The 68,869-nt window shown below is 39.5% G+C and overlaps 2 protein-coding genes across 7 annotated transcripts; both read left to right on the top strand.

Annotated features, from left to right (window-relative positions):
- The first annotated feature begins 12,936 nt into the window (after positions 1-12,936).
- Positions 12,937-42,635, top strand: ECI2 (enoyl-CoA delta isomerase 2). Of its 4 annotated transcripts, none has more exons than XM_032182368.1 (10): positions 12,937-13,002; positions 28,671-28,833; positions 30,166-30,264; positions 32,334-32,525; positions 33,382-33,451; positions 35,310-35,412; positions 36,858-36,978; positions 40,278-40,367; positions 41,363-41,506; positions 42,336-42,635. In XM_032182368.1, exons 1-10 carry the CDS (start codon positions 12,941-12,943, stop codon positions 42,489-42,491), a joined length of 1,200 nt encoding a protein of 399 aa, XP_032038259.1. In that variant the 5' UTR covers positions 12,937-12,940; the 3' UTR covers positions 42,492-42,635. The 4 variants fall into 4 exon arrangements, with proteins under 4 accessions (XP_032038259.1, XP_032038263.1, XP_032038261.1 ...); XM_032182372.1 differs by lacking the exon at positions 12,937-13,002 and adding an exon at positions 22,499-22,719; XM_032182370.1 differs by lacking the exon at positions 12,937-13,002 and adding an exon at positions 24,849-24,874.
- Positions 42,636-47,138: 4,503 nt separating this feature from the next.
- OTULIN (OTU deubiquitinase with linear linkage specificity) lies at positions 47,139-59,301 on the top strand. 3 transcript variants are annotated; one of them, XM_032181952.1, is made up of 8 exons: positions 47,139-47,197; positions 47,891-48,202; positions 50,635-50,711; positions 51,540-51,634; positions 52,824-52,967; positions 54,688-54,813; positions 56,102-56,371; positions 57,652-59,301. In XM_032181952.1, the coding sequence occupies exons 2-8, from the start codon at positions 47,913-47,915 to the stop codon at positions 57,844-57,846; spliced, it is 1,197 nt and encodes a 398-aa protein (XP_032037843.1). In that variant the 5' UTR covers positions 47,139-47,197; positions 47,891-47,912; the 3' UTR covers positions 57,847-59,301. The 3 variants fall into 3 exon arrangements, with proteins under 3 accessions (XP_032037843.1, XP_032037842.1, XP_032037844.1); XM_032181951.1 differs by lacking the exon at positions 47,139-47,197 and adding an exon at positions 47,502-47,561; XM_032181953.1 differs by lacking the exon at positions 47,139-47,197 and adding an exon at positions 47,510-47,561 and having other exon boundaries at positions 47,895-48,202.
- The last annotated feature ends 9,568 nt before the right edge of the window (positions 59,302-68,869 follow it).

Here is a 68,869-nt window from a genome sequence, read left to right on the forward strand (position 1 = left end):
AAAGCTGCTGCCAGGAATGTAACTGCATACACTATGTACTCTTTCAATAAACTAACACCTCGTTGTCTTTGTGTATTGCCAGAACAAATCCAAACTCCACAACAGATTTAGGGCCTCTGAAGACAAATTATCTCATATCTGCCAAGAGGCAGATCATGCCTCTACACCTTCCAAATAAATAATAGTTCAATGCTAAGAAAAATAGCAGGAAAATGCTCTCCACACATGACTAAAAGCACGTTTCAGAGCTGGGCAATGAAAGGGTATTCAGTGTATACTGGGGAGGAATGCCATTATCTTTTCCTCAACCAAGGTTTTCCACCATGACAAAGGAAGTAAAATTCTTCTGCCTTACTGAAACAACAACAGGAGATTTTTTATCAGGCTTGGTTCCCCTCTTTGAGAATGAGGCAACACTTAGGGTTCCCAGTGTTCATAGTACTGGTGGGATGCATTGACTGAGTGCAGATGTACATAAGGGAGTCATCATGTTTTTCAGCAGGCTTTATCCAGTTGTTTGAGAAAGTCATACTGACTGGAAAAAAATAAAATATTGATGGTGATGCTAAGACCTGAAAGGATCTCAAGAGAGAATTTAATATAATATTTTGCCTCTTCTAAAGATGCTCTCACAGTCTTTTGCTGGCCTTCTTTACCCAGCAAGCCTATGAACCACAGACTGACAGATACTAATCTCCTCTCTTGGCAATGCCAAATCCACTTCATGCACCTTGGGCTTCCCTTTTGAGCAGAACTAGTCTTGCCTTTCAGTTTACCTACAACTCAAGGCCATTTCCTAGACACACCCAGGTTCTCTCAACGAGAAGTACAGTGCCCCAGGATTTTCCCAGTCCGTTCTGTAACCAAGCTGGAGCCCAAGTTCTTGCTTCATTCGTAGCTGTGATATCCCTCTGATTTTATTATTGGTAATTCCTTGTACTGGAAACTGAGGTAGCTCTGGAAGGTCAGATCATTGCCAAATGGATAAATGCTGGTAAATGTCTTGGTTTGCACTACAACTGCTTCATAATTTAAAGGCTTTCTCCATGGTCTTAGCAGGCTGGGATTTGCATCAGAAATAAAACATTCCATAACATAAATGGGAAAAGGCCTTTTCATAAACACTCCCCTCTTAAGAAATGCATCTCCACAACGTGGACTACCCTGTCTTAGATTATTATTGACTGAACTGATTTAAAGCAATTAGTGACACAGGGACAGGTCTGAGCTTGGGAGGTAGGAGAACATGAAGACAGAGGGAATAATCTGAGGGAAGGAAACAAGATAAAAGAAGAAAAACCTACAGAAGAAAAGAGAGAAAGAGAAAAAGAGAAAAAGGGAAAAAGAGAAAAAGAGAAAAAGAGAAAAAGAGAAAAAGAGAAAAAGAGAAAAAGAGAAAAGGAGAAAGGGAAGGGGTACTAGATTTTAAGTATTCAGATTTGAAAATTTGGACTAATATCCTAAAGTGTTTTTTTCTTTTTTCTTTTTTTTTTTTTTTTTAAATTGAATCTCAAGGTAAAGGACTCTTTATCAAGTGGACAGTACTTTCCCCTAAGAAAGTACTGCTATTATTCTAATGATTGATTCCTTTATACAAGCTGCTTATCAAACCAATTAATCAATTTTTAAAAAGTCTTAAAACAAATGAAAGAAATCAGACTAGTTAAACAAAATACCTCATCAGTTCAGAGTAATGCACACCTATTCTCAAAAGCATCTAGGTAGGAAGTGTACTTCAGCGTAACCTCCCAAGATGTCTGTGATGTAGAGGCATTTCCATCCACTTCATGCAGATGTAGAACAAAGATGCAGAGAGTCAGCTCTCTGCTTTAATTGCCATTCAGCGCGGAACCGATGTTACCATGGAACTATCTATTATAACTCTAACTATCTATTATGATTCAAATTTCAATCCTGAGTAGAAATCTACACTTTAGCATCTCTATTCAAATATTCAAAATAACTATTTTCTTCCTTACATGTATGTTGCTTAACATTTATCTGGACTGCATTCATCTGACTTTTTATTATCTATTCACTCAATATCAGGAGGTCTTTCTGCACATCTTTGCTGTTGGCCCTCATCCTTTCTACTGTGAGTAACCCCGTAATGTCAAAAAAAAAAAAAAAAAAAAAATCTGTTTGCACATTAATCCCCTCATTGCGGTCACTTAGGGATACGTTATGGAGCATAGACTTCAACTAAAATTACAGGATAATTCAGGTTATTAGAGACATTGGGAGGACATCTTGTCCAAACTCCTGATCACTGTCTAATTCCTGTAATAACCTTCTACCTAGAAAACCATTCATTAATTCCTACCTGTGTTAATTCCTACCTGTGTTGACCTATGTTGGCCATTCCTACCTATGTTTTTTGGCGTTGTTTCCTCTAATATCCTGATACATGAACTGATGAAGTAGAGGCTAGACAAGTAGATGGTGAGGTGGACTGAAAATCGGCTGAACTGCCAGGCTCAAATGGTTGCAATCAGCTGCAGGCATGAGAGCTACACCAGTAAGATTGATACCACTTAACCTGGGTCACGAGACTGAGAATACTCCCAGCAGGTCTGTAGATGATACAAAACGTGGGGGAATGGCTGGTACAGCAAGTGATAGAGCTGCCAGTCAGACCTGGACAGGCTGGGACAACGGGAAGAGAGGAATCTCACCAAGTTTGACAAAGAGAAGCCCAAGATCCTGCACCTGGGACCACACACCAGTACTTGCTGGGGGCTAACTGGCTGGGAGGCAGCATTGCGGAAAAGCACACAGGGGTCCTGTTGGACTAAAAATTGCCCATGAGCCAGTGATGTGCTCTTGTGGCAAGGAAAATCAACAGCATCCTTGGCTGCATTAGGAAAAGTGTTGCCAGCAGATTGAAGCAGGTTCTTCACCTCTGCTCAGCAAAAAAAGAGAAACATTAGGTGTTTTGTGTCCAGTTCTGGACTCTCCAAGAGAACAGAAACATGGACACGCTGGAGAGGGTCCGCCTCCTAAGACGATTATGGGATCAGGGCATCGGACATCCAAGGAGAGGCTGGGAGATTCTGGAGAAGAGAAGGCTCAGGGGGATCTGATAAAGGTCCATGGACACCTGATGGAGAGTGTTAAGACTTAAGACTTATCACTGTGGTGCCCAGTGAGAGGACAAGTGGTATCGGACACACATCAAAATACAGGAAATTCCATTTAAACAGAAGAAAAGCTTTTTTATTGTGAGGGTAGTCAAACAGTGGAACATGTTGCCCAGAAAGGCTGTGGAGTCTCCATCCCTGGAGATACTCAGCACTCAACTGTACATGGCCCTGAGCAATCTACTCTAAATTCACCCTGCTTTGAGCAGGGCACTTGGACTAAACAATCTCCAGATATCCCTTCCAAACTTAACACTTCTATGACTCTTTAGGAAAATATGATATATTCTTTATATATATATATATAATATATTTATATATTATTTATATTTATATATTTTATATATATATTTTACTTGTGAAGGTCTGCTTCTTAAATTTCTTCTTTCCTTAGATTGCCGATACCTGTCTTCTAGCTATGAAGATACTGATATGTGACTGCAGCCACAGGAAGACCCACGATAAAGTGATTCGTGTACTTTTTGATAAACATGTCTTTTATATTAAGATGACTATTTTCTGTGAAAGAACATGACTGCAAAACAACACTTAAATAAGCCTATACCAAAGTTGCTATGCTGCCAGCACACACCTGTTTTATTTTGTTCAGCTGAACAGTCCCACTGAGATCAGCAACAATAGAAAGCACGTTACAGTTCTGCACCTTACAACACTGATGACAGGGAAATGAATCAATTGGAAATGAAGAGTTACACAACAAGATGATAATCAAAAGGTGTCTTCGAGTGAAAAAGGCTTAACTAAGATCTCCTGGCACTTTTTATTTCCTCAAGAACATAAAAACCCTTACCTGGAAGGACAACAAGGAACAGTTGCCTTCTTTCAGGTTTGCATCACAAGCCAGATCTCTTAATGCCTCACACCTTGTTGCCGTGGCCTCCAGCCAGCCCAGCCAGCACCATACCAAGGTCCTTCTCTCTTGTATGTGGACATTATGAATTAAAAGTTGGGCACATGTAGGAGGCAATTCAACCCTTTTTACGTCTAGATCTCTTAAATAAAATGCAGCCAAGTTATATGCCATTTTGGGATGCTGATTATATCAACAGATACAAACCCCTTTGCCAATGTGACTGTGGTTATGGATGCTTCTCCACCAGGAGTGCTTTAGCAGATCAGGGCCTGGATTTTTTTATTTTTTTTTAACTTGGTTAAAAATTTGTGAGAGTTCATGTGCATATCCACCACTACTTCTTCAAAACCATAATTTTACTAGCCTTTCCTAGCACCATGACCAGCATGCCTCAGAATTGTTCCAGTTCTCAGTGTAAAATACCTTGAGGCTAAAAAAAATGATAAAAAGGGACAATTTAGGCATGACCCTGAATAAATCAAGGACTAAGTAAAAATTACCCAAATCCTAAGGAATGAAGAAAGTATGGGTATAATCATCTAGAAATGCCAGTCCTCATTAAAAAATAAAATAATAATAATAATAATAAATGCTGAACCAGAACTTCACTACCATTCAAGGCTATTGCTAAGCAGTAAGTACCAAATTGGCTGGATTCCAGTAAGCTGCACTGTGGAAGATTAATCTAGAAGATATTCCTTCTGAAAAAAAATCCAGAATAACTCACACAAATAAGTATTTTTCACAGACATTGTTTGTGGTTACTTTGGCTCCTTGGTTTAACCAAAAATATTTCTACATGAAAGCAGGAGAGATGCTATCAAGGAAGAGGAACGGTAGGTGGTATCTACACAAAAGCAGAGACGTGTTAAGGCTTGTGGAGATGCACGGTAGGTATCAGGGAGTAATCATCAGAGCCCTGTATGAAACCTATTTACTGAAGTGACACTGTTGTATGGTTTATTTAAATTTTTGCTTTCCCTCTGTAGATTATCTCTCTAAATGTATTATCTTATGGCACGAAATGTGAGAAATCGCAGAACACACAGTAAAAGATCTACATGAGCTACTGCCTACCCGATTTGTGGGGAGAAAAGAGCAGAGTAGAACAGACTACAGGCCAAAGCAAGACAAACACATTTTGCTGGATTGCAAATTTACAGCTTGAAAGAACACCAACAGTTAAACTTTAATAGGAGAAAATGAAGTTAGCCATGACCCATTAAAAGCTAATACAGAGAGAGATCGAAAGGGATCTGCCCTCCCTCAAATTCAGAGAATGAGGTTACTATCTTAAAGAGTTCAAAATGGGAAGTTTTGGGGTGAATTTTGACTTTACTGGAACAAAATTACCCTACACGAAGAAAATTGGACCAGATATTCTCCCTTAGCAAAAGGATGTGTTAAGTACATGCTGAAGTATTTGGGGAACATGTAGACAAAAACTATGTTGAATTCCTTAGCAATATAAATTCTCCAAAAAAACTGTGCCCTTAGAAAGTAAACTAGTCTTGCACAACAGGCAGCCTGCGAAGCAAATTACCGTACACACTGAGCTGCCAAAAGGCAACAAGTACACCCTGCAGTCAAGATGCTTGCTGGGCCACACAAACCAAGCCTGATGAAGTGCTGGAGTTGTAGGAGGTGCACTTCAACTCTGGTAATTCCAGGTCTTAAAAGGTTTAACTCCTCTAAGTTTATGCTGCCCTGAATTGAGCAACTTGTTTGGAGTCCTTAGATAACTGGTAACTTTTCCACAGATGATCATGTTAATAAAGCCAGGCAGAGGTTTACCCCAGGTAGGCTCTGATCACAAATATATGCAAAGAGAGATACAGCCTAGTGAAGCAGCTTTGTCTGGCTAGACATAGGGGTGTAGTCTAAAGATAAATGTTTCAACAATAATGCCATCTTAAACAGTCACTATGCTCTGAGCTGTGCCAGCTCCACTGTTTTTGCGAACAGTGTAAATCAAACCAGCAAACTGGTCCAGCTGATGGGTCTCCGAGAGTGGGTTACTTTTTAACTGGATCAGTTGGTCTCACCTGCTTCTCTGAATGCCCACACAAATGTGGATGTCAGCACAACACAAAGGGTTATGGCAAGGGTCAGCACAAGCAGAAGCAGAGATTGCTGACACTTGAGAAACATCAAGGCCAAGAAAATCCCACACATGAGAAAAATGTTTAGTAGGACAGTTGTTAGATGGAGGGTGAAGCTCGTGGTGTGGTCTTTTGCTTAGTGGAACCATTAACAGTTTCATTTTCCTCTGTAAGACCAAAAAAATATATATATAATTGTAAGGACCTACTATCTTCCTCTGACGGCTCTGGTTTTAACAGACTAACAGATGCACGTTACTATAGCTTTATAACTCACTTCTTAGAGGAGCAAGTTAACAGCCCCATTTATACCTACTTACACAGATGCTTTCTGTGATATGAGAATAAAACATTTTAGCAATATAATTAGACCAAGATAGAAAGTGAAACAAATCCCTCAGAGGCTATACTTTAATGCTTTAATGTCATAAACTGAGGCAAGAAAGCACTGCTGCTGAACGAAGCAATCCTACTGCTTGTCAGACTCCCTTACGTCTCTATCCCTTGCACCGATAGAAGTGTGCATTGAGTTGTGTGATGCAAAGGATCAGAGATTTGACCTGGGTCACAGTTAACCTTTATTCATTTATGTGCTTGCTTTTGCCTGGTTAATTGTAACTTAGATCAATTCCCTGAGCTGATTCAGTGCTTGACTGTGAAAACATCTGTGCCAGCAGAAAAGAAAGCATGGGAGTGAACAGGGAAAGCCTGGGGAAAATAGACAGACTGCTCCTTTCAGTAGCAGCATTTGCACACACTGGTTTAAAGTTTAAACTGTGAAATGATGCCCCCAAATACTTTTTTTTTTTTTTTTTTTTTCCCCAAAAAGTGAAAGAACAACAAAGAGCAGGACTGATAGTTGCTTGGCAAAAATGCTTGAAAAGTCCACAGCCAGCACCTGCATCATTAAATGGTTCAGGAATCTACAAAGAACTCCAATTTAGGAAGATTTCAGTTCCTTTAATTAACAACAATTCTGTTGTTAGTTGATTCATATGTAAAGTAAGACTCCTGTAACCACATCTCCTGATTGAACTTGTGCCAGCAATGTTTCTTTCCCAGGTGCTCTTGCTGTGAAAAAAACAATGCAACGTAATGTACCACTCTAGATGCATTCAAAGAGTACTTTACTTTCTCATTTCCTGCATTTGGCAGATTATATTTAAGTGGGTATCTTACCTGTCCTGGAAAGGAGGATATGATATGTAACCTTACACAAATAATAGTAGCCCTTCAAAAAGCATGCTGAGCATGTACCGCTTCCATAGATTGTTAATAGGAGTTGCAAATCCAAAACATATTTTGAAACGTACAGGTCTTTTAAAAGCTAAACATATAGATTTACTGGTTACCAACTAAATATCTACAAAAACTCTTTGAAGTTATTTTGCATGTTATTTCCTTAAAATATATATATATTATTTGTTATTGAACTTTTGTTTCTATTCTGATTAAACACTAAGAATAATATTCCTGTGCAGTTTAATTTTTCAGTCAATACTTTTGAACAGCTTGCTGAGGAAAATTTAGTAATTTCTGACCACCAACACCCCAGTTACACTGAGAAGACCCAAAACGAGACTACCAAATCATTTATTTAAACATGCAGGAGTAACTTTTAAGAGCAGCTAAGTGCTGCTAATAAGAAGCACACAAGTTATCATGACTACATAGTATAGCCTTCCCCTGCCTTTGAGCACTGGAAGGTAATGGTGAATGACAGAAGCAAATAGGAATCTGCCCATGATCTACCTAAGGAAAATTGTATTAGAGCCTGTGCAACACAGGCATGTCCTGCAGCCATACTCTGAAGGATCAGAAAGACTGAACAGTGAAATTCCCAGAGAAAATAGTGAGAGACATCATAGGACACAGGGAGGAGGACTAAGCAATAAGAACACGTCAGCTAACTTTATGGCACACTTGAGGCAAGGCCTTCAATAGTGGCACAGTGCCTAAATAGAGTATTTTCTAGGCATAAGCTTAGTCCTCCACATCCTCATTTGTGAAAATATTTTAGGGAGGTAAGCCTAAACATGTAGCTCAGCACATATGATCTTCATAAAAATGATGTATGTTGTCCAACTGTAGTGAATGCTGAGAGATTTGGAAAGGTTCATAAATCAAGGTAGAACAGATGATGTGTTTATTAGATGAGGATAATCTGTAGCTAGATGGGGTAAATTAATTTGCATTAATGGGAAAAGAATTGCAATGATTTGGAGTAACAAGAATGTTTCTGGTTGCCACGTTATTGCACTGTGAGAAGACAGAGCATGCACCAGTTAGTTGGTCAGTGGTGGTGATTACTGAAAGCTGTGGACTTAGAATTTGGTATGTTAGATTCTGACTAAGGACAATGCTGCAAATGAGTGATTCCTCCAGAATTACTGATTGCCTGAGAATAAACAAACAATCCGGCCAAGAAAAGTGGAGCAAAGCACTGTATGATTAGTTAGCTGCCAATTCAGAGCTCACGCTAAAGTTTCTCTCTCAATAAAAATCTCTGCTTAAATAAATGGGTTGAAGTTTAATTTCTTCTTGGGTGTTGGGAGCTGCACATGCCTTTCATGCTGAGGTAAGAAGATGGTTCACATAAACAGGGGGTTCCAAAACCAGGCTTACAAAGACACCAGTGATTAATGTCTTTTACTAATGGTAAAACAACACTAGTTGCCTACACTGTAGAAGCAAAACTATGAAAACCTATCTCACATGTTCAAAATTGCTTGTCATCATCAATTGCAAAAACCAACCAAACAAAAAACAAGCAAACAAACAAGCAAACAAAAAAACCACAACCACAAAACATAGTAATATCATCACAAAACTAAGTCCTTCAGGATTCATTGGACTGGTTTTCAAGGGGAAGGTGAATAAATCATCAGGATAACTTTCTGTTAAATATGTATTAAAATTCTCTGTAGTGATAATGCCAAACTATTTGCCATGGAAATCAAATTCTGAATAATAAAGTACCCAACACATCTGCTTCCTGGATAAACAATTTCTATCAAAGAGAGACCAGCTGCCTTGTCATGGTAAAGGATGACAAATATTCAGCTCCTTAATCCTGAGTTTAGTTCAGTTCACATTACAGGAAATATATTGCAGATAATCTATGGGGAAAATGGCAAATACATGACATAAAGACTGCAGAAATTATTGCAAAAGTGCAGGAATTACCATTAGAGCTAAGAAGATGATTGTGCTGATCAGATTGTGAGATACTTTGCAATTTTGAAGAAACTGGTGGTGATGTAGCTGACAATGCACTGATCACCTTGATGTATCAGAACCATCACCACAATAACCATTACCCATGTCCAGAGAAGGGCAACAAAGCTGGTGAGGGGTCTGGAGAACAAGTCTTACGAGGAGAGGCTGAGGGAGCTGGGCTTGTTCAGCCTGGAGAAGAGAAGGCTCAGAGGCAACCTTATTGCACTCTACAGGTCCCTTAAAGGAGGCTGTAGCGAGGTGGGGGTTGGTCTGTTCTCCCACGTGCCTGGTGACAGGACAAGGGGGAATGGGCTAAAGTTGCACCAGGGGAGGTTTAGGTTGGATATTAGGAAGAACTTCTTTACTGAGAGGGTTGTTAGGCTTTGGAATGGGCTGCCCAGGGAAGTGGTGGAGTCACCATCCCTGGAGGTCTTTAAAAGATGTTTAGATGTAGAGTTTAGGGATATGGTTTAGTGGAGGACTTGTTGGTGTTAGGTCAGAGGTTGGACTCGGTGATCTTGAGGTCTCTTCCAACCTAGATGATTCTGTGATTCTGTGATAATAGCACCATTCCCTCTCCAACAAGAAGGTACACAAAACACTTTTTGTTCAGGCTTGTATCAGCATGTCAAAGAACCTGCAATTATACTGAAATACACAGCACATAGGTATAGATTACATTAGCCAAAACACTGATTCTGCAATCAAAACATCAAGATCCAGTGGTTTGAAAACTTACCAAATGATTTTGCCTTTGATACAATTAAATGTTTCATAATAAGCATGCAACAGCTTCTCTGGCATACACCTAGTTTATAGTTATTATGACATGACATATATGGTAAATTGCACTTAGGCACATATATAGAGGGCCAGGAAAAAAGGTGTGCAATATTAAGTCACATTTAAATCCCATTTTAACAGGTGTGTGACTTAGCTCCTCCAAGGTGCCGCTTCCCAGAGTAAGAATACATGGCAAAAAAAAAGACATATCAAACCAACCAACCAAGCAAAAACAAAACAATACATCAACAAACAAACAAACAAAACAAAAAAAAACAAACAGACAAAAAAAAACAAACAATCAAAAGCATGCTAAGAATATAAGTAATAACACATATGTGAGGAAAAGGTAACAACACCAGTAGAATAGGAAGATATCTTTGTAACACGCAATTCACAAAATGCTGTTTTAATATTTTAGATCACCTAAGTGGACAGATGAATGCTAAGCAGCAGAAAGAAAGACTGAGAGAGAAAAGAAAAAATGAAGGAAGACAACTGAAGGTGTAGGCTTCTAGAGACACATACAGCAATTGCACTCTTGTAGACACAACATATGGATAATGACATGTATCTGAGAGTGGTGATAAGACAAAGATGTCACCAGGGTTACTGTCTCTCTGTGCTCCTCTGTGGTAAGGACTGAATAGTACCAATGTCTTTATTTCATTCCTATAGCATACATTCCATCTTTGACTGAAACCAGTGATGCCTTTTTGCTGTTTTCAGGTTAAACTTGAAAATGCTCTTTCAATTTCAAAAGTATCAATGTGACTTTATTACAAAGGCAAATCTATTTAAACACACACATATTCAATAGAATGAAAATAATAAAAATAAAAACTAAGATATTTATCTCTGATATTTAACAGCAAAAGCTTTCTGCAAGTAAGTAGTATTGGGTGAGAAGAAACATCCCAAATAAAGTGCAGCTGCTGTGCTTTCTATTTGCCTGCACGGAGGCACTGGAATACATATCACAAGAGACAATTAAATGAGTGAACTGAGGCTAATGGGTCTTTTTTGCTACTGTTAGTTATCTCTAACTTAGCAAATATATAAAAGTCTCTTATGCTTTTAACGGGGTAATAATTTAGAAGCAAGAGACTTCAGAAAAAATATGATTTTTTTTTCTCATGTAGCTTCTAGACAGCAGAATAAAATGTGAAGCTGCACTATTTTGAACTAAAGAAAAGAGTATTCAAATTTATACCAGGATAAAAGTGCAGCTAGGAAAAACCCTTCTTCTTACCATTAACAATACAATACTAGAGAAGGCACTGTCATTAGGGACTTGTTTGTCAAATAATAAATCTGATGCAACTTACCAAATGAGTTCTCTAGGGAGTCCTTTCTAGCTTCATTACATTGGTGCTAACAATACTATTACAGTAAACTTTGAACTGAAGTTCATTATATTACATTTCCGTAATGACTTTTCTGGCCTTTTCAAACTACAAGATCAAAAATGTCATAGAAGGAGAAAAGTGTTATTATTTGACAAAGCAAATGCTGGTATTCTAGAGTCAAATTCTTATTTTTCTTATTCACAGAAAGCCTCATTCCCATATCTTTGAGCAAAAAAATTAACCCATAGTTTTGGTTTTATGAATTCAAAACCCTTTCTCTGTCAAATGAGGTACACACTTAAAAACCATGAGTTTTTTCTTGATTATGGCTAAGTAAGGATTTAGCATCGATAGCATGTACCACACCACCTTCTGGAGGATGCTTTCAATGTCTTCTGCAAACATGAATTAATTTCACCTTACCGTCCTGGGTAGCAGACAGTTGCCGAATGGTTACGTATGCTTTTGGAAAACTGTAATCAAACACTTAAGAAATGAGAACCCCACAGTTAATTAATGGTTTTGAAATGTTCATCTTTGAGGGAAAACTCAAACTCTTAAATGCATTTACTTTGGGGGAGAAAAATATAGCAAGACTAAAAGACGATTTCAATGGATGTGTTATGAAAGGAGATTGACAGAACTGTCTCCAAATTGGGAAGATCTTTCCAGCACCTGACAGAACACAGAAACATCTTTCACTGAGCAGATACGTTATTGAGGAAACGTTAAATGTACTGTCAGGAGCTGAGGCTGAAAGAACAAAACCTTGACAATAAATACTTCTGTCTCTTGCCTTGAAGTTAGTCAGGGTGACACTAGCAGTTATCCCACCTTTGCACCACACCAGCTATTCCTGAGGCACTGGGGTCAGATTAGGCCACATAAGTGTTACAAGGTGATTTTTCAGGCTGATTTGAGCCCATGACTTTTGCCTGTTGAGTAATTCTGCTTTCACATTCATAATTTTTCATAAACCGCTCCTGTGATTTGTGTTGCAGCATTAGGAGTGAGATGGCTGACAGGACGCGCACCAGTTACCACACTGCTCAGCTTCGGTCTCTTAGCACATCACTTTTTCACCACAGCCTGGCGTTTTGTGTTTATTTGTTTTGTGTTTATTTGTTTGGTTGTATGTTTGCTTTTACCAAAAGTGCGTTTTTTACAGCTACTGCAGGCATCGCTTCAGAGTGCCACAGAACGCTAAAAGGCTCTGGGGGCTCGGCGGGGCACCACCTCCTCCCACAGGACTACCAGTCCCAGCCGGGGACCGGCTCGATTCGGTTTTTATGGCGTCGAGACACCTCTCAACCTCCTCCCTTCCCCTTTCTCCCTTCTCATCCCATCTCCCTGACGGCCACCCCTCCGCGCTGGAGGCGGTGCCGTGCGTGGGCAGGGCGGGAGCTGGTAAGGCGGCGCTGGCCGCCATTTGCCCGCAGTTGCCGGCTCCTCCCGCCCGCCCGCCCACATGTCATGGCGGCCCCGGCCCTGACCTTGCTCCGGCGGCTGTGCTGGCGGTCTCTCTGCGAAGCGAGGTGAGCCCCCGCCGCTCCTTCCCCGGCCTTTCCTCCAGAGTATGCTGTAGATAGGCTTGCAGAACAATACTGCTGTTAGTGTGCTGTGACAAAAAAAGACTACTTAACCGGTGTTGCTCGTGTACTGAATAGTAGCACCGCGTTAAAAATAAGTAGAGGCACAGCCTTGGACTTGACTTCCTTGACCCGTATCTGTGCAAAAATCTCTTGGAAAGTTCCTTTAGTCTTCCTCTGGACAGATATCAGGTGTGACTAGGAAGAGTGAAAGCAGGGTTAAAGTTTGTGCTGCTTTGATCATTTCTTTTACTGGTATGCCTGGCAGATGATCTGGAAGTTACTGAGATTTTTTATTCTTAGACACGCTTATGATGTGAAAGGCTTTGCTGAATATTCACATAAAAATCTGTCTGTGGTTCTTGCAGATTTCCCCCCTTTTTTAAAATAAAGCACTGTTTTAACACCAAATGATGGTACTGTTGCAGTTGCGGCAGCTTGTCAAAAGGAGTGCAGTTCAGCTGTTTGTAACCTTTGGCACAATTCATCAGCATTACAAAATACAGTTCCTGGCAATAAAACAGTGATTAGCATACTTACAGAGCACCACAGCTCCAGTAGTGGGACGGGGTCCGAACTCACCTTTGCTGGATCTTGCAAGAAGATGGAGAAGTGGTTAAAAGACTTGCTTGTGATGTGTTTTCTTCGGTCACAAATAATCAGAGCACACCTAGGTCTTTCCCAGCAATGTTTATTATGATATTCCTAACTTATAGCTTATGCAGAAGTCAATTGGATTTCTAGTTTTTAATCCATCCTGCCTGTTTCTAGAATTCTGTCTCTGTGTTCAGATTGGCCATGAAGCTCTCAGAAATGAGGCAAACTTATCCTTTGAATTTCTTGACATAGGAGACGCTGCAGCTGGAAATTCTGAGGGAAGTTATTCACCATTTCAGTGGCTGATTTTCTTTGCCTCTTTTCATATATATATGTATAATTAATAGTTTTCCTTCTATGAGAAACTGTGCATGTATCAAAATACAAAAGTTAACTTTTGCTGTATTTTTTTTACTGTTACCTCCTTTACTCACCCCAATGCCTGTTTGTTTTTTTTTTTGTTGTTGCAGATGTCAAATGTGCAAACGCTAAACTCAAAAACAGCACTGCATCTTCTTACTATATTGAAAAACCTTGAATCAACTTAAGAAATACTTCATTAAAACTGTTGTTAAAGTTCCACTGTACATCTAGTGCTCTGAACAGTGATCTTAATTTGTCTGCTTCCACTTTGTCCTTTAAAAAGTGCCCTTTTGTCCATTTCAGTGGCATCCTTCAGGTGTGTTAGTTGAAAACCAGAACAATACTTGCAAGTACTGAGCAGCTGTGCCTTGGCGGCTTTGCTTTCAGAAAAGAAAGGAGCCATGCAGTGAGGAAGTGCAGAGGCTCTGGTGCAGGCAGTGCCACTGAGCAGTGCTTATGTAAGCCCTCTGCAAGGTGGGTGGCAGAGACTCTCACCACAACTCCAGAAGAAGTCTTTGTTGGTTTAGTCATTCATGTAAACACCTTAAAACCTGCACATAAGTGCATGTGACTTGATTCTAAGTGTCCTTCTAAAAGATTTTGGACTATTTCCCAGCAAATAGATTATCACAGTGCCAGACAGGCTGTGGAACTTTTTCTCTCAGCATTATTTAGCTTGGCTAGGCAGGAGCCCTGGTAACCTCATCTCATCTTGAAGCTATCTCTGCTCTGAGGTCACCTCAGGAGCATGTGGCTTTCTGAGGCCGGAAGATGGTGGAGCTCCTCTAGTGGGCCAACCTCCTTTATGGTCAGGGCTGAGCCTGAGGCTCTGGGCCTCGCTAGGAAAATCCTGAGGGAAAAGTTTGGAGAAAATATGTGAGGGGCAAAAAGGGTGTATCGAGAGACTGTGGTTGGGTTTGTGTACAGCTGGTGCTCCTCTCCATAGGGTTTGTGGTCCTTGTGTGTGTGTGTGTACATACAGACCCACAGGTGCAGGTTGCAGGTAGGTCCATGGGCCTGTCCATAAGAGAAATGATCCCTACACCACACCCATGTTGCTCAGTGTGTAAGGTATCGATGGTGCTGGCCTGATGTGGGAGGAAGAAAAGGGTTGGAGTAAGTGCAAGGACCCCTAGGGAAGTGCCCCTTAGTCCTTTGCCCTTTGCTTGTTCAGGACTATTTAGGAGCTCTTTCAGATAGGATATCTCTGTCATTCACAACACTTCCCTCACTTTGATGTATGGGCTGCAAAACCATTGTAAACCAGTTGGCTTTGGGGGAAGAGATCTTACTGCGCTCCCCAGTGGGGAGCTGGGGATTGGCCTCTTCTCGCAGATAACTAGCGATAGGACTAGAGGAAATGGCCTGAAGTTGCACCAGGGGAGATTTAGGTTAGAAATTAGGAGACATTTCTTCTCAGAGTAGTCAGGCATTGGAATGGGTTACCCAGGGAGGTGGTGGAGACACCATCGCTGAGGGCCGTTAAGGAAAAGTTGGATGCGGTGTTTAGGGACCCGATTTAGTGGGTGATACTGGTGGTAGGGGGATGGTTGGACCGGATGATCTTGGAAGGCTTTTCCAACCTTAATGATTCTATGTCTCTGTGTAGGTTTCTGGGCTGGGAAGCTCAGGTGCACTTCCACCAACAGCAGAGGATTTTTGTTTGAAAAATTCTATGATGATTTTGGTGCAAGTGTACGTGCTTTATGTAGTTAGGTTGTCGGAATAAGATGAGGCCAGATAAGCAAAACTGCTTTTGAATTTTCATGTCAGAGTCCTCACGTATTGTGAACTGCAACTTTTAGAATCTGTGGACAGTCTGGAAGATACATTTCACAGATACGGTTTAAATATAAAACTGAGATCTAGACGGCCCTATGAAACTGCTGCCTATACGTGGAAGTCTGAACTCTGGGTGTCTCCCATCATTGCTTAAAAGCTTGGTGAAGTTCTTCATCTTCCAATGCCTGCCATTTCCTCAGTTCTGGGCAGTCTCATCTCTCACCTGCCAAGGTCAGGTATTTGGTCCCGTTAAACTGTGCTGCTTAATGAACTTGAGTAGTTCTCTCTTTGTCTTGTATGTACATGGTTAACACACAAGATGAGATGTTTCTTTCATCGTAAGTCCAGGGAGATCGCTTTCCTTTAAAAAGGCGAGTGCTTCTGGGTTAGGTGTTTGAACCCAGTGGAAGTGGAATACCTACATTTGATGCATTTCTCTTTAAGAGTCTTTGCCCTCATTTTTCTGTCTCCTGTGGCAAGTGTTCAACCACCAAAGAAACTGCCAGTTAGGCTGGTGGTAAGACATCTGAAACTGTATTGTAATATGCAGAATAATGAACGGTTCTGTGTTTTTTATTAAAAATGAGCACAATTGTGTGTCCAACTAATTAAGGCTCCCTGCTGAGAACACTCCAGCTTAGCACAGCTTTTCAAATACTGATGTAATGCTGCCTGCTGTGTGCCTTTATTACTTATCTCTTTTACTTGTTTCCAAATAAAGTGTCACATGCAGTAGTATGCACTGCGGCAGCTGTGCATCTCTGGTGCTAGTTGGCCTGTGTGAAGCAGAACTTGGCTTGACTTGCAAGTAGACTTAAAGTTTCACAATTGACACTTTCATTTTACTGAAAATGGTTAAATGGGAAATCCCACTGTTAAATTGCTGTATACGAATAAGAATCGCAAACTAAGTTAATTTGTAGAATTTTGTCTTCCTATTAAAAATGGCTTAATAAATACCCAGTTAAAGAGAAGTATGCATTTGGTATGTTAAGTATACTGGGTAAGAGAGTTCAGAAGTAAGAGACTGAAGTAATGTGATCATAACACTAGGTTAAATACCAGCAATGCACTGTTTGCTGCAACATATAAATTCAACTTTTATAATGCATGTTTTCATGAGTGGAATGCTTTTACTCATTTTTACCTAGGTATCCTTTTACCTAGGCATCTCAATTATGAATGAGTACATCTTGACCAGGAAACCAGTCGTTTATGCAGTCTGGCCATTGAATTGTGATATTTTTCTCCCCAAAGCTTTGTGAGAAATTATTTGAAGTATGTACATGAACATCTTAAGATACCTGGAGAAACAAAGAGAATGCAATTTGTGCAAGCGACATGACTTCACTTTCATTAAAAAAAATAAAAAATAAAAATCAACTCTTCAGGCATTTTTTTCTATAGACAAATAATGTTAATATAGCTGAGTTGCTACAGTGAGAGAGAGGGAAAGAAATTCTAAATTGTAAAACAAAAATATGGACTACTGGATGTTTTTAGGCTAGTATTTGAAGTAGCAAGATTCTGTGTGTGAAATAATGTCATATAATTAAATACTAATAATGATTTAATGCTTTTGGTAATACAGAGAAAAGGTGCAGTATATCACAAACACCAGATGGGCATACTGGAAGAATTATATCAAAGACATTTACAGCCTTGCCATGCCAGTGAATCTAGGAAACCCTTTTTGCAATCCTTTAGCGATTCTATAAAAACAAGGCATATCCTTGGAGCACTGGGAGAGGAACAGTCATACAAATAGAAGGACAAAATGCAAGATTTTTTCTTAAATTCTTATTTCTTTATTCTAACTAGGGCATTCTTAATTGTTCCAGATTCAGAGTTGTGTGTTCAGTAGGCAAGATCTCCCATTTGCCCACTTCTTGTCCTTCTCCATCACGACATGTAATTGTTCCAATTTGAATCTGTCTAACAGGGGAAGCTGGCACAGACATGCTCAGAACATGAGGCTGCACACATCCAGCAGGCTTCACATCCAGCTGTTTAAGATCAGAGGCCCCACAACTTGCTCTGTGAGACAGGCTGTATCTGCAGTCACTGCTGGGTAGCCTGGTAGGAGCAGAACATTTGTTGGTGGGAAACCTGCATCTGTGCTAGCCTTGTTTTGAGGGTTCACTTCATGCTAGTTGTATTACAATCCTAGCCCTGAGTGCCTGTTAGCAGCTGGAGGACATCTGAGATCATTTAATCTGGAAGCAATCTGTCACGTATGCGTGAGACAGCTCTGCAACACAAACTAGGGGAATGGCATTGGAAACAAGGTAGAGATTTACTCCGAGAAGAGCCTCCTGATCCAAACTAAGACGGCAGTGTAGACACACCCCAACAACATGCCCTGTTCCTTGGTATGGTCCTCTCAGCAGTTTCAGAGGAGGTCAGGGTCTATCAGGGACTGAGTTTTCTACAAACTACTTTCATTTCTCAGCAATACTGAAGAGCCTTTTTCAAAGGAGTGCAATTAAGCTCTAGTGTTTCAAATAATGTGGATTGAAAAACAGTTAACTCACCCTTAAGCTGTTGGCTTTTTCTTGCTTATGTGGCCCTATTGATCTCTGCAGATGCCTGGAATACTTTATCCTTCCAGTAAATCCGCCTCTACTACTATATCTGCTCTTCGGCTTGGGAGGCAGCAGTCTAAGGGCTAGAGTTCACTTCCATCTTGGCTCTTGAACAGTGTCCCAAATCTCTCCACTGCTTGCCAGCATCATCTTCTGACCCAGCATCTGCAGGCTTACAGCCCACCCGCACGGCAGGAGCGCAGCACAGTACTCACAGTCCCAGCACAATAGCAACGTCCGTATGCAGTCTCTGCAGCCTTCTTCTACTTCTGGCTGGGAACGAGCTGAACCTGCCTTCTGGATTGCTCGTCCTTTACTTGGTAGCACAGTTGTGTTCTTTGATCATGATATCAATGTCCTTTTGATATATTTATGGCAAAGCAGGATGTTAAAACCCTTGAAAGCTGTCCATTCACCAGTGACTTAGGTGCCATCTCTTCCTTTTCTTTTCCTGCAATCCTCATGGCTGTTTTCTGCCCTCCTTCTTATCGTGTTAACTAAGCCAGACAGACTTAAAGCTCTGGGAAGAGGTCCAGGGGCTTTGTCTTTACCCTGGGACTGCGTGTGCTGTGAGGAAACTTCTCCAGTGAGGAGGCTGGAGAGCTAATTTGGGGCTAACTGCAGGTGCCAGCACACCCAGCGCACGTCCAAGCCTCACCTTTTGGAAAACCCATTTGAAGCATGTTACCATCCGGGAGGTGACCTGTAAGTGTGGTGGCATCTCTTGTTCTGTCCCATTTCGGTCTCCCAGGTTTGGCCACAGGGAGCTCAGAGGCAGGCTGCCTTGTGTCGCTGCAGTGGCAGTGTCTCGTCCTGCCTGCCAGTCCTACTCAGAGCTGTAGTTGGATATGGCCACACACAGTTTGGGAGCTTTGTTCGGATAATATCGCCTCTTCCCTTCCCACCCTCTTGCTGGCAGACACTGTTTCTGTGTGGCAGCAGCTGCTGTCACTTGCTTCCCTACTGCCCTCTCTCACTCCCTGGTGCAGCCTCTCCACTCACACGAGGAGAACTGGAATTTTGTGCTGTTGCCCTCGGCAATATATCAGAATATATCCTCAAAACCCCGGTTTGCTAACGTGCCTTAGTCTTCTTTGGATCTGTTGCAGGATTCTCTGTTACTGGCAGTAGAAATTGCTTTTGTGCCTGCAACTTTTGACCCCATGTTTGGCCTCACCTGCGGTTCTCCAGAAAAGAACCACAACAAACTTGGGTCTGCTAACGGCGTGGAACTGAGCCGGATCCGAGAGTTCACAGTCGATATCAAGCCAAGGTGTCTGGAAGTTGGTCTGTTTATTTCTAACTAAATCTCTGGAACATTGCAAATAGTAAGGAATGAAAAATACGTGAATGTTGGGAATTCAGGCTTCTTAGTGCAAAATATGTTGTTCTACCTGGGCTCGATATGCAGACTTAATTCACTGTAATGAGCCTTGTTTGCAGCTACCCTTCCATTTACAATAACACCAAAGTAAAACCCAGATGTTTCACTGTTAGAGTAAATAAATACACGTGGAAGATTGAACTGGTTATGTCACTCTATTCTCTTTTCCACTTTATTACTGTATTCACTATATGAATATTTGTTTTTTTCCCCTTTTTCTGACTGTTCTATTACAAACAAACAAACAAAATGTAAATGATGATCGGTGTGAAGTAATCTGCCCAAATATCAAATATATTGATATTCACTTCAGATCAGATATTTCTTCATTATTCCGATGTAGTAAATGATGGAGCCTTTCTGTTGTGACTCGCACACTGATTACAGTGAACATTGTTCAGGTTCTCTGGAAGTTCATTATAATAAAATTTAGACTGTAATCAGTAAACTTCAGCAAGATCTGTGAGCTGAGATTTTAAAGGTCTTGTTAAGCCATCCTTTATTTCACGAAGGAACAAGAAATCATTGCCAAGTAATTTGGTATTATATGCTCCACCAGAAAGAGGAAAGAAAAGCTCTCTTGGAGTGGGTTCTGGAAGGCTTCTTTTTTCGATCAAAATTCAGGCTTTAAGTCACTGAATAAGTAGTGCTATTTGTTTAGCTTTGGGGATGTCTGGCGGTGATTAACATGTAAAAGCAAAGTGAAACAACTTGATAATATGTCAGCATCCTGGTTAGTAAAATACCCTGGCGGTAGTTTTTTCTCTCTGAAAGCAATGATATCAAAGAAAAAATAATTCTTACAATAATCAGAACAGTATTTAATCAGTTTATGGTTTTAATATGACCGGTCATAGTAGTTTCCAACTGTGGAAAAGAGATCTTAAGCGCTATTACAGAACGAATACCTTTATCACTTTGATCATAAGGTACTGACTTTCATAAAAACATACAAAAAGTGTAACAATACTAGACAGCAGTAAATTCAGTAGATAGATGGATTGCACTTGTGCTGAAATCCAAAGAACACGTGTAAAGTTTAGTCATGTTGTTATTTTCTTATATGTATAAAGCTACCTCTAACTGATAACATGGAGTACTCCAGGTAGAAATTTCTGTGATCCAGTCAATGGCTAAAGTTTCATTTAATCAGAGATTAAATAGAGATTATCACCGTGTTGGTTTAGAAACAAACACAACTTTGCCCTCGGTGCTGTCTGACTGTATAGTTCATGTGTAGTTCGTGGTAGCTTTTTGATGGTGGTAGTGCAATGCTGGATTTAAAATCAATCAAGCAAACAACCTCCAACCCCTCCAGCCACTGCCAAAAACAAAACAAACACAAACAAAACCAAACACACATTTCTCTTTTCTGAGTATGGTTGTGTCCTTTTAAACTGCTCATGAAAGTGACATCTATTGGCATCTGACTCGCCAGACGGAAAGCATTTTTCTCTTCTCTTTTTTGCCCCCAATTTTTTTTTTCACTTTTCCACTTTCTCCTCCACCCCTCCTTTTTTCCCCCTAATGATCTTATTCCAGTGCAGAAAACAGTGAGGCTGGAGAAGGAAACTCTGCAGTTGTCCCTTTGTCAGCCTCACGGCCCACCGCTGTGCTCTCCGTTAGCTCCATCTCTTGTACTAAGGACAGGATGCAGTGCTCCAGGTATGGCCTCACCAGCGCTGAGCAGAGGAGATTCAGTTCTTCTTTGGGATTAAAAAAGATTTCTTGAGGATTAGGTTCACTGTGTATTATTGAAATGGAAATGAATACATTCAAAAACATTTTTATTTTAAATATGGTGCCGTTCTATACAATGATAAATATTACTTGTAAGAGGCTTCCTGCTTCAACACATCAGTATACCAACCCTGTTCCTGAAACAGAAGAATCTTTTGGGTGTTTTTTGTGTTGTTTTTCTTAACTGTCAGTAGGATGTCTGATGAAACACACCTTTGTTGTCAGCTGCTTTCCCAGACCTACAGTTTTCCTCAATCCCCATAAGGATAGCACAAGCCGATACGACTCGGCACGTTGCATCGCCACTGGTAGCTGCCAGGAGGACACCTGTAAGTTTGTCTGGTTTTGAGCTCCAGAAATAGTGCCAGAACCAAAAGCAGTGTACTACCTCGTGTTCAGATGTAATATGTTTAGTTTTCTGCAAGAATCCTGGGTTTGTCCAGCATAAGCTGTTGACAAATCCTGCTCTGTTATTGTCACGTAGCTTGTTCAGTATTGCTTGTGCCTGTCCTTACTGTACCTAGGTGTCAGGGATTCACGTGGGAAAGTAAGCTTCAGACAAACAGTTTGTCTTCATACAGTGGTTCAGCGGAGCTAGCAGTAGTGTTGGTGGATTTTCTAATGCAGGGGAGGCTTCAGTAGCTGGCTGTGTCCTTGTCAGAAACCTAACTGCCTTGGCCAAAAGGTATTAACACCAATGAACACACTTTCTTGCTTTCCACGCAGTCAGCAAGGTTCATCCCCAGAAGCCAAATAAAAAATGGCTTTTTCCTCTCTCCATTAGCAGCAAAACTGAGTGTTTGTTTTGTGAGAGGGTCACCTTGGATGTACAAAGAACGTGTTGAGTTTGTTGGTCTCCAAATACCGCAGTAAACTTTGATTCTCACCGAATGTCACACAGATGGGTATCGCAGCTTTGTATTTTTCTGCTAACATCCGTGTTTATGACTTCCAAATGTGTTTCAGAGGACATCTATCTGAAAACCTTCCTGCTGGGAGAGATGTTTTACGTGGACTGAGGATGTACAGGAAATCCTCTGGTGTTTGTCAGCCACCACGTTCAGTTAACGTAAAGTCTGCTGGAGAGAAAAAGAGCTCTTACAGAGATTTCAGGAGATGATCCCAGCTTCCCTCCCAGCAGCTGCGATGAGAGAATATTAACTGTGCCTGTACAGAGCGCAAAGAACAGCCCATTTCAGGCCTCAGTGAATGGTAATCTAGATCTTTGATTCTCAGCTATTCTTTAAGATTGAAAAAAATCCTATCGAGTGCAGCTGAGCCACTTACACTCAACAACAGTGATTCAGCACTTCAATTTGCCAGCAGACACATCATTATCTTCTAGCTTTTGTATGTCAAAATAGTGTAGGAGGGTAAAATATTAAAAGCTGATAAGGATTTGTACACCAAACTTGTGTTTAGAACATTTCAATAGTTGTTCTAATGTAAAGGAGGAAATAATTTGACTTCCATTTCTTTCTGTTTATTAAAACAACAGTGAGTGAATTGATTGTAGAGTATTTGCACTGATCTTTCCTGATAACTAGATATACTGGAAATACCAAAGCATTAGAAGTTTTCTTATAATCTGATAGTAATGCATTTTACTAATTCCACATTAGCCACAGTGTAATAACGGAGGATTACCAAGGACTGTGATGGCAGAACAGGGAGAGTAGGGGGTTTTTAAATGAGTTTTAGGAAAACTGAACTTGAGTTCTGTCTACTGAGTCATCAACACCTTTGTATTATCACGATGGTTAACAAAATGTATTTCATCAAGTAAGTCAAATGTGTTGATTTTGTGTAATGATAAGACTTTTTTTTTTTTTTTTTTTTTTTTTTTTTGGTAGTGATAAGACTTTTTAGGCTACTGGGTTTTGGTCCAAAAGGTGATGAGTTTGTTCTGATATGTCTCTGCAGGAGCCTGGTCAGCTGCACCTTGCTTCTTGCTGCAGGAAGAAACAGAACAGCTCTGCCTGCTGACCTGCTGCAACCTACTAACTTCAAGTGCTGCAAACCTGCTGTCAGGGTGCATGCTAGCAGGTGTAAGCAGTGCAGGGCTGAACCAGCAACTCAGTTAACTGCATTTCCTTCTTTTGTAGTTGCTAGATGCTGGAAAATGTCCCAGTTACTGAGATTTGAGTAGGCAACTTTGTTTGAGACAGTCTCTGTTTCTCCACGTTCGGAATGGAGGCTGAATTCCATGGGGCTGTGCTCTGAATTGTTTTCTGTTTCAATACAGAGGCTCCTGAAAGAGATGAATACACATGAGGGGAAGTAGAAGTTTTTACACAAGTTAGTTGTGGAAGCAGGGGAAGGCTCTTTCAAGATGTCAGAAGGTGTGAAGGAAGGTGTTTATGTGTCAGATTCGATTATTCCACGTTTCCCAGTATTAGAGAAGAAACTTGGAAGGGCAAGACTAAAATTAAGAGCTGAAGTTATGTGATTTTCTGAACCTTTCCTTCCAAGATGCTGAAATGAAATCTTGGGGCGGAGGAGTGCACGTCAAGAATAAGAGCAGTCAGTGTCTCAGCCTGAATTTCTTTTCCTCCATGGGCCACTGATTTTCTCAGATTTAAGTTTAAATACTGGTTTCTGTTCCCTTCATGAACCTCACTTCTAACAGCTGCTGCAGTTCTTTCCAACTGCAGCCTTTCCCACCAGCTCTGCTCTTGCTTCCCTTCATGTAAATGAACTAATGTTGGACCGGGTTGTCTTGTATCCTTGCTTCAGTTTTTTGTTGGTGGTTTTGTTTGTTTATCTGGAAAAACAAGACCCACACAACTCTATCTGTAGTGGCAGCAGCAGCAGAGGTATTTTGTTTCAACAGTATTTTTATTTCGTTTCCTCTCTGCCTGGGAAGGACACTGGCAGAAACATTGCCATTTTCTGATGGGGTAACACTAGGTGTGGGTGAAATGGCAAGAGGTGGGCGCTGTGCTGCGTGCAAGATGTGTGGAAAGGATGTTGCAAAGGATTGCAGCACCTTGTGATAGTAATCATGACAAAGAAGAGATGTCATATATTATCTGAAGTACTACACATAATATAGAGGGGAGAGCCGTATTTTACATTAAACATATGTTCTAGGATTCATCCCAGTGACAGCATAAAGTACCACTTACTGCTGTCTGATAACACGTCATATTATTTTTCTTCTTGCTCTCCCTAAAGCTAGTTACAGTAATGTGAAATGAACATTTTCTAGTTCTGTCAGGAGCTTAAAATCCATGAGATTCTAGCACCACCCGCTGCTTATAATCCTAATAGGATTTTTAACTGCTTTTGCCTGTGCTTTATTTCCCCAGGAACTACTACAATTTAAAAGAAAACCTTTATTAAGGAAAGGCAAGATGGAGTTCAGGTATATCGTATATCCGTTCATTTGTTGTGCTGAGCATATCTGATGTTTCCTATGCAAAAAGGTCTTCGAGCTTCTATTTTTAGTGTTTTAATGAGTAAACTGCTGAGTTGCTTTAAAAGTTAGGAAACAATTGGGCAGTGTTTTACAAGAAGTTGGCATTTTTAGCTCTGTAGAAGACCTTATACAAGTAACAAAACTATACTGAAATGAGAGGCTCTTTCTTTAACAGGCTTTGCAGTCTTGGCTAATCACTTAAACAGTGAGAAATGACTTTCAGTGTAATTGAAGTATAAGGTCTTAATTAAGAGCTCATGTCCAAATGTTTGTTAGGGTAAGGGACACTTACATGAAAAATACAGAGAACAGCATGAATGGCAGGACTGTGAGATAGGAACAAGCAGATATTCGAGGCACGGAAATAAGTTTGCTGTGATTGTCAGCCTGGATGTTGCAGGTTCAGGCAGTGTTACTCAGGATTTATTTCTTCTTTCAGAATATGCAGCTTGCGAAGTATCAATTGAATCATCTTGCAGGAGCACAGAGGCATTTGTAGTGGACTGTGTGGCTGCTCTGCCAAGTTGTGAGTCCTCGTTTCTCTCTCTCTGGCCCTCTCCACCTGCCTTGAGTTGTTTCAGCAAAGTCTTGTACCGTTTGAGTGAGGCCACTAAAAGGAGTCACGGATTTGCTCGCTGAGGGAGTAGGAAGGATTCGGTGCCCCAGCAGGGGAGCGGTGGATGGAGGCAGGCAGTTTGTGTGTGGTGTGCTTGAGCAGCCTCTTGCTCCCCTGTCCCTGTGGTTGTTGCTGTGTGGTCCCAGTGGTGGCCGTGCTGCTGGGTGCTGGCAGGGGGTCCAGTCATCTCCCCACTCTTCACATCATCTGCGTGGAGCCCAGGAGCTCTGTTCCTGCCATCTGTGTGGCCCTCTGAAGAACGAGGGCCTGCCCAAGATGAGTGAAGTGTGAGATAACTTAATTTTTCTGTTGTGTTTTCATCCTTTGTTATTTTAATAGAGAAACAGTAGCAGTCAGCTTAGCCTTAACATCTTGGAAACTGGTGATTGTCACTGATACGTGGTGAGCACTCTCTGAGATCAGAAGGCATAGAGAAAGGAATGAATCATAGATACCCTGCAGAGAACTGAGCTACAAGCAGCAGGGAAGAGATAGAAAGAAGAGGGCTTTTTTATAGCCATACTTTAATAAACAGCTAAGTTGCACGATCTCCTATGGCAAACCAGTGGGTAAGGAAGAGAAAAATAACACCAAAAGATAGTTTTTGAGATGGATAGATTATTTATTTTACCCCCCAAAAATATTGTTGCCGAGAAGTAAAACTGGATATAACTAACAAAGCAAAGGAGTGTAGCTCTGTGTCCAGACTCACTGAAAGATTGTTCCACTTCTCCCCAGCCAGTTTTTTTTTTTGTTCACCCAGTTGGTTGCTTCTCCTCTTCTAACTTACCTGCTTTGTGTCCTTAATAAAGAAGCCAAATCCAATATTCCCTTAACCTTGAACATATACATATGTATGTACTTTCAGACTGGTAGCTGTGCCTTTGCCCTCTCCTCCTATCCTCAACTTGCGTTCATTTATGGTCACAAAAACATGGTCACTGTCAGATTGTATATTAAATAGATTCTTAAAGCTTATCTACATGTATAATATCTAAAGTATTATGTGACTGGACTCAAGCTATAGTGAAGTCAGGACTGTCATACATGGTGTAAAACTAAATCAAAGAATTGTGCTGCATACACAGATGATCTTGGGAGCAGTAGCATCCAAGTAATTCCCAACATGGCTTAAAAATAAAATAAAAATTGTCTTTCTGCACTCTCATTTTGTTCTTCCTGTAAACATGATTTTAAAAACACACTTGGGGGTAGGATCTGAAAGTGAACATCATGTTCTGTGACTTCAGGACAGACCACACAAAGAAGCTTAGTATTCAGAAACTTGTGTCTGTATCCACGTGGACACACTTGTTCCTGTGAAAGTGCTGGTACTGATGCTGAACGTGAAGTCCACAGGCTGATGGAATAGCTTCTCCGCCGGGTGAGGGGTAAATTTTTAAATCCTGCCACTGTCTTTGAGCACACCAGTGTGCCTGAATGCCAGTTGAACTGGCAGATGGTGAAACCACATTTGTCTGGGCTGTTTTAATAAAGTCTGATCAACTGAAGTAAACAGACTTTCTGTGCACACCACCCTTTTTTTTTTGGTAGTCAATTCCATTTTGTGTTATTCAGATATATTTATTTTTAATAGCATAAGACTTTGAAGGAGTTACTAGAATTCTTTCTTTTTAATCATTGAAGGTGTAGGTTTCTATTGCTGTTTTCTGTATATAACAGAAAATATTCTTTCCTTTTTTGTCATTCAAAATCAGCAGCCCCAGATAGGTAAACAGTGGGAACCTAGGGATTCCTTCATACAGAAGGGCTCTAATAGGTAACAAAACCAGTAGATCTTCCAAACATTTTTACAAAATCTTGTATCTTTGTAAAATGGAAGAATAACAAAATTAATTGCACATAGCAGGCCTTCTTCACATTTCTTGCCTGCACTTTTTGGCTTGCAACAGAAAATAAATTGTATTTATAAGAGCAATGACAATGCTTTTGGCATCCTCATTGACAAATAGTTAGCACTTTTAAATTTCTCTAAAATTCTCATTATGTGCTTATGAAATGGCAGAATTTTCATGATAGGTATGATTTTAAAGTTCAGGTTTGTAACTGAAATGCTAATGAATTAAGCATTTCGTAAGTCTGCATTTTAGATAATCATTACTTTTTCGAATGTGACTATGACATCTATCTTGTATGATGTTCTATCATGATGGCTGTGTCCATAAAATAGAATGGGAAAAGATTTTTGTTTTTACGAACCTAGAGAAGAAACGTTGATACATACAATGCTCACAATTTTAAACTAGTAAATATATTTACATATGTTGTAAATTAACCAAAGAAGGCTGAGACAGCATGCTTTTGCCATATTGAAACAAGTCAAAATTCTTAGACTACTTTGTTTTTGATTTTTTTATAATTTGTATTTTTTATGGTGAAATTACCATTTTCCTGATGGAAAGGTCTTCCAGAATATTTAGGCCTATTTATTTCATATGTCTATGGGATGTTTTATAACCAGTCCTTTTCTAAAGTACACTTTGAAATTAGTCTTCATTTTTGTTGTCCTCATTGGAGAACCAGGCCTTTAGATTACAGTACTTGGAGATAAAAGCACACGAATTTGAAAACATGACAAAAACATGGCAAAAAAAAAAAAAAAAAAAAAGAAACAAAACCAGACAAGCTGCATAGTCTGTGATTCGTAGACATGTAAAGCTGTTACGGTTGTGTACAGAGATTTAAATGTATATTTACTTCTGTATTCATTTGTCATGGACATAACCTGTAGGACTCTGATTTATTTTAGAAACAGCAAAGTATTAGTTTACTGCTGCTGCCATTTAGTGGCAGTATACGATCATCTGCTGTATTGCTGCATGGTTTGTTTGTTGTCATCTGGCAGCAATGACTCTAGCACTTTTCATACCAGAGAGAGCTGGTGTGAGCTGTGGTGATCTCCAAAGGTTAATTATGTTGCAGCTGAACTAAAGCAACTTTATTGTAATTTCTAATACCTAGCTTTCTTCTTGTTGTTTTGATCGGTGCAGGTAAAATATTTGCTGTTTTGCATTTATTTTAACTGCCGTAAAAAACAGCATATTTGTTTCTCTCCTAGTCTTAAACAAAAAACAAGTAATGATATTTTTTCCCACTTATTGACAGGCAAACGCAAGCGGTTTGTATTCCAGCAGTTCACCTGCACATGACTACAGCCACCATGCAAGTCAGCCAGAAAGACTTTGAAAAGGCTCAAGAACAGCTGAAGCTTTTGAAAAAGGATCCAGGGAATGAAACTAAGTTGAAACTCTATGCTTTGTTTAAACAGGTAGGCTTAAGTTCCGTTTTTTGTAAGAGGCATTTGTAAGCTGAGGGGATGGACCTGTAAAATATATGATTAAAATACAAGTTGTTCAAACGTATTGTCTTAACAAATTCTTCAAATTGTTATATAAATATAACAAATTGTTATTTATATAACAATTGTTATATAAATATAACAATATAACAATAAAAAAAATATAATTTCGAATTATATTCTTGAAATGCTAATCCCTCAGGCTCTGCCTGAATTCTACATGTGGCCAGAACTATTACATCTTATAAACCATGATTTGAATATAAACTGTTATTCAAAGAAATAGAGCCAAATTACATCCAGTTTGTGATGCCTTCCATATAATGTAGCATACATGGATGCAATGACACAGGAAAACTGCTTGTGCCTGGAAAAAAAAAAAAAAAAGAAAATGCCACATGCTTTCTCTTGAATTTTTCATCTATTGTCAGTCAACTGGTCCTATACTACAGTGATGTAAATATTTGAAGGTCGCTTTTGGTTGTTGTGGCAAGCTTTTTTGTCTGTTTTGTTTTTAATTCAAGAAGCTGTTCTCCCACGTTGATCCTGAGTGAAGGTTGTTTTTTACTACCCATGGAAGCAGACCTATGTAGTAGTTGCTCTTAAGGGTATTTGTACTGGTATCTGGGGAAGCATTTGTGGATCAGGGTTAATACATGCTGTGGCTTCTTACGCTGAAGAAGACAATCAATTGCTCCTTAAAATAAAAACTTAAAGACAGTAGACCGTTCCAGGTAATTTCACTAATTAATAATAATGAGCTCATAAACGTGTCCTTTCTCATCTTCCATTCTAAATACCTCTCTGATACTGTACTTTTACTTCAGGAAAACTGGTCGTAAAATACTTCAGGAATTCTGGAATCTTTGCAGGTCAACTGCTCCAATGCTCTTGCTCATACTAAGGTTAACTTTGAAGTGAGATCCAACTTCATAGATCTTATCCAGTGGTTTCTTAGTTCACACAACTTACAAGTTTATAATTCTGTTTTTAAATATAAAAAATCCACAATTTTGAAATAAGGTGCTGAGAACTTACAGGTGTGGGCATCTTGGAAACGAATGTTTCATATTGGTTAGATACATCTGAAGGCCTAATACCAGGTGTTAGGAAATAGCAGACAGTGGATGTTTCATGGCATATGAACTGTCTGAATATTGCCTGGCCACTAGGAATTCCTTCTGTCTCAGAGATGAATTCTGTATTGTGAGCACGTAACAGTCCTAACAGTCATCATCTTTTTCTACCAAGGTACCTGAAACAAAACCAGAGGTTTAAATATTTGTTTCACTCTCTTTTCAGGCTACTGAGGGTCCCTGCAATTCTCCAAAGCCAGGTATGCTGGACTTTGTCAAGAAAGCCAAATGGGATGCATGGAATTCTCTTGGCAATTTGTCTCAGGTGACAATACCTGTAATTTCACTTGGCTGAACTCTGTCTTGAAGTGCCTAATCTGTGAATGAATGGCTGATGTCTAAACATACACTGTTAGTTGAGTGACTGCTTCAGACACCACAACGATTTGCACTGTATTCTACAGCCATTTCAATACTAAAGAGTTTTGAGGTGTTTTTCCTGCAAAATTTAAATTATCAATAACAGCTTGTGTCAGTATAAAAGGTCTTATATATAAAGTGACTTTAATAAAAAACAGTTTTTTGTACTATGTTGTATTCTGCTGTTCCCTTTAAGAAAAATGGATTGAGTCTCTCACTTCTTACGACTCCTTAAAACAAAGAACAAATCTGTGAATCCAGTATGATTTTGAAAATGTTGTCATTTTAAGAAGTTGGTCTCTTATACTGCTGACTAAGACTAGAAAAAAAGTGGCTGTAAAAATGATGTATTGAGAGCTCCTTTTTATGCTTGATCAGTATATCCTGACTTTCTTAATACCTTGCATACCTTAATACCTTTAGAAAAGTATTTTTCAAGTGAAGCAAGCAGGAAGAACATAAATACAAAGAAATGTAGGTGTTCTCTTTCTATGCAGACTCGCATAATTCTGACGTTGCACATAGCTACCACAGTTTCTTCATCTAGTAGTAAATGAAGGAAACAAGGTTTATAACATGTCTCTGTTACTGCATTAGGTCTGCTGTTCAGGAATAGTTTGACTGACTCTGGTCAGTCAAAGATATTACTTAATACAGGATTGTTTTTTTTGTGATCTTTTTATTTTGTGTGTGTGTAGTTTGTTTGTTCATTTGTTTGTTTTAAATGAGCTTGCATAATTTCATGAGCATAACATCCTTGTATGGGAGGAATTCAGGGAGTCCAGGCTATCACCGGGGAGGGTTTCTGAGAAAGAGTAGGAGTTTAAAATAAAATAAAATAAATTTATGAGGGCTTTTTGGGGTATTTACAAAAGTTGTTCTGGGGGTATTTACAAATACATTAAGTGTGGGAGACAGAGGGATTTGACCAACCTCTTTTCAGTGGTTTGTGGGGACAGGACAAGGGGCAATGGCCACAAGATGGAGCACAGGAAGTTCCGCACCAACATGCAAAAGAACTTCTTCATGGTGAGGGTGACGGAGCATTGGCACAGGCTGCCCAGGGAGGTTGTGGAGTCTCCTTCTCTGGAGATATTTAAGGCCCATCTGCTTGCCTACCCGGTCAGCCTGCTCTAAGGAACCTGCTTTGGCAGGGGGGTTGGACCCAATGATCTCTGGAGGTCCCTTTCAACCCCTACAGTTCTGTGATTCTGTGATGGTGTGTTTAGCATTTTCATTTTATTTGGTTTGGTTTTCTTTTAGTAATAGCCAATAAACACCTAAGGAAAAGAACTTATTCTTAAAGTTGTTGTAGAGAGGGAATAAATTTAATATGCTGAAGATTATAGAGGTGTTCAAAGTATATTAACTTTTCAAGAAAATAGGTTGAAAAAACAAGTTCCTTTAAATCACTGCTTACTGTAGAAATAAGGAGGCAGAATACTTTAAACTTTTATACGTCATGCTAAGGTTAAATCATAATTAGTATCTTCAATTTAAAAATGTCATGTACCCATTTCAGCAACACGTGTTCTAAAATTAAAAAAAAATAATAATCTTTGATTTTGTTGGAGTAATGTCCAACTGGAAAGCAGAAACAAAAGACCCCCAGAAGCATGTAACTATGAGAATTATGACAAAGGGACAAACGTCTTTCAGGTAATCTTCGGCATGGATGGACACAGGTCTCCAACAAAAATATCATAATTATCCCGGCATCTTTCATTTTGCAGATCTGTTGCTACTGCTGCTTTCCAGCTGGTCTTAAGCACGGTCTGCAGTGTTTAAATACAGCATGTTCTCCCCTTCTCAATTAGTGTATTTTCTGTTGGAGATTTTCTTTTTGTTTTGCCCTGAAGAGCACTCTTCCCCCTTTTGTTGTTGTAGGTACCCATTTCACGAATTGCATAACAAAGTGGTTCAGATTCCAGCATTTGATAACTGTATATTGTTATTTGTTTTGTTTTATTACAGGATAATGCTAGACAGAAATATACTGAACTTGTCTCAAGTCTGATCTCTGCAGAATCTGCTGGCCAGACAAAAGATGCTTCTCCGAAAGAGAGCAGACATGGTGGCTATGAAACCATAATTGTTAGCACCGAAAACAATATCACAAAGATAATGTTTAACCGACCTGAAAGGAAAAACGCTATCAATCATCAGGTAAAGAAATGAATTTGGGAGACTTATTGATTTTTTTGTTTTCTCTTTCCTGGTTAAGTTACTTAAGTTTTTCAAGAGCCATTGCTACAGGTTTAGCAGAACTGACTGAAGGCTGATGGTCTGAATTTTATGAGAGCTTAGTGCGTTAACTCCTATGACTCCTATGAATGAAGATCCAGTACAAAATCAAACTACTCTGCTAATATTTTACAAATTGGGCTTTTCTGTGTCTTTTTTAAATCTTTCCTTCCCCCCTTCCCAAATTAGTGCACATTATGGTCTGTGCTAAATTAAAATGGCAAACTACAAGAAGGCTAGCTTCTTTCATGGAGACAACATTTGACTGCAGCCTTGCTTGTAACACAGCATATATGCAGCCTACTTTGCCTAAGCAGTGTCGTATGTAGGTCTAGATAATAGTCCTGTTCTCATGGCTATCTCCATGAGGAAATTTATCCTGTTGGAAGTAACACGATCATCCTATTTCAGAACCGCAAAGATACCAGAAAAGGGATTTCACCCCACTGCAGCTAATTCTTTAATTGATTATTTTACCCATTTAGACGACTTCTCAGGTCTTAAAATTAACTGTTTAATGTGAATGTGTATTTTCCAAGGGACCTTATTTTGACCTTGAGATTTGCATTTGAAGTCTGAGAATAGTAAGTGCATGTCTTTATGGTCAGAAATAATACCTCAAATGCAATACTTAACTTTCTGTGTATGGAAATTTTCTTCATACTTAAATGGACCATAGTTAAACTGTCACTCAGGTTCCTTGTTGTCAGTGTGAATCTTCTTTTTATGGTCTTTTACAGCATCACAGTTTTAATTTGTTGATTTACCTTTTATGCAGATGTACAGAGAAATTATCAAAGCGCTTCACGAAGCTGGCAAAGATGATTCTACCATAGCAGTTATTACAGGTACAGTACTTAATATGCCTTTCTTAGATTTGTTGTATGCAAAAGTACACTACTGACACGAACTATTTATCTTATGTTTAGACTAAGACGGAATTACCTGAGGGGGGAAATTCTTTCCTCTAGTGTAGACAAAAGATTTTTTTTGAAAGTGTTTTGGCAAAATTCTTTCAAGATGGTGTTTTAAGATACTTTAGCAAGCTTGCTGTTGCATCAAAACATCTTTCTGAGATCAGAAGATAGACATGGGATGCTCATGAGGACTTTATTACTTTTGAGTAGCCAATACATCTGCTCCGCAGCATCTTCGCTACTGCTTTTGGAGCTCATTCCTATGGGTTTAGTCAATTTTCTCTACTTCTGTGATACATTGGAACATATTAAAAGGAAGACCCTCAAATCCTGCTCTGGCAAGCCCAAGAGAAAGCTTACGCTGCATATTTACCTATTTACATATTTATCAGAAAAACTGATGCTTCACTTTGATTCTTCTGTGGCAGCCATAGGAATGGATTTACCACAGAAGCTGCAACCTGGCCCAGCTGATACACGTATTCCAGTCACCAGATGTGTGATGTGTACAGCCAGATGACTGCTGCTATAATGTGAAAGGGAAGCCCAAATTCATGTCAGCTGTGAAATGTAGCAGCTCTGGGAACATAGCCTTTGAATTCTGTAGAGAACCTTTTAGTCTGTCTGTCTGATGCTGACTGCATGACATGGTGGGAAGGCAGGAGGGACAGAATGGTGGAGGCAAGCGCTGCCTGTGTGGCCCATCCTCATTGCAGATAGGTGTGTATTTAGGAAGTTCTACCTAAGTAGTTGAGACAAGAGCTGAATTTTGGCTTAAGACCTCTTACTTCAATTACTTTTGAGGTAACAGCATCTGTATTCTTATCCGCTGTTGTCTTTACCAATACCCTTGTATTCCCAGGACGCTGAATTTCCTTCAGTAGTGATGGCTAGGCACAACAGCCATTACAGAATGAAAAATTCTAGTTGTGTGAACTACCTATCTAGCAAGTATGTAGCTAGGAGTAAACTGCACACGCCCCTACGCCTAACATTTCTGTCCCATTTCAAGTAATCGTTAAGAGCACTGCAGCATAAAGTAGTGGATGTGCTAAACAATGAGAAGTCCCATCTTATGAATGTCCTTACGGAACCTAGGATTATTTGGACAATTAAATCATGTAGTCTAGCTTTTAAATACTCTTTGTGTTTTCATGGTGCCTCAAACTCTCTTATACTTTCCCTAGTAGGATATCGGTTTCTTATTAAAAAACACATCTTTCAGTGCCGTGATTTCAATGCAGTGATGTCATTCTTATCCTTAGAATGCTTCGCTGTTTTCTTAGTGTCATAATGAAAGTGAAACTTGCACAACATATTAAAAGGGTTATATTGAGCCTTTCCCAGTTTGAAGGGGAATGAAGGAAGATGTGCAAACTTACATTTCCATTTTCATGTTTAAAAAGAGAAGTTTCTAATTTGTTACTATGTGAATGATTGTGAATTGATTGCTCAGAAAAAAAAACAAAACACTGAGCAGGTATGCAGGGAAAGAAAAGATGTGTATTTCTCAACTGACAATGTTACAGAAAATAGATTTTTTTTCCTCTTAAATCTTTTTAATTTAACGTTTTTTAACCCTTTGTTTTTCAATGAAACATTAGTCAACACATTTTATACTGTATATGTCCTTTAAGGTACTGTTTATACTTTGAGACACTCTCTCTAATTACTTAATAGCATTAGATGCATTGAATTAAATTCTTCTGTAAATGTAGAAAATGAAAGATTTTCTTCTGTTACCTACTCAGAAACCATTGGTGCATTTATTTACATCTGTTCTCTGCAGGAAATGGAGAGTACTATACTAGTGGAAATGACCTGAATAATTTTGCTAATGTCAAACCTAATGAAATGGAGAAGATGGCAAAAGATGGAGCAGAATTACTCAAGTAATTGGAGCAGAATTACTCGAGAATCTCTTGGTTTCATACACACATAAATTACTGTGATGGGTAAAATATAATTTGCAGGCATTGTTAGAAAACATGACAGTGGGGCCCCACTTATGCTACGATATGTCCAATTAGATGACTGTGCCTAAAAGCTCACCACGTATATAAACAAAAAAGAGTGGGAAAAGTAGCATTCTTCACCTGAAATAAATGAAGAAATGTGATGTGTTTTAGAAATCTTGTAAAGTAATCTTTTTAAGTACAGTGATGCTATAGACTAGATTTTAACTCCCAAAGTACATGCAGATACATTGACAAAGACATGCTTTTGACTGTGTATTTCATAACTTTTTCCTTTTCTATTTAAGTAGATTTCATCTTTTTTACTTCTGTATGTGATTATTAAATCTGAATATTTACAGGTTGGATTGCTTTCTCAAGCACTTGCAATTGATGTAAAATCTGAAATACACAGAAAGGCAAATAATATTTAAGATTTATAATTCAAATATGAACTGCAAGTGAAGTACTCAGTTTTGTGGCTTTTCTTAGGCAAGCTGGCTGTGGATCACAGTTGCCTGTTACAAAGTGATAATGATGGATTCTGAATCTATTGCAAAAACAGTAGTTAGCAGGATCTGGCAAGTGTTCCAGTGTGCAGTAATCTGTAGGGTATTTAATATGATGCATAGTCTTGCGTGCATTTCATGATCTTTCATCTAGATTTTGTGAGAAGACTGTATATTTTAAGCTGTTAATATTACACAAGCACAACGGATGCACAGAGATGCCAGAGAAGCGAAGTCTTTACAACAATGTTCACTTTATCAAAAGATTATATTTTTGAGAATATATTTTGCACTTCTTGGAAGAAGTAGTAGCTGTCAGAAGAAACAAAGCAATGTTTCTCAAACCTCTTCAGAACAGCACTGGGGAATTCTTTGTTATATTAGCATCACAATTTTTGTACCTGCTGGAGCTTCAGTGTAGAATAGAATCTGTGAAGTAAAGGCTATTGCAAGAGTAGAATTGGAATGAATATGTAGGCAGGTGGATAGATCAAGCCAAAGACTGTTTAGTTTGTGAGCTGCATTCAGTAACACTAAAGAAAATGGCATTTTAAGAACTTGACTGCAGTAACTGAGAAGTTACTGTACATGTATGTGTTTGATTCTCTGTTGGAAAGGAGACACGGGTATTTGAAATAGTTCTTATTTTCCTTCTTAGTATTCATTTGGGACAGGGTATACAACGTGCTGCATAGGATAGAGCTTATGGTTTTTGTAGTATTTTTTATATGTGTTATGTAGTATTTTTTGTAGCTTATATTGTGTTTTTTTTTTTGCAGTATCTAAGACTGTTTTGAAACAGTCTTAGTTTCTGGTTTACGAAAGAGACTAGGATGTATCTTACTGTTACATTCTGATTCTTCTTCTTCGTAGGGAGTTCGTGAGTTCTTTTATTGATTTTCCTAAACCACTGATTGCTGTGGTGAATGGCCCAGCTATTGGGATCTCTGTAACGCTCCTTGGATTGTGTGACATTGTCTACGCTTCTGACAGGGTGAGTACTTTACAGTCCTGATCCCAAGAAAAGTATTTAGGGCTCCTTCTGTAGCAAATGTTATTTGTTGCAGGGTAGTCTGACAGAAAAGAGCACACAGGTGTAAATGCTTTTTCTATCACATTGGGGGACACCTTTATTAATTACCAGCATAGCATCGTACATCAACGAGTGCTTAACATGCATGGAATTTCTGTGCTGTTGCTACGATTATCAAGGTACTGACTCCAGTTTAGAAAGTCTTTACTGCATTCTTTATGGTATCAGTGGGTACAGCAAAGGGTAGTTGATGTGAAATGGTAATTGTAGGGGCCCTTCTCAGGTGTGGGAGGGAGAGACAAAAGATTGTTATGGAATGGAAGAGCAGTATCTGGTATTTCATCTAATCTGTGTTATAAAATAAATTCAAAAGCTTTGTTTATCCAGCTCAAGATTCCTTCTAAGATAATTTGCCAAATACACAACCAGAAGATAAATTAAAGCATAGCACAGAATTACATTATATAGCTTATTTTTTATGCTCTCTGCTGTTTGTCTGTGTAAGGTTATTAAACAGAACTTAACCCAAGGTGTTAGTTAATTTTAGGTGAGCTATTGCTTGCATAAGTGTCTGTGATGAATAGTACTTTGACACAGTGCTGAAGCAGGAGTCAGATTTTTCCTCAGAGTTTCTGCTGGATTGCCTTTGTCACTATGAGACTTAGGAAAATTGAGCTGCAAGGTCCCACTTGCCCCAAAAGAGGGGCACAGAGGGACACAGCTATGGCTGTGTCACTCCTGACATATGCACGAGCATAATGTACATAATGTATTCAATCTATTCCAGTCCATAGATCTCTTTTACCAGGAGGTTGTTGGATTCTCCCTCTTCCTCCTTTCCAATCCAATCTTTTCTTGCTGCAGGGTGAACATATTGATTCTTGTTCTTGGGTCTAACAGACTATTTTCATCCTCCTTTGCAATAACCTTCAGTATATACTTAGGCTGTTAGATACATGTATATCTCTTGATCTCTTTGTTGTTTTTTCAGTCGAACAGCCCCAGTTCATTTAGGTTTTTCCTCATGTGCTTTCTCAGGCCTGCAATTGTATTCCTCTGTACTCTTTCCAGTTGTTCCATGTCTCTCTTTAAGCATAATAAATTCGGTACATAAAGGGAGCTAACAAAAAAGATGAAGAGTGACTTCTTACACAGGCAGGTAGTGATAGGACAAGAGGTAATGACTCTAAAATAGAAGAGGGTAGGCTTAGATCAGATACAAGGAAGAAATTTAACTTAGAGGGTATTTTGAGGCACTGGAGCAGGTTGCCAAGAGAAGCAGTGGATGCCCCATCCCTGGAGTGTTCAAGGCCAGGCTGGATGGGGCTTTGGGCAACCTGGTGTGGTGGGAGGTGTCCCTGCCCATGGCCGTGGGTTGGAACTGCACATGCTTTGAGGTCCCTTCAAACTTGAACCATTCTGTGATGATAATAGTAGAAACTGGACACATTACTTCAGCTTGTGTCCTACCGATGCAAAGTAGAGCAGAAAAACTTCTCCACATTTTGCACATTTCTGTTCTTACATCCCAGAATGTCACTGGATTTATGTACTTGTCATCTGCTGTAACCCCTGGATTCTTTACTGTAGAGTTGCCAGTTAAAGAGTTGTTCCTATCACATATTGTATACGGAGTTACTCTTGCCAAACTTGTCCATAGTAAATAATGTCTTTTTCCTACCTGTCCGATTTATTGAGGCTATTTTGGATTTTAATCGCTTCCCACTCAGCATAGTATCTCCTGCATCCATAAATTAGCATAGATTTCATTAAAATTTAATCCAAATAATCATTAAATATTTTGTCCTCTTGGTAGTATCATTCTATCTTGAATAGTTTGAGATTCATACTTGAACTTCCTTTTACTACTCATGTGCATAATCGTTGATAAATGCATTTTATTTTTACCGTGTATTTCTATTTTTTTAATCTCTGTATGCCTATATTAGTCTCATCCTTGGTCATTTGACATAGTCTTCACTTTCTGTGTACTTGTATTTAAAGTCAGTGAAGAGCTTGTGACTTAGCTGGGACAAATCTGTTAGTTAGTACCTTCCTATCTGCACAGGGACAGCTCTTGCTTGAGGATTTCCATAGGGTCTCACAAAGCTTTCCTATGTACAGTTTTATTGAGGTCTTCTCAAAGATGACTGTTCAATCTTCTTCCCTTTGCAGGATTGTGAACTTCATACAGTAAGGTCAGCTTTGTCCAAATTATATTTTACTTTCACATTCTCCACTCGTTTGGTTTAAGCATTAATGGCCTACTTCAGAAGTGCCCAAGTTTGTTGTGTCCAGGCTCTGGTTTTATTCCCAGCCAGGTATTCACAAAGCAGACACATTTATAGGGTAGTGCATGGCCCAGCCTGACATCCTGGGGGGTGGAGTGGTATGAATGTCTTTTGCAATGGATTTGGCTCCAGTTCCTGGAGCACCATTTTATTACCCCATGCCAAAGCAGGACCAGTTACACTAGCCTGTATCCCTGCAAAGGCTGTCTAACACTTTCTTACAGACATTCAATGATTCAATGTCCCATTTTTGTTAGGAAACCTATTGACCTGCCCTACAGGATAGCCATCCACGTTACAGTACAAGATAGTTACCTTCTAATACAGTGAAAGTTGTATTAGTAGTGTGTGCTCTTCATGTATCAGTTCATATTTTAAAATGGCACGCCTTTTGTCTTCCTTGCTTAAAATTGATGTGAATTGTCAAAACATGAACTTTTGTAGTTAAGTTTTAACTTGCAGTTAGGGTATTGACACATTTCTGCCACAGATTTTTTTTTTTTTCAAAATTCCATAAAATTTAACAGAGGATTCAGTGACCTGAGTTTTTCAGCAGTAGAATAAATTCAGTATGCCTTCAGAAGGCAAAACTCTTTTTACATCTTAAGCTATTTGGGCTACGCATTTAATAACTTTTAGGGCAGATGTGTATGAGCATCCTTTCTGTAAAGATTTTGCATGTGCAGACTAATTTTACCGAGCACTCCATTCAAATAATGTAATTTCATCAATGGGAATGATAAGGGAATTGAGTTATACAGACAAAGTCAGTTGTTGTGTGCATTGAGAGGATGAAGCTGTGTTACCAGATGATATTTAAAACCTACTGTGGTAATGGTTCAAATGTATTTCTGGTGAATTCTTTTACAGTAGAAGCTTTCAAATGAAAACTAAATCCTAGCACTTCAGTCTCATGCTCAAGTTATAAGCCTTGCTTTGTTTTTTTTTTCTTTTTTTTAATTTTTCCAGGCTACATTTCATACTCCATTTAGTCAACTTGGACAGAGTCCAGAAGGATGTTCTTCTTACCTGTTTCCAAAAATCATGGGCTTAGCCAAGGTAAGGACATCTGCAATATACATGGGACCTTCTGACCTCTGTGTGTTGGTATCTTCCAAATGTTAGAGCAAATGGAGTCACAACAAGAGTCCTCGAGGAGAACTCCAGTTCACATCTTTTGAACCAAAGATTAAAAAAATATAATGACAGTATCAGCACAAGCACCTTAACACATTAGACACTCCTAAAGTCTTCCTGTGGTGTCGATGGAAGTTTTCTTTCTTATGGCGTCCTTCACCTTTCTGAGACTGTTTCTATACAGTGAAAGGGTGTATCGTTCTTCCAGCTATAGGAGGAAATGAAGTAAAGAATGTGTGTTTTTTTTTTTCTTTAAAAAAAAAATAAAATAAAGAAAATGGAGTGCACACAAGAAATATCTTGGTAGGCTGTCTTTATGAGGCAAGGGAGCACCTGCCAAAATGGCCTTTTGGGAAGTTAGTGTATTCAGCCATTCCTTCAGACATCAGTGTGATGCAATCGATTTATTCATTTACTTGCAGATCTTTGATGTCATCTATTCTGTTGTAACATATGCGGGCCTTCTTATTTTCTTTCATAGGCTTATTTTCTCTGTCTGCTATAGAAATAAGGCCTTCTTGTTCCCACAGACTAAAATCCAGATGGTTTAAACGTACCTGATATCCTTGCTTATGTTAATATAACGTGTTTCTGTTGAGTAGGATCTTAATCTGTAAGGAGTAGAGCAAGTGCTTCATAAATGTGCAGGCATTAAGGATAGTCTATTCAGTGAGATGTGAAGCCTTGATCCTTGGAATTGCTCAAAACTTAATAGGCTTCCCAGGACTGTGTCCTGCTTGAGCAGGAGGTTTCCACTAGAGATCCCTTCGATCCTCATCTGTGATTCTCTGCCCTTTTCAGAGGGCAGACTGTAATAAGCAAGAGACTAAAACAAATGTGACTTGGAAGCTTGTATCTTTCCCGTCACATTCCTCAAGTCTTGTCCTGTTGACTCACATTCTGTTTTCTTTATTTAGGCAAACGAGATGTTGCTTTTCAATAAAAAGCTGACTGCTGCTCAAGCCTATGCTTGGGGACTTGTGACTGAAGTTTTCCCCGATGGGACCTTCCAGAAGGAAGTTTGGGAAAGGTTAAAAGCTTATGCGAGCCTCCCCAAAAATGTTAGTACTTTAAATTTTTCTCTATCTTGTAAGCTTCTAGCATTCCCAGCCCTCCTGCCAAATTTATCCTGTCACCCTTAACTGAAATAACAAAGCTGAATGTATTTTGCTTCAAGCACGGATCTGTCCCTCTGCTGCCAGGAGACAGATACTTCTCTTCTACTCTGCCTGAATTTAATACGATGCACTTTACACAGAGACTCAATGGCTGAAAAGCCTTTAAAAATTTGCAATTTAATCCATTTGCAGGCTAGGTACAGTTTGGATTCCTTATCTTAGCTTTTTATTTTAGCATTAGTTTATGTTTAATCAGTTTACCACTGATTCTACAATATTTATTGTACTAACTCTGTGCGCTGTGGATGCTCAAGCTGAAGCTGGTTGACTTTACTTTTTGCTGAATTCAGTCATCCTGCTCACTAGTTTAGGCTTTGCAAGACTACTTGAGTCACAATTGTATTACGTTACGTGGGACAAGAGGAGATACTTATGCCAACTCCTGATAATGTCAATTACATTTGACACTGCAGATAGCTGAACAGGTTTCACTTCTTAAGCTCACCTACTCTGATTATGAGCCCTACTAAGTAGGCTGCTGTTTTGCTCCCCATGAACCTCCACCTTATTATTACTCTTAGTAATTAAATGTAGTAGTCTACTTTCAGCTTAAAGATTGGCTAACAGCTAGATGGTGCAACGTTAATACAGCTCAGTTTGATATCTAATGTGTTTATTGTGCTATTTTTTTATGAAATCTGAATATATAGAGAACATAACTTCCTGATGTTCCTCACTGCATTCAAATATTATTTTCCTCTTTCTCCTTCAGTCCTTGGCAGTGTCAAAGCAACTGTTAAGAAGTATGGAAAAGGAGAAGCTCCATGCAGTTAACAGTAAAGAGTGTGAAGTACTCAAGGAGAGATGGTTATCTGATGAATGTCTAAATGCTATTGTCAGCTTCTTTCAGAGGAAATCAAAACTATAATCTTCACCAGCAGAGCAGTTCACCTTCTGGCAATAGCCTTATCTGCCTTTATCCTTAATAAACTTTCTCTACAAATAGTAATTCTTATACCTTTTGGTGTGGTATATTCTGTACTGAGTACTGGATTAAAACTGTTAAATGAAATTAATACAGCTTTATGTGCCTTGGATCTGTTATGTTTTAGGTTTGGGAAAAAAAGGTTAATTATTCTGTAGGCAGCAGAGATGTTTCTGAATGATATTAAAGCAGATTGTCTTTGAAAAGAAGCAACAAATTCAACAGCAGCATATGTTGACAGCTTTTCAGTGATTTCTAATGAGCAATTCTTTTTATTCCTCTATGGAGAAGAAAATACTGTATTACTGAAAAATAAATATAAGTATTTAATTAGTGTTGTGCTGGTCATTACTACTTCTGTTAAACATCCTCAGTGAGAAGGAAAGTAACTCCTGAAAGTGTATTAATATAATACTCTTACAAAGAAGTATTCACTTGAGAGGCTGTGTCATGAACTGTTTACCTGGTAGGTATTATGGGCATCTTCTTAATTTTTTTGTTTAGAATACTAAAAATATAATATATATATATTATTTATACATAAAATATTTTATATATACCTTTATATATAAAATGTTTTATCTTATATTATATGAACCTTTATACGCTACTTTTTTCCAAGCTATTTCATGATGTTTTTCACATGAAGAAAACTCTTCAGTTTCTTTTTTATAATTCTATCTGCAGATTTAATGCAGCATAGAATTTACATGGTGCTCTTGCAGCATTTCTCAGGGACCACTGTACAATCTATGCAAATTATTTTTAGTCTTAACTGTGCAACTTATTTGTAGTAACGCAAAAGAATATTCTGTAAAAAAATAAATAAATCTCTTGGAACAAACAAATCATCTTCAAGGAAAAAAAATTCTACAGAGACACACTCATAAATATATAAATGATATGCCTGAGCAAAAATAGTGAATCCCACAACTGATTTATTTTTTCCCATATAATAAATATTTTAGTTGTAACTGATACCTTCCACCAAGAGCTGTATTTGTTATGTTTTTCTTCTTGCATTACGTATTTGGACCAGTTAAGCTTCTGTGTAACATAATTATTCAGTAATGATCAAAACTACAAGTCTTCAGAATGAGCACAATGGAGTATGAAATAAATATTCTAATTTTAAATATAGGGTTTGTTTTTCTAACAAAGTAACAACATGAAATAAATTAAATGTGGAGATAAACTAAATGTTTAATCATTGATTGCAGAACAATGCAGACTTCTCTCCTAACTACTTGAAAACGTGTGTGTAGGAGGTACCAAGATACAACAACTCTTTGGAAGTGCGGAACATATATTCTAATGCAGGAATATGCAGAAAAGGAATGGTACCTTCAGAAGTGTGTGCCACATATAGGAGTAAAATGTAGATTTTATGAATTATGTTGTCTGTACTGGAGTAAGGTATTTAGTTATTTGATGTTATTTCAGTCTGGATAATGAGCAACACCAATAAAATGCAAATTGTCTGCCATGCACATTAATTCAAATCCTACACGTTCTAAGTCTTCAGACTTTGTGGTTGGGTCATAACTATCTTAATGACAGGGGATGTAGCAAACCTCTGAAAAGAGAGCACTGATAAGGAACATTTTATGTGCTGAATGAAGCACTGTTACTTTGTTCAGGTGTATGAATTACACTGTTCTGTTTCATCAAGAAACAAATTATTAGATACAGAGTTTATTTGGACAAAACTGTGTTTATGTGCTCCAGACATGTTCCACTTACAGAATTAATTTATAGTACTCTCAGGCTCTCATATGCTATTCTCTGACTTTCATCAGAGGGAATATATCAGTACACCATGAAAAGATGGCTTTATAAAATGTCCTCTGAGCTCTGTCATCTGGTAACATTTCACTCTGGGCTGATAGAACTGGGTAAATTTCACTGTATTGATTATTGTCAGAGTTGTACATTTCAACAGTGTTAAAAATATGGATTTTAAAATAAAATTAGGAACCAATAAACAAGGAAAGTGGATTTTGACAGTACCAAGTACGTGGGAAGCAGGGAGCGTATTTGCCTGGACAGATAAACTACTGTGCATGTTTGTAGAGTTTCAAATAAAAAGTGAATATGCAAAGCTAAAGGGATCAGCAAGACTTGGCAACAAAAGAAAGCCAAGAATACAAACCAAACTGAATGGAAACAAGTAGCCTCAAAGAAAGAACATCATCTAGGATAACCTGTTGGAACTAGTTATTTACATAAATTGTCCTTGAGCAAAAACAAGTTTCATAATGCAGAAATTCAAACAAAAGCAGCTGTAAGGATTCTGTGCAACTGTAAATTCTGAAATTCTGAAAATAACAAGCCAAAAAAAAAAGGGGGGGGGGGGGGGGGGGGGGGGAGAGAGAGAGAAGGTTAAAAATAATACAGTAAAACAAACAGTCCAAAGTTAAGAAGATCAAAGTGCATTCTTTCTGCACAAAATGAGAGCTAGAGTGAAGAAAACAAACAGGGTATCTAAATGGATAAATGAACTCATGAATTAAGGCAGACTGGAATCTTTTCTTGGCATCGGTCTCACTAACAATAATAGATACTGAGTTTTCACCAAGTTAAAAAATAAATATACATGTTAGAAAGTGTTTAGAGGATGCCTGCTTGGACAGGCTGACAGAAATGATTGTGCCTGCAATGTAGAGGCTCTGCATCCTGAAAAAAAACAACAACAAAAAACACCACACACACACACACAAAAAGGGTCTTGCATGGAAGAAAACTTCAGGACTTTGCACTCAAGCCCTTTTGGTGTTGAACTCGGTGGTACTTGTTAAAAAAAAAAAAAAAGTGTGTTGCTGTGTTTAATATACTGTATTCTAGGCATATGCTATACAAATTCCTACTGCAGGTTCATTATACCTGTTTTTATTTCCTTCAACTTTACATTATTTTGTATTGTTCCACCCTCTTCAACTGCTAATGTATTCAGCCCCTGAGAAGGGGGGGCTTTATGCAAGACAAAGTTATTCTTTGAATCTCTAGATCTTGGAAAGCAACGACTAATACACAGCTCTTTTGCCACATGTTTGTGAAACATCACAGAAATTCCAGTTTTTTCCAGATACTGTCTACCTATGATAAACCTAAAAATACCTTTGCTAAGATAACAAATTTTACAAATGCTTGTCATACATTGTTGACAAGAGGCAGAAACCTTATGCTTAGTATTTTACATAAAGACCAAATTGACAAATATTCTCTTGAATTACCTTTATCAATTCAACTACAGAACGTACCTAGTTTGAAGATTATTAACTTTTTCCAGTTGTTTTTGTGTTTTCCATTAGGTGGAGAGAGTGGACTTTTCTATTGAATTTATTTATTCAGCCAGTGATTACGTTTGGATTTTTTTTTTTCACTTAATGCAAACACAAAGTTCTATCAGGAACATGACTACTCTGGGGATTTAATTTTTGTCTTTTTGTGATGAAAAGAAAAGAAAAAGTTATGTGATTGACATAAACCACATCTGTAAGCAGATAAATACTAAATGCAAAATAAATTCAAGACTTATAAGACAGCCAACTGTAATGACTCTTAAATGCTACTCAATATAGATTATTTTAATTAAAGGAACACAGGAAATGGGTACATTTCAAGTGGACTAGCTGTTGGAAGAGGAGTAATTCTCAAATGCCCAATGTGAAACAAGAATGCATTATGAGTCAAAGCAGTAGGTCAAACAGGTGTTCAAAGAAAAACATTTTTCAAAGGAGATATCATTGTCAAGAGCAATCCAGCACAGATTTAATCTGGGAAAAGAAGAGCAGTAAAATGTAATGTTTGTTTTTTTTTTTCTCCTCTCAAACATTCATGATAGTTCTTTGTGTCTCAATAATAAAAGAAACAGGATTTTTTTTTTTTTTTTTACAGAAATGTCCATCAGTTTTATGTGACTTAAAAATGCTTAACATTGCAAATTGCTTATTGTCATTTTGTCTTTCTATAGGTCTTAATTACTACCTAACCTCTTGTCAGAATGCTTGTGGTTATTTTTCCCCAGTCTTAGCATAGCTTAGCATTACACAGAGAATGCATATACATGCAAGGAAAAATGAATTGCTGAAAGAAAATAAATGTATGAATGAATAAATAAATAAATATATATTTTTTTCTCTTGGCATTTCTGGTCCTGATTTCAAGGTGGAGTCCCTCCAAAATGCTCACTTAAATGGACTTTTTTCCACCAAAGGTGGTCCTTTTGGGACCCAGGAGTTGGACTTGATGATCCTTTCAGTTTCTTTCCAACTTGGGATATTCTATGAATCTATGATTTTTCTACCTTTTTACTGTTCTGAATATTTCTTGTTTTTAATAGTATTGGGTATACTTAACCGAGTAACAGGTATTGTAACTTTTATTGCCCCACAGTGTGCTAAGGCCAAGGATTTCTGATACTGCACGGCTTTGTTTGAGAGAGGGTCATTAAAAACACACCCTGACATCAAGGTCTAGGCTTGAATCAATGTTTATTTATTTATTTATTTATGTTCTGGAGGAGGTGCTTCCTGCCTCTGACAGACTCCATATGACGGCTGTTATCTGTGCACCACCTTCACAGTGCTGGCATTTTACAGGGGGCATCTGACAACTGGAACGCAGCTCCCCCAGTGTATTTAAAAGCTGTAAGGGAAGGTTCACGCAAATCCTTTCACTTCGCGTGACGGCAAGCCTTTACTTGGCACTTTTTTGGGAGGGGAGGAAGCCCCACTCAGCCCGTGAGGGACGGATTCCCAGCATGGCCCCCTCCTCCCTCACGGGGCCGCGGCCATCTTGGCGGCCGGGCGCTCCGCATGACGCCGCTCCAGCGGCGCCCGCCCCGAAGATGGCGGCGGCCGGGGCGGGAGTGGTGGCGAAGCGGGGCCGGGGCTCGGGCGGGCGGTGGCGGCCGCTGTAGGCGGGCGGTGGGGTTGCGGGCGGCCCCGCGGCCATGAACGGCGGGCGGGCGGCCGCCTCCTGCCCTCCGCGGGGCTCCGGGGCGCCCGGAAGGTGAGGGGGGGGCGGCCGATGGCGGCGGGGAGGGAGGGGCGTGAGGGCGCGGGGAAGGGGAGGCTGTGTGGCGGCTGCGAGCTGGGCGCGGAAGGGCTTAAATAAAGTCTTTTGTTGAAGGATAAAGGGCTTTTAAGTGAAGAGGGCAATTTGGAAATAGCTCGGGTGCTGTTACCACGTTATTCTGGACTTTGTTCCCCCCTTTGAGATAATATAAGTGATCTCTGAATGCTCAGAGCATAAGTTAACTATTCAAATATCGCAACTTTTTTAAAACGTGTGCTTTTGTTCCGCGATGAGAAATTGACGTGTGTCCGCATTCTCCAAAGCCAGGGTAGCTTCCAGGGGTGGATGGCAGAGCCTCGCAGCCGTGCAGCCGGGGCGGAGCAGCCGCAGGTGGCGAGGCGCGGCGGGGGAGCTGCGGTGTCTCCTGGTGAGCCCGGCCCAGCAAACGCAGCTGCCGAGCAGAAAGGGCGATCTGCAGCGGAAAGGAGGAGAGAATGTGTACGCAGAAGCACTGGGGGACCTGAGGAGATGAGTAGGACTACATCGCTTGCAGCAGAGGAGGATGCTTCAAGAAATTGTGAAATGTATTTACCTGCGTATTGTAATCCTTCAGCGATGGAGATATCTCTGGACAGGTGAGGATTTTTTTAATATGGAATCTTTTTGCCATAAAAAAAAAAAAAAAGGAATTATGAAATTTTGCTAAGAAATGCACTTTCACAGATTCCAATGAGTTGGTGCCTTACAAGAAATAAGGCTGAAGTCAAAGATGTATGTTTATCCCAAACTTATTTCATTCTAATTTTTTCATTCAATTGTTCTTTTCCATCTGTTATTTTCACTATTGTCAAATATCGTGATGATTAATGGGAAAGGGTTTAGTTCCCGTGTTCTTGGTTCCACGGGTTTGCTTACCTGAATAATCACTAGGCTAGAACGATGCAAAGATGTGCGCCCTTCTCTGAAATGAAAGTGTCTGTGCAGATGGATTGCACCTCTTAGCTACCTTGATTTCATAACAGCTCAGATAAATTGCAGTGCTTTGTTTATGCTGGGTGTTAGCTGTCAAGTAAACTGCTAATGTTATGTTATCAACTCCCAGAAAGAAAACAGTAACATCTGCAGGAGGAAATATCACACTGCTAATTTTACATCAAACTTCTTTGACCTCAGTTGACCAAGATGACCACTATTTTCTCTTAGTAATCTAAATTTCTATTCAATAAATTCTATTCAAGGCTGTATCCCAAAGCAATGCTCCCCCCCCAGTCCCACTGGATCCCTTCTAGAAGCAGGCTTGTGCTCAGAGGATGAGGCTGCTGTGTTATAGTTTAAATATTTCATACTGCATTTAGCCTGTATATAAGCTGTGCTAGGGATCACTCTTGTTGCTGGGTAACAAGTTCTTATTTTTTAATTTGTATTTACAAGGTAATCAAGTATTCTTGAAACTCTTCACAAGCATTGTTGGCCCTGAATTTCTGGTTAGAAATGAGATCTGGTGTAGAAATTAAGGTTTGTCCAATACCACACTGTTACAAGGATAAAGACTTTGGATATGTATCTCTGAGACTTCTCAGCAGATAGTGGTCTCTAATGAGGGACTAAATCTATTGTTTCTGTTTTTAAGTTATAGTTTTTTAGTATTGTTACACATCAGATTTCAAGCAGCTATTTGAGCGTCCAGGAGACCCAGTTTGAAAGTTGAAGGTTGGAAATTTGAGTAAAAACTAAACTGCACCTTCACAGGACTGCACTGTAGGTGACAGTTTCCTGGTATCAACCTGTATTTGTCTTTATGTTGAACATTTGTCTTGTTCTCAAGGGAAATATATGCAAATGGGATAGGAATGTTACTTTTTTTTTTCCCTTCATAAGAAAGCTAATTTGGAAATAAAGAAATGCAGAGCCATGATTTACCAATGTATTATTTAAAATTTAATGAGAGTAACTTACCACCTGGCTACACACAGCCTGTCCTTGTGGTTTTCCTAACTGCTTGTCCTCCTTCCGTTGTGTAAGATGAGGCAGGGTCACTGCCTTTATTTCTTTTTTGTCTTTTGCAGGCAAACTGGGGTTTTGAGTAACATGTTAGAAATCACCAGTAGTAGTGGGCATCGAATAATAATCTTACACTTTTTTTGCACATGTACTTTCTTCAAAATACAAGCTTTCAATATAACCTTCTCCTGTTAGTGGTAAGTCTAAATGAATTAGTGATATGTTTGGTGATATACTTTTTTCCAAGTATTTTAGCTGTGAAGAAACTTATTTTCAAAAGTTTATTAGGTGTTATTATTGTCCAATCAAGTTTAGAGGAGTGTGTGACTTAGTGTCTTTTTTTCTTGAATGCTGCATGAGCCTCCATTCCTTACAGTCATGGTCACACCTCAGATTTGAGATCTCTTCTTGATAACACTGGATTGTGCACAGAAACGATGTGCTTTCAGGTCATCTTTTCCTCCTTTGTGGTTGTAACTTGAGTTCTGAATATGTGCATATAGTTTCACATGGAGACTCTTAACTCTTAAGGCAGCATGCTTCGACCAAAAAGCAAAAGCTTATATTATGGCAGAAACGTTTGTCTGGTTGTGAATTTTATTTCAAGTTGGTACCATTCAAACCAGCTGAAGATACCTGGCTGCTGTTTATCGTGATGTTCTGATGCCTAATAACGAGCAGAATATGCAAGCCCCTGTGGAATAGAGATATAAAGCTCTTGTGGGTAATATATTTTTAGTTGCATGCACAGGTTGCTGTATTTGTGTATACAGATTAATAAGGCATTTTGGCTTTTATTGTTTGCTAACTTGTAAAAAGTACAATTATAAAGGGGCTTTAGCACTCTTGTCATCTCCATAGAACCAGCAGAAGAGGAATTCCAATAGTTTCGTTACTACTGTTGGTGTCATAAATAAGAGTCTTATGCAAATGTGTAAGAAGGAAATCAAATGAAATTGATATAGTACTTGGAGAAAGACGTAAGTGTTTGCCTGTGGTGATAAAGAGGGGTGAGTTACAGCAAGATTTGTGCTGTTATGTGATGTACGTGTCAATTTTATTGTAGTGAGGAGGACATGTATCGCGATGCAGAAGAAATAGAGAGAGAGAAAATGCTACTTGGTTGCAAGACAAGTTCTTCAGGTATGTTTGAACTTTGTGTGGTGTTTCAATTACAGCATTACAATTAACTAACACTAATTTGTAACGATTCAAGACCTTCATTTCCAATGATTTTTGTGCACGAATGTCTGTGCAATAGAAGTTACTTATTGTGACTGATTACATTGTACACTTTTAATTCACAAAAAGATCACTTTTACGGAAATCTAGTTGTTCTTTGCATATTTTTTCTTTGTTTCTATTGTTACTTTACGAGAGAATGTGAATCCATTGGAAAGTGCTGATACAGCCTATGCTATGACTGTTGTGTTTAAGAATTACTGATTTATAGATATTATAGAAGCATCTGTTGCTGGGCACCCCTGATAACCTTACTCCTATTTGTTTTGGAGCAAAGGCTGTTGGGATTCCAAGAAAACCATATTTTTTTCTTCCCAGTATGTTCAGAAAGACCTGTTGTCTTTCTGCCTTATAGCTTCTGAAAGAAGAGGAGAAACTTTGGCTGAACATTTTTTCTCTGATTTCTCTGCTAAGATAATGAAGAGTACCTTATTAATTTCTCTCTTTGTCAGTTAATATTTTTGGAAGACAGGAGCAGAGTGTTCTCTGTTTTGTTGAACTAAGTCCTTATTTTTGTTCACTTGTCATTCTCGGAGCAAACGGCTTTTTTTTCTGGCTACAATACTAATAGCTACGTAGTAGTTATATGTTATGCTGCCAGTCTCTTTGTGCACCAAGGTGACTTTAAAGGGATAGCATGTATTTAGAAGTGCAAGTCATATTGCTTTTTCTATCTTGTTCTGTTTCACAGATCTCCTCAGTGTAATCTTGCATATTCTATATTGACAGAATATAAACCAAGTGTTGCACCCGAAATGGATATCATGGAGTATTGCAGAAAAGAATGGAGAGGAAATACACCAGTAGCGAAAAGGATGAGAAAAGTATAAGTTATACTTTCTTATTTTTATTGGGCTTATTGTTTGTATTTCTGTGTTCCATAGATTGTTTCCTCTCCGAAAGACATTTAAAACAGAAAATGCAATAGCAATATTTTTCAATGTCTAGTCATAGAAGTGGCTAACAACTGGAAGATGGTTCATACTTGTTCAAAGTGTATTTTTGGCAAGGATACTCATATTAAAATAAAAACCCTAGACTGTTCTTCGTTACTGTTCTCAACTTAAATTTGGTTTATTGACATGAAATGGTAATCACAAGGACTATTGAGATGGCAGAGCAGCTGGCCAAATTTTTTTGCAGAAGGAAAGTAACTGAAGTAGGTGAATGACTTTGTTTTTAAGATGGGGAGCTGATGAGGATCAGGCTTTTTCTTTTAATTTTTCCTTAATCTTTTTTTCCATAAGTTTTGGACACTTTTAATTTAATTTTGAGCTAGGATGTTATAAAATAAAGAAGACTGGTTTCAGTGTTCTTTTCTTTGTTTGAAAGGGAGTTGGGCGAGGAACTTAGTGGTATGTATGAATTAACTTTGTGTAAATCAAAATATCCATGTGTCATCTTCAAGAGGTTAGTAAGAATAGAGATGTAGAGCTCTGGATCTTAAATGAGCTGTAGAGACACATTAAACTTCAGAATTTGCATTTCAGTGTTGCGCCCTGTTACACATATATGTCTGGGAACAGCAGGGAGGGGACAAATGTGCTGAGACATGTCAAGCTATTTCAGTATAAACACACATTTTCCCTAAGGCAAAAGCAAGCTACATGTGACATGCGTTGGGTAAAACGGCGTAAACTACTGCTGAAACGTCTTGTAAGCATGCTGTGTTTTTAGGTTTACATTCTCATGTGTGTGTTTGGATTTTATTTGAAACCTAAGTAGCCTAGCTGCCCACATCTCAAGGATGCTTCTGCAGTGTAGTCAAAGAAATGCCACAACCAGTTATCTACTTCAGTTTCATTGGTTTCTTGTTTGTTATTCAGCAGAACTATGAAAGTGTTTTTTCAAAGCATAGTTTGATATACAAGCATATGAACTTTCAAAGCATATCATTTTCATTTGGATGTTCCTACTCTAATACATTTTATGATACCAGTGCCTTGAAATATCTTGGTACCTTGAAATGTTTTATTGATGCTTTCATGTTATTTGGATTTTGTGTTTTCCTAGGGATATGAAGCAGTTGCTCAGAAATTTGCATCAATAAGGAGAGTACGTGGTGATAACTATTGTGCTCTCAGAGCAACTCTGTTCCAGGCACTAAGTCAATCTACTCAGCTACCAACCTGGCTGCAGAGTGAGGATTTTACTAAGGTATGTGTCAAACAGATCAGACAGTAGGGGTTGTTGGTTCTAGCCTGTTGGATAAATTTAACGTTTTATTTCCCTGTTACATGCTCACTCCTTAATATTGCTTAAACTAAAAAGTGGTAGTGTTCAGTTGTGTTGTAAATTTATAGCAATAGCTTCAACCTGGAATTGAGTCCAGGTCAACATAGTTTCCAAGGTATAATGAATGAATGTTATTATGCTGACTGTAATGTAACTTGCCTGTCTTTATTTTGATTTCTTCTTAGTGCATATAATATGGCAGTGAAAGGTTTTCCCTAAAACACCTGGCAGTAAAAAAATTACAGAGAACTTATTCTAAGCACATCTGGAAAAATATCTTTTTAAAATTGCCGTCTATTTTTGTGTGCCATAGATGTTTTCTTTAGAAATTGGGTTAACAAATTGGATGCTGCAGGCTTTTCAGAATGCGTGCAACCTGTGTCTTAAATGTTAGTTAACGTACGTATGTGAGCAACTCCAATCTGACATGAAGAATAGTCCTTCTGGAGCACTGATGGATAAACCCAGTGTGTTTTGTTAAGACTAGAAGAAAAATATTCTAAAAATTGTCTTGTGTCAACAAAGTCTGTTGGTGCTAATTGAATATGGAAGAAATACGTAAGAAGCTGCCTATATGAAAGTGGCCTGCTTCAGGGGAGTAAGTTTCCAGTTACCAGGTTGCTGCTAGAAATATAAATGATGAACCTCTGACACACTCGGTTGTAGGCCAGTGTTCAAGATCAAATGGTAATATTCTTATCACCTTTCTGTATAACTCTGTGCCATTTTAAAATTTCTTACTCTGATCATTATCGTTACAAAAACGTCTGTTTAATTACTGGTAAAAATATTTCTGTGAAATGTTTCATACTGCAGCAGTACATTGTAAAAAGTTTTCCACGGCCAGTGTATCCTTCAAGAGGAGCATAAAAGCTCTTAGGTGAGCCGGTGTAGCATGTGAGCAGTACAAAAGGTTGTTCTGAGGCTAAAGTATGATTTTATGCATCAACTAATCATAGAATATCTGAGTTGGAAGGGACCTACAAGGATCCTTAAGTCCAACTCCTGGGTCCCCGAAGGACCACCAAAAATAAATAAATAAATAAAAATCAGACCATGTGTTCAAGAGTGTTGTCCAAAAGCTTCTTGAACTCTGACAGGCTCAGTGCTGTGACCACGTCCCCGGGGAGCCATCTTCAGGTTGTTCTCTTCCTTACAAGAAACTTTGTGTTCCAATTATGTTCCCTGAAAAAAAAACAAAACAAAACACAGTTCTCATGTTCTGGACTACGTAGTTCACGCTTCACAAAGAATTCTGGTTTATCTGGTGGATGTTACCATCTCTTTAACCTCTTCTGCTCTTGGTTCAGGGAAACTTTCAGACACAGTCACTGTTTTCTGCAGTTGGAGTTTAAAAACCAACAAACCTTGAGTAACTTCAGGTGATTTTTTTTTTTTTCCTGTTGCTTATGTATTGGTTAGATGAGGGAACAGTAAGCAGTTGACCAGTATTGTGACCATTATCCAGCCAGTTGTGTTCGGTTGTGGTAATAGCATCACATCTATTCAGGAAAACATAAAACCAATCATTTTAAGCTGAAAAATATATTGTATCATGTCTATACCTATATATTCATGTGTAAGGTGGTATTTCTCTCAAGATTTTTTGACTTAAACTGCCTTTTCTTTTGTCTACTTCCAGCTTCCCGAGAACTTGTTGAGCAAATATGATTGGATCAAGCAGTGGCAGCTAAAACAGAAACTAGGCAGGAAGATGGGAGAAATAAGTGATGAAATAAAAGAATATTTAATGCTACTAAGGAAAAAGGTTGGAAAAGTATTTGTTCGTGGTCACTTGCAAATAAGAAAAATAATTGTGTTGATAGTAGTGCATTACTTAGCCACATTTTGCCCCTTTCCCTGGCCTTCTGAAACTCTGGAATCTATGTAAAACTCTTCAGTTATTCATATTTGAGTGTTTATGCATATTCTCATTTTCAGAGACTTTTAAAGAATATTTTGTAGGCTACATCCAAGCAGGTTGGAATTAAATTTAGTTTTGGATTAACAAGCACAGGTAGCCAAGAAATATACAGCCTCTCTCAGAACAGGGAGGAAAATATGATTAACCTTGTGGATTGAGATAAGAACAAGGAGATCTCTTGTCAGCTGCTGTCATGGGCAAAACAGACTCAGCATGGGGAAAATTAACTTACTGCAATTAACAATTAAAAATGGACTAGAGCAATGAGAACTAAAACCACCTTATTCCTATCCACCTCTTCAACCTTCCAACCTGAGTGGTACAGGGGGGATGGGGGCTGTGGTCAGTCCCTGATGCTTTGTTACCTCCACGGTCCCTCCCTGCCCCTGCTCCCCACAGGGTCCCTCCCATGGATGCCGTCCTTCCACAACTGAGCCTGTGGGGGCTGCCCACAGGCAGCAGCTCTTCAAGCACTGCTCCCACACGGCCCCGTACCACGGGGTGTCCCTCCTGCACAGACCTAGAGGTCTGCAGGGGTTTTTCTCACTCTCTCCTAGCTGCTGTTGCCCAGCAGGATTTTCCCTTTTTTCAACCTGCGCTCCCAGAGGCCCACCCAATGTCGCTCAGTGGCTCAGCTCTGGCAAGCAGCAGGTCCCTTTTGGAGCTGGCTCTGATTTGACATGGGGCAGCTGCTGGGCTCTGCCCACAGAGGCCACCCCTGTAGCTCCCCACGGCCAAAACCTTGCCACATAAACCCAACATGAAAATATGCATTCTGAATAACTGAAATGTAAAGAGTATGAAAAAATGCAGGATCTATGACAGGAAACAAAGAGCCTGTTGCCTTTCTCTTTTGACAATGTATTTTGCCACCTTGTAACAATTTCCAACCTGCCCGTGTTTTGCTCTTGTGAAGGACTAACACATAAACAGACTAACCCAGCTTGACCTTGACAGACCTACAGCTGTGGGAATTCTCTAGGATGTTTTTTAAAAAGGCACAGAGCCTTTTTCAATTAAATTCTGAGTGCGTATGCTCAATATCTGACGATTCACAAGTGGCTTTTTGCAGCTCCTGCACAGTGATGGCTATTGATATGTGTTGTGTTTGTGTGTTTGTTTGTTTTAACAGTGGAAGTATATAAGTGAAATCAAGGGTCCTATTGAGAAGCAAGAAGCATGTGATAAATTGTTTAAAAATGAAGAGGAGGAGTACAGTCTGTATGAAGCTCTGAAGTTTTTGATGCTTAACACAGCCATTGAGTTATACAATGATGATAAAAATGGAAGGAGAGTTCCTGTTTTCTCATGGTTACTGTTTGCACGGGATACATCCAGCAACCCTTGTCAGTTAATGCATAATCACTTGAACCAAATAGGTCACAGCGGAGGCCTCGAACAAGTAAGGAGAGATTGTTTTTACAATGTTATTTTTCTGCTTGGAATTTTCAGTGGTTTAAGAAATTGTCCAGCTTTTGTTAGTCTGATCTTTCATTAGACAAAAAATATAATAGAACTTTTTGCTCGTACAAAAAGTCTGTAAAAGTCTTTTAAATGCTGATTCTTTTGTGCCCAATGACGCTTGGGTAACATCATTCTTTGGAAGTGTGATATTCTATTAATAGTAGCAATTGTCTTAGTCTCTTAATTGTTAATTTAGCTTTTTAAAAATATGATAAAAGCTAACACTCAAGTGATGAAGACCGTGTGCAGTACATAGACATGCTGGTTCTGATAAACTAATGGCTCTAATGCCTCGTATGTTGCAGAAGTGATATGCATATCATGAAAGCACCCCAGAACAAAACCTAGCAGTTAATGAGATGAATAGTCTTAAAGACTGTAGAAACATCCATTTTAAAAATCCACATGATACAGCAATTAAATTCAGTAGCTTAAAAACACTAAGAGCATGGGAGCATTATGTTTGGTTTATGTTTATTGGCTTAAAACTCTGGTAACCCTGTCATAGATGAGACAGGTTGCTACTACTGTTGAATTAGCTGATGACTTGCAAAGATGAAACTGTGGTGACTTTTTCAGCAGTGATGTTTTTGCTGTCCAGTTTGGTCCGTAAGTACTGTTGCGGAATTCTATGCTGACTAAGTATTTCGGTAATATTTGTTGTTGTAAATTGTTATATAGGACAGGGTATGCTTGTCACTGTAGTAGAGAAGATAGAGGAAGAAGCTGGAAAAGTCTTCTGAATTCCCGTTGATATCTACGGGCTTTGTAAGGGCTTTCCATCTGCTGTTTATTGGCTAGAAATTCAGAGTACCCACAGAGAGGGAAAGGGTTGTTGCCTGAAGCCGGTCCTTGTCTGCTTTAGTGACTTAATGGGATGCGTATGCCTATGAGAGACTGTCTTTCCTTCCTGCTCACGGCAGCAGGGAAATGGGATTCTCTGTATAAACCAGTGTTTCCTGAGGACTTGTATCTTACTGTGACAATTTCGCACCTGAAGAGCTCTATGTTAAAGGCACTGTCATAGAGCTATGTATGCAGCAAGTTATGAATGGCTTTAACGATCAAGATACTGAACTCGAGGTGCTCACATACAGGCATTCACGTTTCTCATATTTTAAAATGATATCCAATCAGTATTAGTATTTTTTTATAAGCAGTATCTTGTAAATCCATGTTTGGTTTGACACGCTGTATTTTTGCTTTTTTCCAATGTAGGTGGAAATGTTTCTCCTCGCCTATGCTCTGCAGTACACCATCCAAGTGTATCGGCTGTATAAGTATAGTACGGATGAGTTCATCACACTTTATCCCAATGACCCAGAGGAGGACTGGCCTGTGGTGACTCTCATAACTGAAGATGACAGACACTATAATATTCCAGTCAGAATGTGCCAAGAAACTAAGTTATAAGGAAGAGATTTTTAGCAGACACACCTGTGCTTATTGAGGTTTCTAGTGCTGTTTTGAAACAGGATGATGATGAAATCTGTGTTGTTAAATCTGCAACAACTTGAAACCCTTGTTTTAGAAGTTTACATCTGAACTAAAATATCAAACAGATTCCATTCTAAGAATAAATGAGTAAAAATTTTGGAAGCATGGCTTGCTACCAAAAAAAAAAAAGGTAAAAATATGGAAACGTCTGCAATCTTTTTTTTTTTTTTTATTATATTTTTATTTTATTTTGAAGGGCGTACTCTGAATAGAAATGCAAAAGCTATAGACTTCTTTCTTTTAAGAAGATGCGTGAGGCTTTGTAGTAGGAGATGAGCTGACTTCTGCTCTCTGAAGTAATGAGGAACTTTTCTAGACGCTTAAATTCATCAATAAGCTGACAGTGTCCTGACTGATTTTTGTGGTGCTGCACAGAAGCAATTTGTGTAAAACTTGGGTCTCAGGAAGCAGTATAATTCTTTTGCAGTTGGAATTTTACATCTACCATGGTTTTCATGCCGTAAAAGAGATGCTTATTTAAAGTTTCCTAATGCTTTGGAGTTTTTTCCAGACATGAATATTGCATTTAGAAGCCAGACATTTGTTGCACTGAAAATGAAGAGCTCTTCCATTTTAGCCCCTAGAGAGGATTGTGGCAGTGGGACTTGATGATAAAGCAGTATAGACCCTCTTTGTTAACAGGTGATGAATTCAAAACTGACACAGAATTCTGTCCTTGGTTACAATAGCTGACAGGAGGTGACCACCACATGCCCACTAACTTCCGTGTCTGTTAATGTTACTGTTTCTGTAATGTTAAGCTTTACTGGTGTGGAGGACATAAGGGTTTTAATTCACAAAGGCAGTGCTGTATGTGGAAGTAAACTTACGGTGTGACTTCTCCGCTTGCTGGAGGAGCAGGTAGGAGGTTCTGTGTTTCTGCTTTCTGCTCAAAATTCTTTCAGCTGAAAGAATACAGAATGTGTCATGTGCTGCCATACCTAAAAGTAAATAAATACAACCTTAGCCTTAAAGTGGAAATATGCCCTACAGATGATTCTCGTACTAGAAGTGTGAGGTTGATGAAATGCCAGTTGTACACAGATCACCTGGCTTCTTTTGGAAGGTCTTATATAAAAGGGATAAGATTACAAAAGCTGCTTTTTATTCAACTATTCTGGAGGAACCGATATGCAAAACTTCAAAATCTTCCGGTTCTACTGAAAATTGATGTATTAATTTTTATTTATCGTGAAAGATAATGAGAATGTGTATCCACTGCATTCTAAAATGTTATTTAGGTGCATCTTAATGTGGTCTGTCATGTATTTGGTGTTGGTTGTACTTCGCATTGCAAAGCAACTAGCCTGGTCTGTTCCAGAAAAGTTTCTGGGAGCTACAAGAAAAGCAAAATAAATTTATCTGGCAGTATCTTGTTTGTTTCTTTCATGCCCTGTTTTTTTGTCCTTAGCTTTTTATCTTTGAGTTTTTAATTTTGAAGTCCTCTTTCTGATTATTTACATTTTGAAAGCTGCAGAACGTAGTGATACATGTAATTACAAGTAATTATTGGCTTGCTGCTTGCTTATAGATAGAGGAGGAAAAAAAACCCACAACCTGTTATCCAAGTAACACTGAAGGGGGAAACGAAAGTAGCTTTTCTAACTTAATAAACTGGTAAGATAGTTACACTTCTGATTTAAATAACTGAAATAATCTAAATCTTGGTGTCTTTTAATTGTCACGTTTTTAACATCAAAATTAATCAACTGCACCGTTCTCTGCAAACACATCCTTGTCATACAGCTGGAGCAGTATGATGCGCAAGGCTTTTTAAGAGCTGGATTTGCAGGTGTTATGTACATAAACAATTCACATAGTTGGCCTGAACATTGACCCAAGAACTGCAGGAGCGAGCACAAGGTATGTGTACGCCGTTACACATCTTATGCTGCTCCTGAGGAAATTAGATAACAAACACTAGAAAAGCAGTTGCTTTATATTTTCCATGCATATTTTAGGAATAAATAATACAGTGCTGTCAGTGTGCCGCAGGAAGCAGTCCAGATGATCTTGAGGTTTGCTCTGCTTTGTGTTTTACCGTGGGGACCACTGGCTGTAGACAGAGCTGTACCGAAATGGAGCTGCAGTGTGCAGGACAGCACAGCGGAGGCTTGGTGCAGCTCTGAGGAGCTTGTACTGAAACCAGCCTGATGGTGCCCTGCAGGAGCTCACCCCAGAAGCTGGCTGCCAGGGGAGGTGCAGGCGTGCTCGGTTCAGGACTGTAGCTTCGTGCAGGTTGTTGAGTCAGAACTGACAAAATCCTGGCCAGATTTGTTTCTGCAGGACAGCAACAGCCCTACCGCCAGGTGCTAGTGAAGGAGAGGGAGAGGAAGGGGTCGCTTGTCTCTTACGGGAGTGGCAAATGTGATTAAATAACCCTTTGTAAGTGTTAAAGCAAGCAGGGAGAGGGAGCTCTTGCACCGTGTATCAAGTGCGTAGCTCTGTTCGTGCTGATCCGATGTCCCTAATAGTTGTGTCAGTTGTGCGCGCTCTGCATTTTGTTGTCTCCTGTCTGCAATTGACATTTGTTCCCCCAGTATGCCAGTTGGCAGGACGGGACTGCAAATGTTTTAAGATGACCAAATGTGCTTTATGTATGCTCCCTTTTTTGGTAGTGGTGGAAGTCCACAGGGAACATGTGTTGGAAGCTTGCCCCTCGATGAATAATTGTGCCATGACATCGAATAACAGGCTTTAAGTCAGACAGATGCAAAGAGCATTTCCATTTATAAATTTGTTGAGGAGGAGAATCAAGATAAGTGAAAAGAAAATGTTTCTAACCACAGAGCTAAAAGTGACATGGGGAATGTTTAGCATGGTAGAGGCCTCTTGGAGGAAGGTGATTGTCTAGCCTCTTTTCCCCATGTCCACATCAGTGCTGAAGACTTACCCTTATTTCTGTTCCTGACTTCTGTTCAAGCCAACAGGATGCTAAAAAAGCAACGAACCACATAATGCTTTGAGCCACTGAGGATCTAGGCAGTACTGCCTAAAAACTGTTTTATCAGCGCAGTCGAGTGAGTGTTGTGGCGTACTGACAAGGAGTGGAACATCGAACGTCACTGCCAGTCATCTCCTCCAGAGGATTGTTTCCCCAGCTTTGCAGCCTTTTTGGAAATACTTCTTTTTTTTTTTTCTTTTTTTTTTTTTTCCCTTCTGTTTTCACACACCTGCCAAGGAGGTCTCTGAAGCGATGTATTTCATTCAGGCTGTTGTAGCGGGCAACAGCTGCAGTGGCTGCCTCTATCAGGCTATGTCAGGTAGCCCCTGCACAGTCTCTTCAGCACCAAGCTTTTATTCTGACACCCTAGACCAGTCTGCCCAAGGCTCGGATGAAAATATGACACCTCATTTCACACAGACGATGCTTTCACACAGGCTGCGCGTGGTAGGTACTATTATGTGCTTTTATGATCTCACCTTTCTAGAATTTGATGATTCTGTAAGATTTTGTGACTTTCTGGGATGGGACAGAATTCAGGCATTTTCTTTGCTAGATATGTTGTGAACCAACCTACCTTTTACTTAAAAAATAAAAAATAAAAAAGGAAAAACTGCTCTAATAGTAACAAAACTAGCATCATCTCTCTCAATTTCCACAGTCTTTGTTTCACGGACCAGTCACCAAAAATACTCACTTTCTGGCCTACAGCTGACACTTGGGACTTATTTCTCTGTATATATGTGCCAGGCAGGAAGAAATATGATAACACTCTTCTATTATTACCTGTGTCGTTCCTAATTCCTGAATTGCAGATACAAAAAAAAATAAAATAAAAAAAAAAATCTAGCTGACTGTGGTAAATATAAAACACTGCTTTAGACTTAGGGTTGTAACTATACCTGGCTATACCTTCAGAGGTGGAGCACTTGCCATCGAAAGATTTATTTATTTATTTTAGTATGATAGGTTACAAGAAATTACAAATTACATACAGCAAGGAGGGTGTACAATCTGCAGACTTATGGGCCATGAGAGAACTGTGGTTGTTTCACTCAAGCTCTTGCTAAAAGCCCCTTCTTTGGGTGGATTTTTGTTGTTGTTGTTGTTATTTTTAAATAAAGTTTGAGTAACATTTTGGCTGTTGTTTTACTGCAAAAGGTCTGGGTGTTTTGTTCAAAGAGCAGTGTACAGAGCTTAAAGAAAGCCTTTGGGTGAGAGCCTGCTTCTTGCCACTTCTGCAGCATGCTCACTTCACAAGCTTTTCTGCTTCTTGTCAAAGTTGAGTTGTGTTCAAAGTTGTATTGGGGTGTAATTAACTGCATCAGGAGAGCACTTGTATTTTGGAGGAGCATGTTCCTTTCAGTAAGTTGGCAAGCGGGAGTTAACAGCAATTTCTGCTCTCCCACCTGAGCATGTATTTTGAATTTAAATTGCTGAGGGAAAAGGGGGGCAGAAAGCACAATAAAAACATTGCTCATCTAAAGCCATTGCTGACCTGCTTAAACTAACAGAGCTGGTAAGAAAGTGGAAAAGAAATAACCAAAACAACAAGGAAAAAAATATCTGGGGGATTTAACAGTTAACTTCCCTTGCACAGTGGCAGGCTGTACTCATACTGTCTCTTGCTGTGTGTCTCAGATTCACATTTTCCATCCAGCCCAGAAAACACCCAGGTGGAACATCACTTGGCCTCCTGCATATCCCAAGGTATTGCCGCAGGACGTTGGCACATGGTGTTTGCATATTTGCTTTTAGTAGCTGGCTCATTTCTTTTAGACTGTCAAGTGCTTCCATGGTGTTTGCTTGATTTACTCCCTCAGTCAGGCATGCTGAGTTTTGTTTCATCAAATCATGCTGAAATCAAAAATCCTCTTTTAATTAACCCAAATGACTGAGTGCTTTTTTAAAAGTACTAGGTAGCTGGAAACCTAATTTTGGAAAGGAAGGGCCGGTTAAGTTGGAGCACTGCTTAAGGCTGTTTTAAGCAAAACTCTGATGGCTTCTGAAATCATCTGATGATAAGACACCCAAATGAAAGGTCCAGGTGTTGCTACATCTCCCCATCCCATACGTGCTTTATCCCAGTGCATCTGCCTTTGCAAGGGGAAGATGGAGAATGGCAACAGTGGTCTATGTTCATGGCACATTCAAAGGGAAATTTTCTGTGAGGAGCCAGGATAAAAGGCATTAAGAGCAGTTGCTGTGAAGGTGGTTTTCTTGTACGGAAGGGACTGCATTGCTATTGGCGAAGCTTGGCACTGAAATTCATAGTTCTCCAAAGAAATGCTACTGTGGTTGATGTGTGAATAATAGTGGTAGGTGGGCTTGGCACAGAAGCATCTGTTTTGATTGTAGGCTTGTGATCACTGGTTCCAGCTGCTGGGAAGATGTTCTTCTGTGATAAGACATGGTAAGATGTCACCTCTTTTAAGTGACAGAGGAAGAAGGTTCACTTTTTCACAGCTACAGTACAGCCTATTTGGAGTTAATGACTGCCTGACGTTCTCCTAGGTACTACCTTCCTCTGTAGCCATTTCTAGGCTTTGCATTCCCTTCCTGCTGGTACCTCTGCCATGTCACAGGGACCAGGAGAGTGTTTGCCTTGGTTGTGTAGTACATCACTCAGCAGTTCTGTTTCATACAAACCCAGCCAAAAGATGACTGCAGTTGTTCTCTTTGTGTCAAACCTCTGTTCATTTCTGGGACTTTTTTGTCTGTGATAATGAGCCCTTTCCCATTCCTCCATGCACAGCAGATCCTCTTTCAGCAGCACTTACATTACAGACCTTCTGCAGAGAAGCCTTCTCCTGACCTGTCTGCCCTCCTTTTATTATTGAGTATGAGACACAGAAGCAAATGCTGTATGGTACGGACTGTGACATGGAAGGGTTTTGGAGAGATGAATGCTTCGCCAGCCCCCAGCACGCTACCACTGCACTGCCAAGGGGGTTGGTGGTGTTGCAGGGGGGTGCAGCAAGGCGTGAGGAAGCTAAAGGGATGCAGCAAGAAGGTGGAAAATGTTCTGGGTCCACATTGCACCTGCCCATGGTTGAGGACCCTTGTCTGAGGTCTGTTTGTGCCCTTTGGGGAAATAACCTGGGTTAACCCTGGGTACAATTACCACACTGAGAGAACAGCAAATTGTCCTCATTATCAGTGCAGAAACAGTCAGGGAGCAGTGAGGGCAGAGACCAGCTCTCAGAAGGCAGAGAGGACGATCTACTGACAGGAGATTTCCAAGACAGCAAGCAACAAAGGTGACTTAGTTACGCTGTTTGACACCATACTGTACATTTTACTTTTCACATGCTTACAGCCTGACCCTTTCTTGCTTAGAGGGAGAGAAATAAAGCCTAATTGTCTCGAAAACAGAAAGCTTAGTTGGAAAAAGTCAGACTCGCGGCATGTGATTGCCTGTTGCTTCACTTTTTGCTGAAATCTGAATCTCCAGAGCAAGCAGGGTGGCAGCGACCCTGTACCTGTTTTGCAGCTAAGCCCTGTCCCTGCAAGCCGTGGGGTGCTGCCCTGTCCAGGAGGGCAGGCTGGTGCCAGTGGTGCACCAGGGCCTGGAAGTGCTGTGGCTCTGCCTGAGGGTCCTCCGCCTTCTTTCTCCTCTCCTTAATTTTAACGTTTTGCTCCCCTCTTTAATTAATTACTTAATTAATTAATTTCTAGCATGGCCTCCTGCCAGGCCAGCCCTCTCTTCAGGGAGAGCTGGGCAAGGTCAGGCCATGCCCTCTGCAAGTGGCCATGGGAAGGCAGTGGTGGGTGCCAGCAGCTAATGAGTGCCTCGGGGAGTTATCTTTTGTTGATTTAGATGCCCTAATTATATTCTTGGCTCTGCTTAGTGTTCTTGGCCGTGGGCAGGAATGTGAACAGATACGAGCAGATCCTTCCTTCAGCCAGGGTGTCACCAGCCAGCTGCAGGAGAGCAGGAAGGGACAGCCACGTTGTCCCCAGCCCATGCAGGGGCCTCTGAGGGCTCCCTGGACCACCCCACACCGAAGACCTGGTGAAACACAGCTGCCGCTCCCAACCGCACTGCGGATGAGACAGTGCACACCCCACAGAGAGCTGCTGCCCAGAGCAGCCTAAAGTTGAAAATAAAACATAACTTGGGCGTTTTGTGGCCCAGCATGAGGACAACAGAGGCAGCAGAGTCCTTGGTACTCAGCCACAGGTGTCAGCAAAGCCCCACCACCATGCCTGACCATGAAAATTCCATATTAGCAAGTCATGGAGGCTTTGTAGAAATAAAGAGCTTGTCCCGCGTTGTTTTATGGATACCCTTGGATTTCATTAACTTCAAGTTAAAGCCTTACAGTTGGCAGCATCACACTCATGGTTCAAAAACATCTTGTGTGTTGAATTAATTTCTCACCAGGAGGTGTATTTTGCTTGTTCCACATGAGAAGAGTATTTTAGACCATGTTAGATTGCAAGAATTAATAACACAGAAGCAATCAGAATCATATGCAAACTGTTAGAACTTTACTTAAAGTAATTAGAATATGAAAGCTATTGGACAGTATTGGAGCACAGATCTCTCCGCCCCCCCTCCAAAAAGAAAGCATAGGACATTCTTTTTAACAATGCAAAAACATACATCTCTGTTAAATACATAAACAGCACTCATTTTTAATGCAACACGTATTTTTATACCGTTGACCATAGCAGTCATTTAAAAATGTACAAAGTTTTTGCCTTCATTGGTTTCTTTAGAGTTTACAGAAAACCCACATGTTTAAAGCAAAGCAAAATGTCCGTTAAAAAAACAAACTGGTAGCTTTAGTAGGTGTACAACTTACAGAAAACAATGCTTATTTTGAAAGAAATCAGTTGGAATTCTGTAAGCATGACAGAAAATGATGCATGAGGTAACATTTCTTTTAAAATCTAGGATCCCTGTACTATAGTTCCAAATAGTGCTCTGATTTGACACATACAGTCCTTGGAAAATTGACTTGTTTAAATAGTCAAGGATTGCTATGAGGAACGCTGCTTTGTATAAAGACTGCTTTATCCTGAAAGACACTGAAAGAATCTGAATCTGATAGTGAAAGATATTCAGAAAGAAATGAAAAGCAAGCGATACCTCTAAGGTGGAATATCCATCTGCCTAGTTCTCAGATATACCTTCAAATTATAAAAACAAACTGAAAAAGAAAAAAAAGAGAGAGAGAGAGACAAGAAAGAGAAGGAGAAAGAAAAAAATAAAAAGAGAAAAAAGAAAAAGATGATGAGAAAAAATGAAATGAAAAAGAAAAAAGAAAAAGAAGATGAGAAAAAAAAAGGAAATGAAAAAGAAAAAAAAAAAAAAAAAAAAAAGGAAAAGGAAAAGGTTTTGCTTTATGCAAAGTTGGCCTTAATACCAGTGCAAACACAGCATTCCCTAAAAGGTGGCCAGCTAGTGCTCTTGTCTCTTTCTACGTTGCAAACCTGCCAAGAACAGAACAAAACTTTGTCCTACAGAATAGGGGTCTAGGGTCTGGTGGGGAAAACACGAGGCCCCCAAACATTCTCCCCTTCTTTCCCGAGCAAAGATCTTCAGATGTTGTGCTGCCCTTTTTTAGGATGCTGCTTCAAGACACTGCTCCCCACTCCCAATTTCTGAAGTATTTCCATGAAACCAAAAACAAGTCAATTTTAGAGAACCCAAAGGCACAATTAGAACATGCAAGTATCAGTTTAATAGGCATTTATGTGGCTCTGTTCCCTGCAGTATCCAAGCATTTTTCACAAGCATCAATAAATCCTATCCTTAGAGCATCTCTTGGAGATCAGAGAACCTGCTATCCTTGTTATTATTACTTTACAACTGATGCAGTCTTCAACCTCACACGATGTGGTCAAAGCCATCTTGAGCCTCTGTTCTGAAACGGCATCTCCTTTGAGATACTTTCTAGGGGGTACTTGTATTCAATCTGGCTCTCCTCCAAGATGATTCCCTGCTGTGAAGACAAAATAGTTCTCATCTTCTGCTCTGCCCTGTAAGTTTTGCTCAGCTTTAGAGTTTCTTTCTGGAGTGACCTTGTGGCTGGCCCTGCTCAAATATGTGACAATGAGGAGAGTAGGATGCATGAAGCTTTCTTCTTCATCCACTGCAAAAGGTGTGACAAAGTCTTTTGTGTTCCTAGCACTACGAAGTTCAGTTCTATCTAGTGCCAGCAATGCTGCCTGGGAACTTTAAAGGTGAGTGAACTTTTCACTGAAGATGACGAATGAAGGAGTCACAGTTCTGGCTGCCCACTCGTATGGTCCTTGCAGGATAATGCCAAGTGTGTGGTGCTTCAAAAAGACATCTCAGTCATTTGTTAGCACCCATCTCTCCCCACTTACACAGGCTCTGTCACTCATTCCTCCATACTCACTCACTCACTCATGCTCCTCCTTGGGCACTTCCAGAAACTTCTTGTCCAATATAGATTCCGAAACAAGAGTTTCTCAAAGCTTGGGAGGCTGCTAGGCTGTGCTGCCCAAGCACTGTTAAAATGCATTTCCATCTATCCCACCAAACCGAATAAAGCCCTTGGTCCCCAGTGTGGATTTCTGCTGCTCATGGTGTTAAGATGCGCTGCCAGCGTCACAGCACAAATAAAAGCAGCACTGGGGGATCAGACACTGGCTTCAGTCCCATCTCCATGTCTGTCAGCAACAGGCAAGGTCTATTTTTTCCCCCTTGGAAGAGCCAGCTCTAGGGAGGATCGCTGCTGCCAGCTCACTGGTACTGGTGGAATGACAACCCATCCGACAGCATCTTTCTAAAGGAGCTTTGTGCCTCCTGCCTCGGGTCACCCTCCCACTTGGCAGGCAAGCTCTGAGGTCCTCCAGCCATGCCTGCGCCTCCTACCAAAAACCCGCTGTAGGCTCTTGGCTTCAAGAAAAAAGGCAGAGGCAGCAACACCAAAACCTGATCTAAAATATTAGAGCAGTGAGGCCAATGCTCTGAATGACCAAACCTTGACACGGTCTAAGCTTGACCACCTTTATGGTGGCAGTGGGAGATGCTGTTCAGTTTAAAAGCACAGGCTGAGTCCCCCCCTTGTGCGTTTGCTTTGTAATAGTATACAGAGTTGTGCACGTAGATTTTTATTAAACCTAAAGTAGGTGAAGCGTGCTTCGAACTGTGTTATTTTAATAGTGATTAGGTTTATTTAGAAAAGCTTGTTCATGTCACCTACAAAAATGCATATGCACCTTCAGCTTTTTGGAGCTTTTGCGATTTTGAGGCATTTGCAAGATCTGTGAATAAAATCAGCTAATCTAAGTAATCAGTAAATTTATTGCCTCTAGCATACTAATTGTTTCATTACAACTTACAAAGGACTCTTCATTTATTGTAATAGCGCATAAAAGCAGAGTTACATTAGTGCTGTCTTGGAGAGCAAACTAAAAAGTTCATGCTCTGTTTTCTGTATGCATACACATACTCTGCTTTCCACCCAGGCAGTATACTCTTTAAAAGCTAATGCGCTTTTTTTTTTTTTTCCTTTTTTTTTTTTTGAATTTTTGTTTTGTTTTTCTCTTGTGTTCTTGCTGAATTATGAATAAAGCTGTTGCTTCAATTTTAAAATACATCCTTTCTTAAGAGGGGATTTATGTGCTCTCATTTGTAGATAGGCCAAGCTGTTTTATTACATAAATTTATGTATTTACTCTGCATTACCTTGATTGCAAAGGGGAGTTATCAGAAGGGATAGCTTTTTTATTGTGCTGAATGATGCACATGAAAAGAGGGATAGGAGGAAACGTGATGTATGCAGCTGCTTGCTGGTTTCAGGCTTTTGTATTTAGAGAGTTAATTGTAAAAGTGCAGTGCAGTACTCAAATATTTTGTCTGCATATACAATAGCTTATTTTTGCTCTGCCCTCACTGTGGGCTCCCAAAGGGTAGGAGGGTACTTTAAAGTTGGCTCTACAATATGAAGGTTTTGTCATCTGCAGAAGAATCTGTGAAGCTCAGATTTTGGCTTAGCTATCTGCATTGTAGAG

This window comes from Aythya fuligula, chromosome 2 (genome assembly GCF_009819795.1).
Source record: "Aythya fuligula isolate bAytFul2 chromosome 2, bAytFul2.pri, whole genome shotgun sequence".
In the NCBI taxonomy this organism is placed as follows: domain Eukaryota; kingdom Metazoa; phylum Chordata; class Aves; order Anseriformes; family Anatidae; genus Aythya; species Aythya fuligula.

What these genes read in the sequence shown, in the direction of transcription:
- ECI2 (XM_032182368.1), top strand. Translation starts at nt 12,941, where the DNA reads ATGGCGGCCCCGGCCCTGACCTTGCTCCGGCGGCTGTGCTGGCGGTCT. An exon ending in TCTATGCTTTGTTTAAACAG is followed by an intron (nt 28,834 to 30,165) that starts GTAGGCTTAAGT and finishes CTCTCTTTTCAG; the next exon opens with GCTACTGAGGGTCCCTGCAA. An exon ending in TACCATAGCAGTTATTACAG is followed by an intron (nt 33,452 to 35,309) that starts GTACAGTACTTA and finishes TGTTCTCTGCAG; the next exon opens with GAAATGGAGAGTACTATACT.
- OTULIN (XM_032181951.1), top strand. Translation starts at nt 47,503, where the DNA reads ATGAACGGCGGGCGGGCGGCCGCCTCCTGCCCTCCGCGGGGCTCCGGG. An exon ending in GGCTCCGGGGCGCCCGGAAG is followed by an intron (nt 47,562 to 47,890) that starts GTGAGGGGGGGG and finishes CATTCTCCAAAG; the next exon opens with CCAGGGTAGCTTCCAGGGGT. An exon ending in ACAGCGGAGGCCTCGAACAA is followed by an intron (nt 56,372 to 57,651) that starts GTAAGGAGAGAT and finishes TTTCCAATGTAG; the next exon opens with GTGGAAATGTTTCTCCTCGC.